Genomic DNA, 72,089 nt, shown 5'->3' with positions numbered 1-72,089 from the left:
TGGAACAACATTACCACGTGATTCAAACACGGAAAAAACCCAGGATCTGGCCAACAAGTATGCGAAAAAGGCAAAATCATGAGCCAGATGCGGGCATAACCAGGACCTAACCCAGACCTAACCGGTGTTATCCCCTAAAATATTGATCGAAACCAGGTTTAATTGACTGCCTCAGTGTGGTACCACATTACTACGTGACTCAAACACGGTAAAAACCCAGGATCTGGCCAACAAGTATGCGAAGAAGGCAAAATCATGAGCCAGATGCGGGCATATCCCGGACTTAACCCAGACCTAACCGGTGTTATCCTCTGAAATATTGATCGAAAACAGGTTTAATTGACTGCCTCAGTGTGGTACCACATTACTATGTGATTCAAACACGGAAAAAACCCAGGATCTGGCCAACAAGTTTGCGAAAAAGGCGAAAGTATAAGCCAGATGCGCGCATATCCCAGACCTAAGCCAGACCTAACCGGTGTTATCCTCTAAAATACTGAGCGAAACGAGGTTTAATTGACTCCTTCAGTGTGTTACCACATAACTACGTAATTCAAACACGAAAAAAACCCAGGATCTGGCCAACAACTATGCGAAGAAGGCAAAATCATGAGCCAGATGCGGGCATAACCCAGACCTAACCCAGTCCTAACCGGTGTTATTCTCTAAAATATTGATCGAAACCAGGTTTAATTGACTGCTTCAGTGTGTTACCACATTACTACGTGATTCAAACACGAAAAAAACCCAGGATCTGGCCAACAAGTATGCGAAGAAGGCAAAATCATGATCCAGATGCGGGCATAACCCAGACCTAACCCAGACCTAACCGATGTTATCCTCTAAAATATTGAGCGAAACCAGGTTTAATTGACTCCTTCAGTGTGTTACCACATTACTACGTGATTCAAACACGAAAAAAACCCAGGATCTGGCCAACAAGTATGCGAAGAAGGCAAAATCATGAGCCAGATGCGGGCATAACCAGGACCTAACCCAGACCTAACCGGTGTTATCCTCTAAAATATTGATCGAAACCAGGTTTAATTGACTGCCTCAGTGTGGTACCACATTACTACGTGACTCAAACACGGTAAAAACCCAGGATCTGGCCAACAAGTATGCGAAGAAGGCAAAATCATGAGCCAGATGCGGGCATATCCCGGACCTAACCCAGACCTAACCGGTGTTATCCTGTGAAATATTGATCGAAACCAGGGTTATTTGACTGCTTCATTGTGTTACCACATTACTACGCGATTCAAACACGAAAAAAACCCAGGATCTGGCCAACAAGTTTGCGAAAAAGGCAAAATCATGAGCCAGATGCGGGCATAACCCAGACCTAACCCAGACCTAACCGGTGTTATCCTCTGAAATATTGATCGAAACCAGGTTTAATTGACTGCTTCAGTGTGCTACCACATTCCTACGTGATTCAAACACGAAAAAAACCCAGGATCTGGCCAACAAGTATGCGAAGAAGGCAAAACCATGAGCCAGATGCTGGTATAACCCAGACCTAACCCAGACCTAACCGGTGTTATCCTCCAAAATATTGATCGAAACCAGGGTTATTTGACTGCTTCATTGTGCTACCACATTACTACGTGATTCAAACACGAAACAAACCCAGGATCTGGCCAACAAGTATGCGAAGAAGGCAAAATCATGGGCCAGGTGCGGACATAACCCAGACGAGACCCAGGCCTAACCGGTGTTATCCTCTAAAATACTGTCCGAATCCAGGTTTAATTGACTGCCTCAGTGTGGTACAACATTACTACGTGATTCAAACACGGAAGAAACCCATGATCTGGCTAACAAGTTTGCGAAAAAGGCGAAAGTATAAGCCAGATGCGCGCATATACCAGACCTAACCCAGACCTAACCGGTGTTATCCTCTGAAATATTGATCGAAACCAGGTTTAATTGACTGCCTCAGTGTGGTACCACATAACTACGTGATTCAAACACGAAAAAAACCCAGGATGTGGCCAACAAGTTTGCGAAAAAGGCAAAATCATGAGCCAGATGCGGGCATAACCCAGACCTAACCCAGACCTAACCGGTGTTATCCTCCAAAATATTGATCGAAACCAGGGTTATTTGACTGCTTCATTGTGTTACCACATTACTACGCGATTCAAACACGAAAAAAACCCAGGATCTGGCCAACAAGTATGCGAAGAAGGCAAAATCATGAGCCAGATGCGGGCATAACCCAGACTTAACCCAGACCTAACCGGTGTTATCCTCTAAAATATTGATCGAAACCAGGTTTAATTGACTGCTTCAGTGTGTTACCACATTACTACGTGTTTCAAACACGAAAAAAACCCAGGATCTGGCCAACAAGTATGCGAAGAAGGCAAAATCATGAGCCAGATGCGGGCATAACCCAGACCTAACCCAGACCTAACCGGTGTTATCCTCTAAAATACTGTCCGAATCCAGGTTTAATTGACTGCCTCAGTGTGGTACAACATTACTACGTGATTCAAACACGGAAGAAACCCATGATCTGGCCAACAAGTTTGCGAAAAAGGCGAAAGTATAAGCCAGATGCGCGCATGTACCAGACCTAACCCAGACCTAACCGGTGTTATCCTCTAAAATATTGATCGAAACCAGGTTTAATTGACTGCTTCAGTGAGTTACCACATTACTACGTGATTCAAACACGAAAAGAACCCAGGATCTGGCCAACAAGTATGCGAAGAAGGCAAAATCATGAGCCAGATGCGGGCATAACCCAGACCTAACCCAGACCTAACCGGTGTTATCCTCTGAAATATTGATCGAAGCCAGGGTTATTTGACTGCGTCATTGTGTTACCACCTTACTACGTGATTCAAACACGAAAAAAACCCAGGATCTGGCCAACAAGTATGCGATGAAGGCAAAATCATGAGCCAGATGCGGGCATTACCCAGACCTAACCCAGACCTAACCCAGACCTAACCGGTGTTATCCTCTAAAATACTGTCCGAATCCAGGTTTAATTGACTGCCTCAGTGTGGTACAACATTACTACGTGATTCAAACACGGAAGAAACCCATGATCTGGCCAACAAGTTTGCGAAAAAGGCGAAAGTATAAGCCAGATGCGCGCATATACCAGACCTAGCCCAGACCTAACCGGTGTTATCCTCTAAAATATTGATCGAAACCAGGTTTAATTGACTGCTTCAGTGTGTTACCACATTACTACGTGATTCAAACACGAAAAAAACCCAGGATCTGGCCAACAAGTATGCGAAGAAGGCAAAATCATGAGCCAGATGCGGGCATAACCCAGACCTAACCCAGACCTAACCGGTGTTATCCTCTGAAATATTGATCGAAACCGGGTTTAATTGACTGCTTCAGTGTGTTACCACATTACTACGTGATTCAAACGCGAAAAAAACCCAGGACCTGGCCAACAAGTATGCGAAGAAGGCAAAATCATGAGCCAGATGCGGGCATAACCCAGACTTAACCCAGACCTAACCGGTGTTATCCTCTAAAATATTGATCGAAACCAGGTTTAATTGACTGCTTCAGTGAGTTACCACATTACTACGTGATTCAAACACGAAAAGAACCCAGGATCTGGCCAACAAGTATGCGAAGACGGCAAAATCATGAGCCAGATGCGGGTATTACCCAGACCCAAGCCAGACCTAACCGGCGTTATCGTCCAAAATATTGATCGAAGCCAGGGTTATTTGACTGCGTCATTGTGTTACCACATTACTACGTGATTCAAACACGAAAAAAACCCAGGATCTGGCCAACAAGTATGCGAAGAAGGCAAAATCATGAGCCAGATGCGGGCATAACCCAGACCTAACCGAGACCTAACCGGTGTTATCCTCTGAAATACTGTCCGAATCCAGGTTTAATTGACTGCCTCAGTGTGGTACAACATTACTACGTGCTTCAAACACGGAAGAAACCCAGGATCTGGCCAACAAGTATGCGAAGAAGGCAAAATCATGAGCCAGATGCGGGCATAACCCAGACCTAACCCAGACCTAACCGGTGTTATCCTCTAAAATATTCATCGAAACCAGGTTTAATTGACTGCTTCAGTGTGTTACCACATTACTACGTGATTCAAACACGAAAAAAACCCAGGATCTGGCCAACAAGTATGCGAAGAAGGCAAAATCATGAGCCAGATGCGGGCATAACCCAGACCTAACCCAGACCTAACCGGTGTTATCCTCTGAAATATTGATCGAATCCAGGTTTAATTGACTGCCTCAGTATGGTACAACATTACTACGTGATTCAAACACGGAAGAAACCCATGATCTGGCCAACAAGTTTGCGAAAAAGGCGAAAGTATAAGCCAGATGCGCGCATATACCAGACCTCATCCAGACCTAACCGGTGTTGTCCTCTAAAATACTGTCCGAATCCAGGTTCAATGGATTGTTTCTGTGTCGTACCACATTACCACGTGATGCAAACCCGAAAAAACCCAGGATCTAGCCAACAAGTTTGCGAAAAAGGCAAAATCATGAGCCAGATGCGGGCATATCCCAGACTTAACCCAGACCTAACCGGTGTTATCCTCTGAAATATTGATCGAAACCAGGTTTAATTGACTCCGTCAGTGTGTTACCACATTACTACGTGATTCAAACACAAAAAAAACCCAGGATCTGGCCAACAAGTATGCGAAGAAGGCAAAATCATGAGCCAGATGCGGGCATAACCCAGACCTAACCCAGACCTAACCGGTGTTATCCTCTAAAATACTGTCCGGATCCAGGTTTAATTGACTGCCTCAGTGTGGTACAACATTACTACGTGATTCAAACACGGAAGAAACCCATGATCTGGCCAACAAGTTTGCGAAAAAGGCGAAAGTATAAGCCAGATGCGCGCATATCCCAGACCTAACCCAGACCTAACCGGTGTTATCCTCTAAAATATTCATCGAAACCAGGTTTAATTGACTGCTTCAGTGTGGTACCACATTACTGCGTGATTCAAACACGAAAAAAACCCAGGATCTGGCCGACAAGTATGCGAAGAAGGCAAAATCATGAGCCAGATGCGGACATAACCCAGACGAAACCCAAGCCTAACCGGTGTTATCCTCTGAAATATTGATCGAAACCAGGTTTAATTGACTGCCTCAGTGTGGTACAACATTACTACGTGATTCAAACACGAAAAAAACCCAGGATCTGGCCAACAAGTTTGCGAAAAAGGCAAAATCATGAGCCAGATGCGCGCATATCCCAGACCTCACCCAGACCTAACCGGTGTTATCCTCTAAAATACTGTCCGAATCCAGGTTTAATTGACTGCCTCAGTGTGGTACAACATTACTACGTGATTCAAACACGGAAGAAACCCATGATCTGGCCAACAAGTTTGCGAAAAAGGCGAAAGTATAAGCCAGATGCGCGCATATACCAGACCTAACCCAGACCTAACCGGTGTTATCCTCTAAAATATTGATCGAAACCAGGTTTAATTGACTGCTACAGTGTGTTACCACATTACTACGTGATTCAAACACGAAAAAAACCCAGGATCTGGCCAACAAGTATGCGAAGAAGGCAAAATCATGAGCCAGATGCGGGCATAACCCAGACCTAACCCAGACCTAACCGGTGTTATCCTCTGAAATATTGATCGAAACCAGGTTTAATTGACTGCTTCAGTGTGTTACCACATTACTACGTGATTCAAACGCGAAAAAAACCCAGGATCTGGCCAACAAGTTTGCGAAAAAGACGAAAGTATAAGCCAGATGCGCGCATATACCAGACCTAACCCAGACCTAACCGGTGTTATCCTCTAAAATACTGTCCGAATCCAGGTTTAATGGATTGTTTCTGTGTCGTACCACATTACCACGTGATTCAAAACCGAAAAAAACCCAGGATCTAGCCAACATGTTTGCGAAAAAGGCGAAAGTATAAGCCAGATGCGGGCATAACCCAGACCTAACCCAGATCTAACCGGTGTTATCCTCTGAAATGTTGATCGAAACCAGGTTTAATTGGCTGCTTCAGTGTGTTACCACATTACTACGTGATTCAAACGCGAAAAAAACCCAGGATCTGGCCAACAAGTTTGCGAAGAAGGCGAAATCATGAGCCAGATGCGGGTATTACCCAGACCTAAGCCAGACCTAACCGGTGTTATCCTCTAAAATACTGAGCGAAACGAGGTTTAATTGACTCCTTCAGTGTGTTACCACATAACTACGTGATTCAAACACGAAAAAAACCCAGGATCTGGCCAACAAGTGTGCGAAGAAGGCAAAATCATGAGCCAGATGCGGGCATAACCCAGACCTAACCCAGTCCTAACCGGTGTTATCCTCTAAAATACTGTCCGAATCCAGATTTAATTGACTGCCTCAGTGTGGTACAACATTACTACGTGATTCAAACACGGAAGAAACCCATGATCTGGCCAACAAGTTTGCGAAAAAGGCGAAAGTATAAGCCAGATGCGCGCATATACCAGACCTCACCCAGACCTAACCGGTGTTATCCTCTAAAATACTGTCCGAATCCAGGTTCAATGGATTGTTTCTGTGTCGTACCACATTACCACGTGATGCAAACCCGAAAAAACCCAGGATCTAGCCAACAAGTTTGCGAAAAAGGCAAAATCATGAGCCAGATGCGGGCATATCCCAGACTTAACCCAGACCTAACCGGTGTTATCCTCTGAAATATTGATCGAAACCAGGTTTAATTGACTCCGTCAGTGTGTTACCACATTACTACGTGATTCAAACACGAAAAAAACCCAGGATCTGGCCAACAAGTATGCGAAGAAGGCAAAATCATGAGCCAGATGCGGGCATAACCCAGACCTAACCCAGACCTAACCGGTGTTATCCTCCAAAATATTGATCGAAGCCAGGGTTATTTGACTGCGTCATTGTGTTACCACATTACTACGTGATTCAAACACGAAAAAAACCCAGGATCTGGCCAACAAGTATGCGAAGAAGGCAAAATCATGAGCCAGATGCGGGCATAACCCAGACCTAACCCAGACCTAACCGGTGTTATCCTCTAAAATACTGTCCGAATCCAGGTTTAATTGACTGCCTCAGTGTGGTACAACATTACTACGTGATTCAAACACGGAAGAAACCCATGATCTGGCCAACAAGTTTGCGAAAAATGCGAAAGTATAAGCCAGATGCGCGCATATACCAGACCTAACCCAGACCTAACCGGTGTTATCCTCTAAAACACTGTCCGAATCCAGGTTTAATGGACTGTTTCTGTGTGGTGCCACATTACTGCGAGATTCAAACACGAAAAAAACCCTGGATCTGGCCAAACAAGTATGCGAAGAAGGCAAAATCATGAGCCAGATGCGGGCATAACCCAGACCTAACCCAGACCTAACCGGTGTTATCCTCTGAAATATTGATCGAAACCAGGTTTAATTGACTGCTTCAGTGTGTTACCACATTACTACGTGACTCAAACACGAAAAAAACCCAGGATCTGGCCAACAAGTATGCGAAGAAGGCAAAATCATGATCCAGATGCGGGCATAACCCAGACCTAACCCAGACCTAACCGGTGTTATCCTCTGAAATATTGATCGAAACCAGGTTTAATTGACTCCGTCAGTGTGTTACCACATTACTACGTGATTCAAACACGAAAAAAACCCAGGATCTGGCCAAACAAGTATGCGAAGTAGGCAAAATCATGAGCCAGATGCGGGCATAACCCAGACCTAACCCAGACCTAACCGGTGTTATCCTCCAAAATATTGATCGAAGCCAGGGTTATTTGACTGCGTCATTGTGTTACCACATTACTACGTGATTCAAACACGAAAAAAACCCAGGATCTGGCCAACAAGTATGCGAAGAAGGCAAAATCATGAGCCAGATGCGGGCATATCCCGGACCTAACCCAGACCTAACCGGTGTTATCCTCTGAAATATTGATCGAAACCAGGTTTAATTGACTGCTTCAGTGTGTTACCACATTACTACGTGATTCAAACAAGAAAAAAACCCAGGATCTGGCCAACAAGTATGCGAAGAAAGCAAAATCATGAGCCAGATGCGGGCATAACCCAGACCTAACCCAGACCTAGCCGGTGTTATCCTCTAAAATACTGTCCGAATCCAGGTTTAATGGACTGTTTCTGTGTGGTGCCACATTACTGCGTGATTCAAACACGAAAAAGACCCTGGATCTGGCCAACAAGTTTGCGAAAAAGGCGAAGGTATAAGCCAGATGCGCGCATATACCAGACCTAACCCAGACCTAACCGGTGTTATCCTCTAAAATATTGATCGAAACCAGGTTTAATTGACTGCTTCAGTGTGTTACCACATTACTACGTGATTCAAACACGAAAAAAACCCAGGATCTGGCCAACAAGTTTGCGAAAAAGGCGAAAGTATAAGCCAGATGCGCGCATATCCCAGACCTAACCCAGACCTAACCGGTGTTATCCTCTAAAATATTGGACGAAACCAGGTTTAATTGACTGCTTCAGTGTGTTACCACATTACTACGTGATTCAAATGCGAAAAAAACCCAGGATCTGGCCAACAAGTATGCGAAGAAGGCAAAATCATGAGCCAGATGCGGGCATAACCCAGACCTAACCGAGACCGAACCGGTGTTATCCTCTGAAATATTGATCGAATCCAGGTTTAATTGACTGCCTCAGTGTGGTACAACATTACTACGTGATTCAAACACGGAAGAAACCCATGATCTGGCCAACAAGTTTGCGAAAAAGGCGAAAGTATAAGCCAGATGCGCGCATATACCAGACCTAACCCAGACCTAACCGGTGTTATCCTCTAAAATATTGATCGAAACCAGGTTTAGTTGACTGCTTCAGTGTGTTACCACATCACTACGTGATTCAAACACGAAAAAAACCCAGGATCTGGCCAACAAGTATGCGAAGAAGGCAAAATCATGAGCCAGATGCGGGCATAACCCAGACCTAACCCAGACCTAACCGGTGTTATCCTCTGAAATATTGATCGAAACCAGGTTTAATTGGCTGCTTCAGTGTGTTACCACATTACTACGTGATTCGAACGCGAAAAAAACCCAGGATCTGGCCAACAAGTATGCGAAGAAGGCAAAATCATGAGCCAGATGCGGGTATTACCCAGACCTAAGCCAGACCTAACCGGTGTTATCCTCTAAAATACTGAGCGAAACGAGGTTTAATTGACTCCTTCAGTGTGTTACCGCATAACTACGTGATTCAAACACGAAAAAAACCCAGGATCTGGCCAACAAGTATGCGAAGAAGGCAAAATCATGAGCCAGATGCGGGCATAACCCAGACCTAACCCAGACCTTACCGGTGTTATCCTCTAAAATACTGTCCGAATCCAGGTTTAATTGACTGCCTCAGTGTGGTACAACATTACTACGTGATTCAAACACGGAAGAAACCCATGATCTGGCCAACAAGTTTGCGAAAAAGGCGAAAGTATAAGCCAGATGCGCGCATATACCAGACCTAACCCAGACCTAACCGGTGTTATCCTCTAAAATATTGATCGAAACCAGGTTTAATTGACTGCTTCAGTGTGTTACCACATTACTACGTGATTCAAACACGAAAAAAACCCAGGATCTGGCCAACAAGTATGCGAAGAAGGCAAAATCATGAGCCAGATGCGGGCATAACCCAGACCTAACCCAGACCTAACCGGTGTTATCCTCTGAAATATTGATCGAAACCAGGTTTAATTGACTGCTTCAGTGTGTTACCACATTACTACGTGATTCAAACAAGAAAAAAACCCAGGACCTGGCCAACAAGTATGCGAAGAAAGCAAAATCATGAGCCAGATGCGGGCATAACCCAGACCTAACCCAGACCTAGCCGTTGTTATCCTCTAAAATACTGTCCGAATCCAGGTTTAATGGACTGTTTCTGTGTGGTGCCACATTACTGCGTGATTCAAACACGAAAAAAACCCTGGATCTGGCCAACAAGTTTGCGAAAAAGGCGAAGGTATAAGCCAGATGCGCGCATATACCAGACTTAACCCAGACCTAACCGGTGTTATCCTCTAAAATATTGATCGAAACCAGGTTTAATTGACTGCTTCAGTGTGTTACCACATTACTACGTGATTCAAACACGAAAAAAACCCAGGATCTGGCCAACAAGTATGCGAAGAAGGCAAAATCATGAGCCAGATGCGGGCATATCCCGGACTTAACCCAGACCTAACCGGTGTTATCCTCTGAAATATTGATCGAAACCAGGTTTAATTGACTGCCTCAGTGTGATACCACATTACTACGTGATTCAAACACGGAAAAAACACAGGATCTGGCCAACAACTTTGCGAAAAAGGCGAAAGTATAAGCCAGATGCGCGCATATCCCAGACCTAACCCAGACCTAACCGGTGTTATCCTCTAAAATATTGATCGAAACCAGGTTTAATTGACTGCTTCAGTGTGTTACCACATTACTACGTGATTCAAACACGAAAAAAACCCAGGATCTGGCCAACAAGTATGCGAAGAAGGCAAAGTCATGAGCCAGATGCGGGCATATCCCGGACTTAACCCAGACCTAACCGGTGTTATCCTCTGAAATATTGATCGAAACCAGGTTTAATTGACTGCCTCAGTGTGGTACCACATTACTACGTGATTCAAACACGGAAAAAACCCAGGATCTGGCCAACAAGTTTGCGAAAAAGGCGAAAGTATAAGCCAGATGCGCGCATATCCCAGACCTAACCCAGACCTAACCGGTGTTATCCTCTAAAATATTGATCGAAACCAGGTTTAATTGACTGCTTCAGTGTGTTACCACATTACTGCGTGATTCAAACACGAAAAGAACCCAGGATCTGGCCAACAAGTATGCGAAGAAGGCAAAATCATGAGCCAGATGCGGACATAACCCAGACGAAACCCAAGCCTAACCGGTGTTATCCTCCGAAATATTGATCGAAACCAGGTTTAATTGACTGCCTCAGTGTGGTACAACATTACTACGTGATTCAAACACGAAAAAAACCCAGGATCTGGCCAACAAGTTTGCGAAAAAGGCAAAATCATGAGCCAGATGCGCGCATATCCCAGACCTCACCTAGACCTAACCGGTGTTATCCTCTAAAATACTGTCCGAATCCAGGTTTAATTGACTGCCTCAGTGTGGTACAACATTACTACGTGATTCAAACACGGAAGAAACCCATGATCTGGCCAACAAGTTTGCGAAAAAGGCGAAAGTATAAGCCAGATGCGCGCATATACCAGACCTCACCCAGACCTAACCGGTGTTATCCTCTAAAATACTGTCCGAATCCAGGTTCAATGGATTGTTTCTGTCTCGTACCACATTACCACGTGATGCAAACCCGAAAAAACCCAGGATCTAGCCAACAAGTTTGCGAAAATGCAAAATCATGAGCCAGATGCGGGCATATCCCAGACTTAACCCAGACCTAACCGGTGTTATCCTCTGAAATATTGATCGAAACCAGGTTTAATTGACTCCGTCAGTGTGTTACCACATTACTACGTGATTCAAACACGAAAAAAACCCAGGATCTGGCCAACAAGTATGCGAAGAAGGCAAAATCATGAGCCAGATGCGGGCATAACCCAGACCTAACCGGTGTTATCCTCTAAAATACTGTCCGAATCCAGGTTTAATGGACTGTTTCTGTGTGGTGCCACATTACTGCGTGATTCAAACACGAAAAAAACCCTGGATCTGGCCAACAAGTATGCGAAAAAGGCGAAGGTATAAGCCAGATGCGCGCATATACCAGACCTAACCCAGACCTAACCGGTGTTATTCTCTAAAATATTGATCGAAACCAGGTTTAATTGACTGCTTCAGTGTGTTACCACATTACTACGTGATTCAAACACGAAAAAAACCCAGGATCTGGCCAACAAGTATGCGAAGAAGGCAAAATCATGAGCCAGATGCGGGCATATCCCGGACTTAACCCAGACCTAACCGGTGTTAACCTCTGAAATATTGATCGAAACCAGGTTTAATTGACTGCCTCAGTGTGGTACCACATTACTACGTGATTCAAACACGGAAAAAACCCAGGATCTGGCCAACAAGTTTGCGAAAAAGGCGAAAGTATAAGCCAGATGCGCGCATATCCCAGACCTAACCCAGACCTAACCGGTGTTATCCTCTAAAATATTGGTCGAAACCAGGTTTAATTGACTGCTTCAGTGTGTTACCACATTACTACGTGATTCATACGCGAAAAAAACCCAGGATCTGGCCAACAAGTATGCGAAGAAGGCAAAATCATGAGCCAGATGCGGGCATAACCCGGACCTAACCCAGACCTAACCGGTGTTATCCTCCAAAATATTGATCGAAGCCAGGGTTATTTGACTGCGTCATTGTGTTACCACATTACTACGTGATTCAAACACGAAAAAAACCCAGGATCAGGCCAACAAGTATGCGAAGAAGGCAAAATCATGAGCCAGATGCGGGTATTACCCAGACCTAAGCCAGACCTAACCGGTGTTATCCTCTAAAATACTGAGCGAAACGAGGTTTAATTGACTCCTTCAGTGTGTTACCACATTACTACGTGATTCAAACACGAAAAAAACCCAGGATCTGGCCAACAAGTATGCGAAGAAGGCAAAATCATGAGCCAGATGCGGGCATAACCCAGACCTAACCCAGACCTAACCGGTGTTATCCTCTAAAATATTGATCGAAACCAGGTTTAATTGACTCCGTCAGTGTGTTACCACATTACTACGTGATTCAAACACGAAAAAAACCCAGGATCTGGCCAACAAGTATGCGAAGAAGGCAAAATCATGAGCCAGATGCGGGCATAACCCAGACCTAACCCAGTCCTAACCGGTGTTATCCTCTAAAATATTGATCGAAACCAGGTTTAATTGACTGCTTCAGTGTGTTACCACATTACTACGTGATTCAAACACGAAAAAAACCCAGGATCTGGCCAACAAGTATGCGAAGAAGGCAAAATCATGAGCCAGATGCGGGCATAACCCAGACCTAACCCAGACCTAACCGGTGTTATCCTCTAAAATATTGATCGAAACCAGGTTTAATTGACTCCGTCAGTGTGTTACCACATTACTACGTGATTCAAACACGAAAAAAGCCAAGGATCTGGCCAACAAGTATGCGAAGAAGGCAAAATCATGAGCCAGATGCGGGCATAACCCAGACCTAACCCAGACCTAACCGGTGTTATCCTCCAAAATATTGATCGAAGCCAGGGTTATTTGACTGCGTCATTGTGTTACCACATTACTACGTGATTCAAACACGAAAAAAACCCAGGATCTGGCCAACAAGTATGCGAAGAAGGCAAAATCATGAGCCAGATGCGGGCATAACCCAGACCTAACCCAGACCTAACCGGTGTTATCCTCTAAAATACTGTCCGAATCCAGGTTTAATTGACTGCCTCAGTGTGGTACAACATTACTACGTGATTCAAACACGGAAGAAACCCATGATCTGGCCAACAAGTTTGCGAAAAAGGCGAAACTATAAGCCAGATGCGCGCATATACCAGACCTAACCCAGACCTATCCGGTGTTATCCTCTAAAATATTGATCGAAACCAGGTTTAATTGACTGCTTCAGTGTGTTACCACATTACTACGTGATTCAAACACGAAAAAAACCCAGGATCTGGCCAACAAGTATGCGAAGAAGGCAAAATCATGAGCCAGATGCAGGCATAACCCAGACCTAACCCAGACCTAACCGGAGTTATCCTCTGAAATATTGATCGAAACCAGGTTTAATTGACTGCTTCAGTGTGTTACCACATTACTACGTGATTCAAACGCGAAGAAAACCCAGGATCAGGCCAACAAGTATGCGAAGAAGGCAAAATCATGAGCCAGATGCGGGTATTTCCCAGACCTAAGCCAGACCTAACCGGTGTTATCCTCTAAAATACTGAGCGAAACGAGGTTTAATTGACTCCTTCAGTGTGTTACCACATAACTACGTGATTCAAACACGAAAAAAACCCAGGATCTGGCCAACAAGTATGCGAAGAAGGCAAAATCATGAGCCAGATGCGGGCATAACCCAGACCTAACCCAGACCTAACCGGTGTTATCCTCTAAAATATTGATCGAAACCAGGTTTAATTGACTCCGTCAGTGTGTTACCACATTACTACGTGATTCAAACACGAAAAAAACCCAGGATCTGGCCAACAAGTATGCGAAGAAGGCAAAATCATGAGCCAGATGCAGGCATAACCCAGACCTAACCCAGTCCTAACCGGTGTTATCCTCTAAAATATTGACCGAAACCAGGTTTAATTGACTGCTTCAGTGTGTTACCACATTACTACGTGATTCAAACACGAAAAAAAACCCAGGATCTGGCCAACAAGTATGCGAAGAAGGCAAAATCATGAGCCAGATGCGGGCATAACCCAGACCTAACCCAGACCTAACCGGTGTTATCCTCTAAAATATTGATCGAAACCAGGTTTAATTGACTCCGTCAGTGTGTTACCACATTACTACGTGATTCAAACACGAAAAAAACGCAGGATCTGGCCAACAAGTATGCGAAGAAGGCAAAATCATGAGCCAGATGCGGGCATAACCCAGACCTAACCCAGTCCTAACCGGTGTTATCCTCTAAAATATTGACCGAAACCAGGTTTAATTGACTGCTTCAGTGTGTTACCACATTACTACGTGATTCAAACACGAAAAAAAACCCAGGATCTGGCCAACAAGTATGCGAAGAAGGCAAAATCATGAGCCAGATGCGGGCATAACCCAGACCTAACCCAGACCTAACCGGTGTTATCCTCTAAAATATTGATCGAAACCAGGTTTAATTGACTCCGTCAGTGTGTTACCACATTACTACGTGATTCAAACACGAAAAAAGCCAAGGATCTGGCCAACAAGTATGCGAAGAAGGCAAAATCATGAGCCAGATGCGGGCATAACCCAGACCTAACCCAGACCTAACCGGTGTTATCCTCTGAAATATTGATCGAAACCAGGTTTAATTGACTGCTTCAGTGTGTTACCACATTACTACGTGATTCAAACAAGAAAAAAACCCAGGACCTGGCCAACAAGTATGCGAAGAAAGCAAAATCATGAGCCAGATGCGGGCATAACCCAGACCTAACCCAGACCTAGCCGGTGTTATCCTCTAAAATACTGTCCGAATCCAGGTTTAATGGACTGTTTCTGTGTGGTGTCACATTACTGCGTGATTCAAACACGAAAAAAACCCTGGATCTGGCCAACAAGTTTGCGAAGAAGGCGAAGGTATAAGCCAGATGCGCGCATATACCAGACCTAACCCAGACCTAACCGGTGTTATCCTCTAAAATATTGATCGAAACCAGGTTTAATTGACTGCTTCAGTGTGTTACCACATTACTACGTGATTCAAACACGAAAAAAACCCAGGATCTGGCCAACAAGTATGCGAAGAAGGCAAAATCATGAGCCAGATGCGGGCATATCCCGGACTTATCCCAGACCTAACCGGTGTTATCCTCTGAAATATTGATCGAAACCAGGTTTAATTGACTGCCTCAGTGTGGTACCACATTACTACGTGATTCAAACACGGAAAAAACCCAGGATCTGGCCAACAAGTTTGCGAAAAAGGCGAAAGTATAAGCCAGATGCGCGCATATCCCAGACCTAACCCAGACCTAACCGGTGTTATCCTCTAAAATATTGGTCGAAACCAGGTTTAATTGACTGCTTCAGTGTGTTACCACATTACTACGTGATTCATACGCGAAAAAAACCCAGGATCTGGCCAACAAGTATGCGAAGAAGGCAAAATCATGAGCCAGATGCGGGCATAACCCGGACCTAACCCAGACCTAACCGGTGTTATCCTCCAAAATATTGATCGAAGCCAGGGTTATTTGACTGCGTCATTGTGTTACCACATTACTACGTGATTCAAACACGAAAAAAACCCAGGATCAGGCCAACAAGTATGCGAAGAAGGCAAAATCATGAGCCAGATGCGGGTATTACCCAGACCTAAGCCAGACCTAACCGGTGTTATCCTCTAAAATACTGAGCGAAACGAGGTTTAATTGACTCCTTCAGTGTGTTACCACATTACTACGTGATTCAAACACGAAAAAAACCCAGGATCTGGCCAACAAGTATGCGAAGAAGGCAAAATCATGAGCCAGATGCGGGCATAACCCAGACCTAACCCAGACCTAACCGGTGTTATCCTCTAAAATATTGATCGAAACCAGGTTTAATTGACTCCGTCAGTGTGTTACCACATTACTACGTGATTCAAACACGAAAAAAACCCAGGATCTGGCCAACAAGTATGCGAAGAAGGCAAAATCATGAGCCAGATGCGGGCATAACCCAGACCTAACCCAGTCCTAACCGGTGTTATCCTCTAAAATATTGATCGAAACCAGGTTTAATTGACTGCTTCAGTGTGTTACCACATTACTACGTGATTCAAACACGAAAAAAACCCAGGATCTGGCCAACAAGTATGCGAAGAAGGCAAAATCATGAGCCAGATGCGGGCATAACCCAGACCTAACCCAGACCTAACCGGTGTTATCCTCTAAAATATTGATCGAAACCAGGTTTAATTGACTCCGTCAGTGTGTTACCACATTACTACGTGATTCAAACACGAAAAAAGCCAAGGATCTGGCCAACAAGTATGCGAAGAAGGCAAAATCATGAGCCAGATGCGGGCATAACCCAGACCTAACCCAGACCTAACCGGTGTTATCCTCCAAAATATTGATCGAAGCCAGGGTTATTTGACTGCGTCATTGTGTTACCACATTACTACGTGATTCAAACACGAAAAAAACCCAGGATCTGGCCAACAAGTATGCGAAGAAGGCAAAATCATGAGCCAGATGCGGGCATAACCCAGACCTAACCCAGACCTAACCGGTGTTATCCTCTAAAATACTGTCCGAATCCAGGTTTAATTGACTGCCTCAGTGTGGTACAACATTACTACGTGATTCAAACACGGAAGAAACCCATGATCTGGCCAACAAGTTTGCGAAAAAGGCGAAACTATAAGCCAGATGCGCGCATATACCAGACCTAACCCAGACCTATCCGGTGTTATCCTCTAAAATATTGATCGAAACCAGGTTTAATTGACTGCTTCAGTGTGTTACCACATTACTACGTGATTCAAACACGAAAAAAACCCAGGATCTGGCCAACAAGTATGCGAAGAAGGCAAAATCATGAGCCAGATGCAGGCATAACCCAGACCTAACCCAGACCTAACCGGAGTTATCCTCTGAAATATTGATCGAAACCAGGTTTAATTGACTGCTTCAGTGTGTTACCACATTACTACGTGATTCAAACGCGAAAAAAACCCAGGATCAGGCCAACAAGTATGCGAAGAAGGCAAAATCATGAGCCAGATGCGGGTATTTCCCAGACCTAAGCCAGACCTAACCGGTGTTATCCTCTAAAATACTGAGCGAAACGAGGTTTAATTGACTCCTTCAGTGTGTTACCACATAACTACGTGATTCAAACACGAAAAAAACCCAGGATCTGGCCAACAAGTATGCGAAGAAGGCAAAATCATGAGCCAGATGCGGGCATAACCCAGACCTAACCCAGACCTAACCGGTGTTATCCTCTAAAATATTGATCGAAACCAGGTTTAATTGACTCCGTCAGTGTGTTACCACATTACTACGTGATTCAAACACGAAAAAAACCCAGGATCTGGCCAACAAGTATGCGAAGAAGGCAAAATCATGAGCCAGATGCAGGCATAACCCAGACCTAACCCAGTCCTAACCGGTGTTATCCTCTAAAATATTGACCGAAACCAGGTTTAATTGACTGCTTCAGTGTGTTACCACATTACTACGTGATTCAAACACGAAAAAAAACCCAGGATCTGGCCAACAAGTATGCGAAGAAGGCAAAATCATGAGCCAGATGCGGGCATAACCCAGACCTAACCCAGACCTAACCGGTGTTATCCTCTAAAATATTGATCGAAACCAGGTTTAATTGACTCCGTCAGTGTGTTACCACATTACTACGTGATTCAAACACGAAAAAAACCCAGGATCTGGCCAACAAGTATGCGAAGATGGCAAAATCATGAGCCAGATGCGGGCATAACCCAGACCTAACCCAGTCCTAACCGGTGTTATCCTCTAAAATATTGACCGAAACCAGGTTTAATTGACTGCTTCAGTGTGTTACCACATTACTACGTGATTCAAACACGAAAAAAAACCCAGGATCTGGCCAACAAGTATGCGAAGAAGGCAAAATCATGAGCCAGATGCGGGCATAACCCAGACCTAACCCAGACCTAACCGGTGTTATCCTCTAAAATATTGATCGAAACCAGGTTTAATTGACTCCGTCAGTGTGTTACCACATTACTACGTGATTCAAACACGAAAAAAGCCAAGGATCTGGCCAACAAGTATGCGAAGAAGGCAAAATCATGAGCCAGATGCGGGCATAACCCAGACCTAACCCAGACCTAACCGGTGTTATCCTCTGAAATATTGATCGAAACCAGGTTTAATTGACTGCTTCAGTGTGTTACCACATTACTACGTGATTCAAACAAGAAAAAAACCCAGGACCTGGCCAACAAGTATGCGAAGAAAGCAAAATCATGAGCCAGATGCGGGCATAACCCAGACCTAACCCAGACCTAGCCGGTGTTATCCTCTAAAATACTGTCCGAATCCAGGTTTAATGGACTGTTTCTGTGTGGTGTCACATTACTGCGTGATTCAAACACGAAAAAAACCCTGGATCTGGCCAACAAGTTTGCGAAGAAGGCGAAGGTATAAGCCAGATGCGCGCATATACCAGACCTAACCCAGACCTAACCGGTGTTATCCTCTAAAATATTGATCGAAACCAGGTTTAATTGACTGCTTCAGTGTGTTACCACATTACTACGTGATTCAAACACGATAAAAACCCAGGATCTGGCCAACAAGTATGCGAAGAAGGCAAAATCATGAGCCAGATGCGGGCATATCCCGGACTTATCCCAGACCTAACCGGTGTTATCCTCTGAAATATTGATCGAAACCATGTTTAATTGACTGCTTCAGTGTGGTACCACATTACTACGTGATTCAAACACGGAAAAAACCCAGGATCTGGCCAACAAGTTTGCGAAAAAGGCGAAAGTATAAGCCAGATGCGCGCATATCCCAGACCTAACCCAGACCTAACCGGTGTTATCCTCTAAAATATTGATCGAAACCAGGTTTAATTGACTGCTTCAGTGTGTTACTACATTACTACGTGATTCAAACACGAAAAAAACCCAGGATCTGGCCAACAAGTATGCGAAGAAGGCAAAATCATGAGCCAGATGCGGGCATATCCCGGACTTAACCCAGACCTAACCGGTGTTATCCTCTGAAATATTGATCGAAACCAGGTTTAATTGACTGCCTCAGTGTGGTACCACATTACTACGTGATTCAAACACGGAAAAAACCCAGGATCTGGCCAACAAGTTTGCGAAAAAGGCGAAAGTATAAGCCAGATGCGCGCATACCCCAGACCTAACCCAGACCTAACCGGTGTTATCCTCTAAAATATTGATCGAAACCAGGTTTAATTGACTGCTTCAGTGTGTTACCACATTACTGCGTGATTCAAACACGAAAAAAACCCAGGATCTGGCCAACAAGTGTGCGAAGAAGGCAAAATCATGAGCCAGATGCGGACATAACCCAGACGAAACCCAAGCCTAACCGGCGTTATCCTCTGAAATATTGATCGAAACCAGGTTTAATTGACTGCCTCAGTGTGGTACAACATTACTACGTGATTCAAACACGAAAAAAACCCAGGATCTGGCCAACAAGTTTGCGAAAAAGGCAAAATCATGAGCCAGATGCGCGCATATCCCAGACCTCACCCAGACCTAACCGGTGTTATCCTCTAAAATACTGTCCGAATCCAGGTTCAATGGATTGTTTCTGTGTCGTACCACTACCACGTGATGCAAACCCGAAAAAACCCAGGATCTAGCCAACAAGTTTGCGAAAAAGGCAAAATCATGAGCCAGATGCGGGCATATCCCAGACATAACCCGGACCTAACCGGTGTTATCCTCTGAAATATTGATCGAAACCAGGTTTAATTGACTGCCTCAGTGTGGTACCACATTACTACGTGATTCAAACACGAAAAAAACCCAGGATCTGGCCAACAAGTATGCGAAGAAGGCAAAATCATAAGCCAGATGCGGGCATAACCCAGACCTAACCGGTGTTATCCTCTAAAATACTGTCCGAATCCAGGTTTAATTGACTGCCTCAGTGTGGTACAACATTACTACGTGATTCAAACACGGAAAAAACCCAGGATCTGGCCAACAAGTATGCGAAGAATGCAAAATCATGAGCCAGATGCGGGCATATCCCGGACCTAACACAGACCTTACCGGTGTTATCCTCTGAAATATTGATCGAAACCAGGTTTAATTGACTGCTTCAGTGTGTTACCACATTACTACGTGATTCAAACAAGAAAAAAACCCAGGATCTGGCCAACAAGTATGTGAAGAAAGCAAAATCATGAGCCAGATGCGGGCATAACCCAGACCTAACCCAGACCTAGCCGGTGTTATCCTCTAAAATACTGTCCGAATCCAGGTTTGATGGACTGTTTCTGTGTGGTGCCACATTACTGCGTGATTCAAATACGAAAAAAACCCTGGATCTGGCCAACAAGTTTGCGAAAAAGGCGAAGGTATAAGACAGATGCGCGCATATACCAGACCTAACCCAGACCTAACCGGTGTTATCCTCTAAAATATTGATCGAAACCAGGTTTAATTGACTGCTTCAGTGTGTTACCACATTACTACGTGATTCAAACACGAAAAAAACCCAGGATCTGGCCAACAAGTATGCGAAGAAGGCAAAATCATGAGCCAGATGCGGGCATATCCCGGACTTAACCCAGACCAAACCGGTGTTATCCTCTGAAATATTGATCGAAACCAGGTTTAATTGACTGCCTCAGTGTGGTACCACATTACTACGTGATTCAAACACGGAAAAAACCCAGGATCTGGCCAACAAGTTTGCGAAAAAGGCGAAAGTATAAGCCAGATGCGCGCATATCCCAGACCTAACCCAGACCTAACCGGTGTTATCCTCTAAAATATTGGTCGAAACCAGGTTTAATTGACTGCTTCAGTGTGTTACCACATTACTACGTGATTCATACGCGAAAAAAACCCAGGATATGGCCAACAAGTATGCGAAGAAGGCAAAATCATGAGCCAGATGCGGGCATAACCCAGACCTAACCGAGACCTAACCGAGACCTAACCGGTGTTATCCTCTGAAATATTGATCGAAACCAGGTTTAATTGACTGCTTCAGTGTGTTACCACATTTCTACGTGATTCAAACACGAAAAAAACCCAGGATCTGGCCAACAAGTATGCGAAGAAGGCAAAATCATGAGCCAGATGCGGGCACAACCCAGACCTAACCCAGACCTAACCGGTGTTATCCTCTAAAATACTGTCCGAATCCAGGTTTAATTGACTGCCTCAGTGTGGTACAACATTACTACGTGATTCAAACACGGAAGAAACCCATGATCTGGCCAACAAGTTTGCGAAAAAGGCGAAAGTATAAGCCAGATGCGCGCATATACCAGACCTAACCCAGACCTAACCGGTGTTATCCTCTAAAATATTGATCGAAACCAGGTTTAATTGACTGCTTCAGTGTGTTACCACATCACTACGTGATTGAAACACGAAAAAAACCCAGGATCTGGCCAACAAGTATGCGAAGAAGGCAAAATCATGAGCCAGATGCGGGCATAACCCAGACCTAACCCAGACCTAACCGGTGTTATCCTCTGAAATATTGATCGAAACCAGGTTTAATTGGCTGCTTCAGTGTGTTACCACATTACTACGTGATTCAAACACGAAAAAAACCCAGGATCTGGCCAACAAGTATGCGAAGAAGGCAAAATCATGAGCCAGATGCGGGCATAACCCAGACCTAACCCAGACCTAACCGGTGTTATCCTCTAAAATATTGATCGAAACCAGGTTTAATTGACTCCGTCAGTGTGTTACCACATTACTACGTGATTCAAACACGAAAAAAGCCCAGGATCTGGCCAACAAGTATGCGAAGAAGGCAAAATCATGAGCCAGATGCGGGCATAACCCAGACCTAACCCAGACCTAACCGGTGTTATCCTCCAAAATATTGATCGAAGCCAGGGTTATTTGACTGCGTCATTGTGTTACCACATTACTACGTGATTCAAACACGAAAAAAACCCAGGATCTGGCCAACAAGTATGCGAAGAAGGCAAAATCATGAGCCAGATGCGGGCATAACCCAGACCTAACCCAGACCTAACCGGTGTTATCCTCTAAAATACTGTCCGAATCCAGGTTTAATTGACTGCCTCAGAGTGGTACAACATTACTCCGTGATTCAAACACGGAAAAACCCCAGGATCTGGCCAACAAGTTTGCGAAAAAGGCGAAAGTATAAGCGAGATGCGCGCATATCCCAGACCTAACCCAGACCTAACCGGTGTTATCCTCTAAAATATTGATCGAAACAAGGTTTAATTGACTGCCACAGAGTGGTACCACATTACTACGTGATTCAAACACGAAAAAAACCCAGGATCTGGCCAACAAGTTTGCGAAAATGGCAAAATCATGAGCCAGATGCGGGCATAACCCAGACCTAACCCAGACCTAACCGGTGTTATCCTCTGAAATATTGATCGAAACCAGGTTTAATTGACTGCTTCAGTGTGTTACCACATTACTACGTGATTCAAACAAGAAAAAAACCCAGGACCTGGCCAACAAGTATGCGAAGAAAGCAAAATCATGAGCCAGATGCGGGCATAACCCAGACCTAACCCAGACCTAGCCGGTGTTATCCTCTAAAATACTGTCCGAATCCAGGTTTAATGGACTGTTTCTGTGTGGTGCCACATTACTGCGTGATTCAAACACGAAAAAGACCCTGGATCTGGCCAACAAGTTTGCGAAAAAGGCGAAGGTATAAGCCAGATGCGCGCATATACCAGACCTAACCCAGACCTAACCGGTGTTATCCTCTAAAATATTGATCGAAACCAGGTTTAATTGACTGCTTCAGTGTGTTACCACATTACTACGTGATTCAAACACGAAAAAAACCCAGGATCTGGCCAACAAGTTTGCGAAAAAGGCGAAAGTATAAGCCAGATGCGGGCATAACCCAGACCTAACCCAGACCTAACCGGTGTTATCCTCTAAAATATTGATCGAAACCAGGTTTAATTGACTCCGTCAGTGTGTTACCACATTACTACGTGATTCAAACACGAAAAAAGCCCAGGATCTGGCCAACAAGTATGCGAAGAAGGCAAAATCATGAGCCAGATGCGGGCATAACCCAGACCTAACCCAGACCTAACCGGTGTTATCCTCCAAAATATTGATCGAAGCCAGGGTTATTTGACTGCGTCATTGTGTTACCACATTACTACGTGATTCAAACACGAAAAAAACCCAGGATCTGGCCAACAAGTATGCGAAGAAGGCAAAATCATGAGCCAGATGCGGGCATAACCCAGACCTAACCCAGACCTAACCGGTGTTATCCTCTAAAATACTGTCCGAATCCAGGTTTAATTGACTGCCTCAGAGTGGTACAACATTACTCCGTGATTCAAACACGGAAAAACCCCAGGATCTGGCCAACAAGTTTGCGAAAAAGGCGAAAGTATAAGCGAGATGCGCGCATATCCCAGACCTAACCCAGACCTAACCGGTGTTATCCTCTAAAATATTGATCGAAACAAGGTTTAATTGACTGCCACAGAGTGGTACCACATTACTACGTGATTCAAACACGAAAAAAACCCAGGATCTGGCCAACAAGTTTGCGAAAATGGCAAAATCATGAGCCAGATGCGGGCATAACCCAGACCTAACCCAGACCTAACCGGTGTTATCCTCTGAAATATTGATCGAAACCAGGTTTAATTGACTGCTTCAGTGTGTTACCACATTACTACGTGATTCAAACAAGAAAAAAACCCAGGACCTGGCCAACAAGTATGCGAAGAAAGCAAAATCATGAGCCAGATGCGGGCATAACCCAGACCTAACCCAGACCTAGCCGGTGTTATCCTCTAAAATACTGTCCGAATCCAGGTTTAATGGACTGTTTCTGTGTGGTGCCACATTACTGCGTGATTCAAACACGAAAAAGACCCTGGATCTGGCCAACAAGTTTGCGAAAAAGGCGAAGGTATAAGCCAGATGCGCGCATATACCAGACCTAACCCAGACCTAACCGGTGTTATCCTCTAAAATATTGATCGAAACCAGGTTTAATTGACTGCTTCAGTGTGTTACCACATTACTACGTGATTCAAACACGAAAAAAACCCAGGATCTGGCCAACAAGTTTGCGAAAAAGGCGAAAGTATAAGCCAGATGCGCGCATATCCCAGACCTAACCCAGACCTAACCGGTGTTATCCTCTAAAATATTGGACGAAACCAGGTTTAATTGACTGCTTCAGTGTGTTACCACATTACTACGTGATTCAAATGCGAAAAAAACCCAGGATCTGGCCAACAAGTATGCGAAGAAGGCAAAATCATGAGCCAGATGCGGGCATAACCCAGACCTAACCGAGACCGAACCGGTGTTATCCTCTGAAATATTGATCGAATCCAGGTTTAATTGACTGCCTCAGTGTGGTACAACATTACTACGTGATTCAAACACGGAAGAAACCCATGATCTGGCCAACAAGTTTGCGAAAAAGGCGAAAGTATAAGCCAGATGCGCGCATATACCAGACCTAACCCAGACCTAACCGGTGTTATCCTCTAAAATATTGATCGAAACCAGGTTTAGTTGACTGCTTCAGTGTGTTACCACATCACTACGTGATTCAAACACGAAAAAAACCCAGGATCTGGCCAACAAGTATGCGAAGAAGGCAAAATCATGAGCCAGATGCGGGCATAACCCAGACCTGACCCAGACCTAACCGGTGTTATCCTCTGAAATATTGATCGAAACCAGGTTTAATTGGCTGCTTCAGTGTGTTACCACATTACTACGTGATTCGAACGCGAAAAAAACCCAGGATCTGGCCAACAAGTATGCGAAGAAGGCAAAATCATGAGCCAGATGCGGGTATTACCCAGACCTAAGCCAGACCTAACCGGTGTTATCCTCTAAAATACTGAGCGAAACGAGGTTTAATTGACTCCTTCAGTGTGTTACCGCATAACTACGTGATTCAAACACGAAAAAAACCCAGGATCTGGCCAACAAGTATGCGAAGAAGGCAAAATCATGAGCCAGATGCGGGCATAACCCAGACCTAACCCAGACCTTACCGGTGTTATCCTCTAAAATACTGTCCGAATCCAGGTTTAATTGACTGCCTCAGTGTGGTACAACATTACTACGTGATTCAAACACGGAAGAAACCCATGATCTGGCCAACAAGTTTGCGAAAAAGGCGAAAGTATAAGCCAGATGCGCGCATATACCAGACCTAACCCAGACCTAACCGGTGTTATCCTCTAAAATATTGATCGAAACCAGGTTTAATTGACTGCTTCAGTGTGTTACCACATTACTACGTGATTCAAACACGAAAAAAACCCAGGATCTGGCCAACAAGTATGCGAAGAAGGCAAAATCATGAGCCAGATGCGGGCATAACCCAGACCTAACCCAGACCTAACCGGTGTTATCCTCTGAAATATTGATCGAAACCAGGTTTAATTGACTGCTTCAGTGTGTTACCACATTACTACGTGATTCAAACAAGAAAAAAACCCAGGACCTGGCCAACAAGTATGCGAAGAAAGCAAAATCATGAGCCAGATGCGGGCATAACCCAGACCTAACCCAGACCTAGCCGTTGTTATCCTCTAAAATACTGTCCGAATCCAGGTTTAATGGACTGTTTCTGTGTGGTGCCACATTACTGCGTGATTCAAACACGAAAAAAACCCTGGATCTGGCCAACAAGTTTGCGAAAAAGGCGAAGGTATAAGCCAGATGCGCGCATATACCAGACTTAACCCAGACCTAACCGGCGTTATCCTCTAAAATATTGATCGAAACCAGGTTTAATTGACTGCTTCAGTGTGTTACCACATTACTACGTGATTCAAACACGAAAAAAACCCAGGATCTGGCCAACAAGTATGCGAAGAAGGCAAAATCATGAGCCAGATGCGGGCATATCCCGGACTTAACCCAGACCTAACCGGTGTTATCCTCTGAAATATTGATCGAAACCAGGTTTAATTGACTGCCTCAGTGTGATACCACATTACTACGTGATTCAAACACGGAAAAAACACAGGATCTGGCCAACAACTTTGCGAAAAAGGCGAAAGTATAAGCCAGATGCGCGCATATCCCAGACCTAACCCAGACCTAACCGGTGTTATCCTCTAAAATATTGATCGAAACCAGGTTTAATTGACTGCTTCAGTGTGTTACCACATTACTACGTGATTCAAACACGAAAAAAACCCAGGATCTGGCCAACAAGTATGCGAAGAAGGCAAAGTCATGAGCCAGATGCGGGCATATCCCGGACTTAACCCAGACCTAACCGGTGTTATCCTCTGAAATATTGATCGAAACCAGGTTTAATTGACTGCCTCAGTGTGGTACCACATTACTACGTGATTCAAACACGGAAAAAACCCAGGATCTGGCCAACAAGTTTGCGAAAAAGGCGAAAGTATAAGCCAGATGCGCGCATATCCCAGACCTAACCCAGACCTAACCGGTGTTATCCTCTAAAATATTGATCGAAACCAGGTTTAATTGACTGCTTCAGTGTGTTACCACATTACTGCGTGATTCAAACACGAAAAGAACCCAGGATCTGGCCAACAAGTATGCGAAGAAGGCAAAATCATGAGCCAGATGCGGACATAACCCAGACGAAACCCAAGCCTAACCGGTGTTATCCTCCGAAATATTGATCGAAACCAGGTTTAATTGACTGCCTCAGTGTGGTACAACATTACTACGTGATTCAAACACGAAAAAAACCCAGGATCTGGCCAACAAGTTTGCGAAAAAGGCAAAATCATGAGCCAGATGCGCGCATATCCCAGACCTCACCTAGACCTAACCGGTGTTATCCTCTAAAATACTGTCCGAATCCAGGTTTAATTGACTGCCTCAGTGTGGTACAACATTACTACGTGATTCAAACACGGAAGAAACCCATGATCTGGCCAACAAGTTTGCGAAAAAGGCGAAAGTATAAGCCAGATGCGCGCATATACCAGACCTCACCCAGACCTAACCGGTGTTATCCTCTAAAATACTGTCCGAATCCAGGTTCAATGGATTGTTTCTGTCTCGTACCACATTACCACGTGATGCAAACCCGAAAAAACCCAGGATCTAGCCAACAAGTTTGCGAAAATGCAAAATCATGAGCCAGATGCGGGCATATCCCAGACTTAACCCAGACCTAACCGGTGTTATCCTCTGAAATATTGATCGAAACCAGGTTTAATTGACTCCGTCAGTGTGTTACCACATTACTACGTGATTCAAACACGAAAAAAACCCAGGATCTGGCCAACAAGTATGCGAAGAAGGCAAAATCATGAGCCAGATGCGGGCATAACCCAGACCTAACCGGTGTTATCCTCTAAAATACTGTCCGAATCCAGGTTTAATGGACTGTTTCTGTGTGGTGCCACATTACTGCGTGATTCAAACACGAAAAAAACCCTGGATCTGGCCAACAAGTATGCGAAAAAGGCGAAGGTATAAGCCAGATGCGCGCATATACCAGACCTAACCCAGACCTAACCGGTGTTATTCTCTAAAATATTGATCGAAACAAGGTTTAATTGACTGCTTCAGTGTGTTACCACATTACTACGTGATTCAAACACGAAAAAAACCCAGGATCTGGCCAACAAGTATGCGAAGAAGGCAAAATCATGAGCCAGATGCGGGCATATCCCGGACTTAACCCAGACCTAACCGGTGTTAACCTCTGAAATATTGATCGAAACCAGGTTTAATTGACTGCCTCAGTGTGGTACCACATTACTACGTGATTCAAACACGGAAAAAACCCAGGATCTGGCCAACAAGTTTGCGAAAAAGGCGAAAGTATAAGCCAGATGCGCGCATATCCCAGACCTAACCCAGACCTAACCGGTGTTATCCTCTAAAATATTGGTCGAAACCAGGTTTAATTGACTGCTTCAGTGTGTTACCACATTACTACGTGATTCATACGCGAAAAAAACCCAGGATCTGGCCAACAAGTATGCGAAGAAGGCAAAATCATGAGCCAGATGCGGGCATAACCCGGACCTAACCCAGACCTAACCGGTGTTATCCTCCAAAATATTGATCGAAGCCAGGGTTATTTGACTGCGTCATTGTGTTACCACATTACTACGTGATTCCAACACGAAAAAAACCCAGGATCAGGCCAACAAGTATGCGAAGAAGGCAAAATCATGAGCCAGATGCGGGTATTACCCAGACCTAAGCCAGACCTAACCGGTGTTATCCTCTAAAATACTGAGCGAAACGAGGTTTAATTGACTCCTTCAGTGTGTTACCACATTACTACGTGATTCAAACACGAAAAAAACCCAGGATCTGGCCAACAAGTATGCGAAGAAGGCAAAATCATGAGCCAGATGCGGGCATAACCCAGACCTAACCCAGACCTAACCGGTGTTATCCTCTAAAATATTGATCGAAACCAGGTTTAATTGACTCCGTCAGTGTGTTACCACATTACTACGTGATTCAAACACGAAAAAAACCCAGGATCTGGCCAACAAGTATGCGAAGAAGGCAAAATCATGAGCCAGATGCGGGCATAACCCAGACCTAACCCAGTCCTAACCGGTGTTATCCTCTAAAATATTGATCGAAACCAGGTTTAATTGACTGCTTCAGTGTGTTACCACATTACTACGTGATTCAAACACGAAAAAAACCCAGGATCTGGCCAACAAGTATGCGAAGAAGGCAAAATCATGAGCCAGATGCGGGCATAACCCAGACCTAACCCAGACCTAACCGGTGTTATCCTCTAAAATATTGATCGAAACCAGGTTTAATTGACTCCGTCAGTGTGTTACCACATTACTACGTGATTCAAACACGAAAAAAGCCAAGGATCTGGCCAACAAGTATGCGAAGAAGGCAAAATCATGAGCCAGATGCGGGCATAACCCAGACCTAACCCAGACCTAACCGGTGTTATCCTCCAAAATATTGATCGAAGCCAGGGTTATTTGACTGCGTCATTGTGTTACCACATTACTACGTGATTCAAACACGAAAAAAACCCAGGATCTGGCCAACAAGTATGCGAAGAAGGCAAAATCATGAGCCAGATGCGGGCATAACCCAGACCTAACCCAGACCTAACCGGTGTTATCCTCTAAAATACTGTCCGAATCCAGGTTTAATTGACTGCCTCAGTGTGGTACAACATTACTACGTGATTCAAACACGGAAGAAACCCATGATCTGGCCAACAAGTTTGCGAAAAAGGCGAAACTATAAGCCAGATGCGCGCATATACCAGACCTAACCCAGACCTATCCGGTGTTATCCTCTAAAATATTGATCGAAACCAGGTTTAATTGACTGCTTCAGTGTGTTACCACATTACTACGTGATTCAAACACGAAAAAAACCCAGGATCTGGCCAACAAGTATGCGAAGAAGGCAAAATCATGAGCCAGATGCAGGCATAACCCAGACCTAACCCAGACCTAACCGGAGTTATCCTCTGAAATATTGATCGAAACCAGGTTTAATTGACTGCTTCAGTGTGTTACCACATTACTACGTGATTCAAACGCGAAAAAAACCCAGGATCAGGCCAACAAGTATGCGAAGAAGGCAAAATCATGAGCCAGATGCGGGTATTTCCCAGACCTAAGCCAGACCTAACCGGTGTTATCCTCTAAAATACTGAGCGAAACGAGGTTTAATTGACTCCTTCAGTGTGTTACCACATAACTACGTGATTCAAACACGAAAAAAACCCAGGATCTGGCCAACAAGTATGCGAAGAAGGCAAAATCATGAGCCAGATGCGGGCATAACCCAGACCTAACCCAGACCTAACCGGTGTTATCCTCTAAAATATTGATCGAAACCAGGTTTAATTGACTCCGTCAGTGTGTTACCACATTACTACGTGATTCAAACACGAAAAAAACCCAGGATCTGGCCAACAAGTATGCGAAGAAGGCAAAATCATGAGCCAGATGCAGGCATAACCCAGACCTAACCCAGTCCTAACCGGTGTTATCCTCTAAAATATTGACCGAAACCAGGTTTAATTGACTGCTTCAGTGTGTTACCACATTACTACGTGATTCAAACACGAAAAAAAACCCAGGATCTGGCCAACAAGTATGCGAAGAAGGCAAAATCATGAGCCAGATGCGGGCATAACCCAGACCTAACCCAGACCTAACCGGTGTTATCCTCTAAAATATTGATCGAAACCAGGTTTAATTGACTCCGTCAGTGTGTTACCACATTACTACGTGATTCAAACACGAAAAAAACCCAGGATCTGGCCAACAAGTATGCGAAGAAGGCAAAATCATGAGCCAGATGCGGGCATAACCCAGACCTAACCCAGTCCTAACCGGTGTTATCCTCTAAAATATTGACCGAAACCAGGTTTAATTGACTGCTTCAGTGTGTTACCACATTACTACGTGATTCAAACACGAAAAAAAACCCAGGATCTGGCCAACAAGTATGCGAAGAAGGCAAAATCATGAGCCAGATGCGGGCATAACCCAGACCTAACCCAGACCTAACCGGTGTTATCCTCTAAAATATTGATCGAAACCAGGTTTAATTGACTCCGTCAGTGTGTTACCACATTACTACGTGATTCAAACACGAAAAAAGCCAAGGATCTGGCCAACAAGTATGCGAAGAAGGCAAAATCATGAGCCAGATGCGGGCATAACCCAGACCTAACCCAGACCTAACCGGTGTTATCCTCTGAAATATTGATCGAAACCAGGTTTAATTGACTGCTTCAGTGTGTTACCACATTACTACGTGATTCAAACAAGAAAAAAACCCAGGACCTGGCCAACAAGTATGCGAAGAAAGCAAAATCATGAGCCAGATGCGGGCATAACCCAGACCTAACCCAGACCTAGCCGGTGTTATCCTCTAAAATACTGTCCGAATCCAGGTTTAATGGACTGTTTCTGTGTGGTGTCACATTACTGCGTGATTCAAACACGAAAAAAACCCTGGATCTGGCCAACAAGTTTGCGAAGAAGGCGAAGGTATAAGCCAGATGCGCGCATATACCAGACCTAACCCAGACCTAACCGGTGTTATCCTCTAAAATATTGATCGAAACCAGGTTTAATTGACTGCTTCAGTGTGTTACCACATTACTACGTGATTCAAACACGAAAAAAACCCAGGATCTGGCCAACAAGTATGCGAAGAAGGCAAAATCATGAGCCAGATGCGGGCATATCCCGGACTTATCCCAGACCTAACCGGTGTTATCCTCTGAAATATTGATCGAAACCATGTTTAATTGACTGCTTCAGTGTGGTACCACATTACTACGTGATTCAAACACGGAAAAAACCCAGGATCTGGCCAACAAGTTTGCGAAAAAGGCGAAAGTATAAGCCAGATGCGCGCATATCCCAGACCTAACCCAGACCTAACCGGTGTTATCCTCTAAAATATTGATCGAAACCAGGTTTAATTGACTGCTTCAGTGTGTTACTACATTACTACGTGATTCAAACACGAAAAAAACCCAGGATCTGGCCAACAAGTATGCGAAGAAGGCAAAATCATGAGCCAGATGCGGGCATATCCCGGACTTAACCCAGACCTAACCGGTGTTATCCTCTGAAATATTGATCGAAACCAGGTTTAATTGACTGCCTCAGTGTGGTACCACATTACTACGTGATTCAAACACGGAAAAAACCCAGGATCTGGCCAACAAGTTTGCGAAAAAGGCGAAAGTATAAGCCAGATGCGCGCATACCCCAGACCTAACCCAGACCTAACCGGTGTTATCCTCTAAAATATTGATCGAAACCAGGTTTAATTGACTGCTTCAGTGTGTTACCACATTACTGCGTGATTCAAACACGAAAAAAACCCAGGATCTGGCCAACAAGTATGCGAAGAAGGCAAAATCATGAGCCAGATGCGGACATAACCCAGACGAAACCCAAGCCTAACCGGCGTTATCCTCTGAAATATTGATCGAAACCAGGTTTAATTGACTGCCTCAGTGTGGTACAACATTACTACGTGATTCAAACACGAAAAAAACCCAGGATCTGGCCAACAAGTTTGCGAAAAAGGCAAAATCATGAGCCAGATGCGCGCATATCCCAGACCTCACCCAGACCTAACCGGTGTTATCCTCTAAAATACTGTCCGAATCCAGGTTCAATGGATTGTTTCTGTGTCGTACCACTACCACGTGATGCAAACCCGAAAAAACCCAGGATCTAGCCAACAAGTTTGCGAAAAAGGCAAAATCATGAGCCAGATGCGGGCATATCCCAGACATAACCCGGACCTAACCGGTGTTATCCTCTGAAATATTGATCGAAACCAGGTTTAATTGACTGCCTCAGTGTGGTACCACATTACTACGTGATTCAAACACGAAAAAAACCCAGGATCTGGCCAACAAGTATGCGAAGAAGGCAAAATCATAAGCCAGATGCGGGCATAACCCAGACCTAACCGGTGTTATCCTCTAAAATACTGTCCGAATCCAGGTTTAATTGACTGCCTCAGTGTGGTACAACATTACTACGTGATTCAAACACGGAAAAAACCCAGGATCTGGCCAACAAGTATGCGAAGAATGCAAAATCATGAGCCAGATGCGGGCATATCCCGGACCTAACACAGACCTTACCGGTGTTATCCTCTGAAATATTGATCGAAACCAGGTTTAATTGACTGCTTCAGTGTGTTACCACATTACTACGTGATTCAAACAAGAAAAAAACCCAGGATCTGGCCAACAAGTATGTGAAGAAAGCAAAATCATGAGCCAGATGCGGGCATAACCCAGACCTAACCCAGACCTAGCCGGTGTTATCCTCTAAAATACTGTCCGAATCCAGGTTTGATGGACTGTTTCTGTGTGGTGCCACATTACTGCGTGATTCAAATACGAAAAAAACCCTGGATCTGGCCAACAAGTTTGCGAAAAAGGCGAAGGTATAAGCCAGATGCGCGCATATACCAGACCTAACCCAGACCTAACCGGTGTTATCCTCTAAAATATTGATCGAAACCAGGTTTAATTGACTGCTTCAGTGTGTTACCACATTACTACGTGATTCAAACACGAAAAAAACCCAGGATCTGGCCAACAAGTATGCGAAGAAGGCAAAATCATGAGCCAGATGCGGGCATATCCCGGACTTAACCCAGACCAAACCGGTGTTATCCTCTGAAATATTGATCGAAACCAGGTTTAATTGACTGCCTCAGTGTGGTACCACATTACTACGTGATTCAAACACGGAAAAAACCCAGGATCTGGCCAACAAGTTTGCGAAAAAGGCGAAAGTATAAGCCAGATGCGCGCATATCCCAGACCTAACCCAGACCTAACCGGTGTTATCCTCTAAAATATTGGTCGAAACCAGGTTTAATTGACTGCTTCAGTGTGTTACCACATTACTACGTGATTCATACGCGAAAAAAACCCAGGATATGGCCAACAAGTATGCGAAGAAGGCAAAATCATGAGCCAGATGCGGGCATAACCCAGACGTAACCGAGACCTAACCGAGACCTAACCGGTGTTATCCTCTGAAATATTGATCGAAACCAGGTTTAATTGACTGCTTCAGTGTGTTACCACATTTCTACGTGATTCAAACACGAAAAAAACCCAGGATCTGGCCAACAAGTATGCGAAGAAGGCAAAATCATGAGCCAGATGCGGGCACAACCCAGACCTAACCCAGACCTAACCGGTGTTATCCTCTAAAATACTGTCCGAATCCAGGTTTAATTGACTGCCTCAGTGTGGTACAACATTACTACGTGATTCAAACACGGAAGAAACCCATGATCTGGCCAACAAGTTTGCGAAAAAGGCGAAAGTATAAGCCAGATGCGCGCATATACCAGACCTAACCCAGACCTAACCGGTGTTATCCTCTAAAATATTGATCGAAACCAGGTTTAATTGACTGCTTCAGTGTGTTACCACATCACTACGTGATTCAAACACGAAAAAAACCCAGGATCTGGCCAACAAGTATGCGAAGAAGGCAAAATCATGAGCCAGATGCGGGCATAACCCAGACCTAACCCAGACCTAACCGGTGTTATCCTCTGAAATATTGATCGAAACCAGGTTTAATTGGCTGCTTCAGTGTGTTACCACATTACTACGTGATTCAAACACGAAAAAAACCCAGGATCTGGCCAACAAGTATGCGAAGAAGGCAAAATCATGAGCCAGATGCGGGCATAACCCAGACCTAACCCAGACCTAACCGGTGTTATCCTCTAAAATATTGATCGAAACCAGGTTTAATTGACTCCGTCAGTGTGTTACCACATTACTACGTGATTCAAACACGAAAAAAGCCCAGGATCTGGCCAACAAGTATGCGAAGAAGGCAAAATCATGAGCCAGATGCGGGCATAACCCAGACCTAACCCAGACCTAACCTGTGTTATCCTCCAAAATATTGATCGAAGCCAGGGTTATTTGACTGCGTCATTGTGTTACCACATTACTACGTGATTCAAACACGAAAAAAACCCAGGATCTGGCCAACAAGTATGCGAAGAAGGCAAAATCATGAGCCAGATGCGGGCATAACCCAGACCTAACCCAGACCTAACCGGTGTTATCCTCTAAAATACTGTCCGAATCCAGGTTTAATTGACTGCCTCAGAGTGGTACAACATTACTCCGTGATTCAAACACGGAAAAACCCCAGGATCTGGCCAACAAGTTTGCGAAAAAGGCGAAAGTATAAGCGAGATGCGCGCATATCCCAGACCTAACCCAGACCTAACCGGTGTTATCCTCTAAAATATTGATCGAAACAAGGTTTAATTGACTGCCACAGAGTGGTACCACATTACTACGTGATTCAAACACGAAAAAAACCCAGGATCTGGCCAACAAGTTTGCGAAAAAGGCAAAATCATGAGCCAGATGCGGGCATAACCCAGACCTAACCCAGACCTAACCGGTGTTATCCTCTGAAATATTGATCGAAACCAGGTTTAATTGACTGCTTCAGTGTGTTACCACATTACTACGTGATTCAAACAAGAAAAAAACCCAGGACCTGGCCAACAAGTATGCGAAGAAAGCAAAATCATGAGCCAGATGCGGGCATAACCCAGACCTAACCCAGACCTAGCCGGTGTTATCCTCTAAAATACTGTCCGAATCCAGGTTTAATGGACTGTTTCTGTGTGGTGCCACATTACTGCGTGATTCAAACACGAAAAAAACCCTGGATCTGGCCAACAAGTTTGCGAAAAAGGCGAAGGTATAAGCCAGATGCGCGCATATACCAGACCTAACCCAGACCTAACCGGTGTTATCCTCTAAAATATTGATCGAAACCAGGTTTAATTGACTGCTTCAGTGTGTTACCACATTACTACGTGATTCAAACACGAAAAAAACCGAGGATCTGGCCAACAAGTATGCGAAGAAGGCAAAATCATGAGCCAGATGCGGGCATATCCCGGACTTAACCCAGACCTAACCGGTGTTATCCTCCGAAATATTGATCGAAACCAGGTTTAATTGACTGCTTCAGTGTGGTACCACATTACTACGTGATTCAAACACGGAAAAAACCCAGGATCTGGCCAACAAGTTTGCGAAAAAGGCGAAAGTATAAGCCAGATGCGCGCATATCCCAGACCTAACCCAGACCTAACCGGTGTTATCCTCTAAAATATTGATCGAAACCAGGTTTAATTGACTGCTTCAGTGTGTTACCACATTACTGCGTGATTCAAACACGACAAAAACCCAGGATCTGGCCAACAAGTATGCGAAGAAGGCAAAATCATGAGCCAGATGCGGACATAACCCAGACGAAACCCAAGCCTAACCGGTGTTATCCTCTGAAATATTGATCGAAACCAGGTTTAATTGACTGCCTCAGTGTGGTACAACATTACTACGTGATTCAAACACGAAAATAACCCAGGATCTGGCCAACAAGTTTGCGAAAAAGGCAAAATCATGAGCCAGATGCGCGCATATCCCAGACCTCACCCAGACCTAACCGGTGTTATCCTCTAAAATACTGTCCGAATCCAGGTTCAATGGATTGTTTCTGTGTCGTACCACATTACCACGTGATGCAAACCCGAAAAAACCCAGGATCTAGCCAACAAGTTTGCGAAAAAGGCAAAATCATGAGCCAGATGCGGGCATATCCCAGACATAACCCAGACCTAACCGGTGTTATCCTCTGAAATATTGATCGAAACCAGGTTTAATTGACTGCCTCAGTGTGGTACCACATTACTACGTGATTCAAACACGAAAAAAACCCAGGATCTGGCCAACAAGTTTGCGAAAAAGGCGAAAGTATAAGCCAGATGCGCGCATATCCCAGACCTAACCCCGACCTAACCGTTGTTATCCTCTAAAATATTGATCGAAACCAGGTTTAATTGACTGCTTCAGTGTGTTACCACATTACTACGTGATTCAAGCACGAAAAAAACCCAGGATCTGGCCAACAAGTATGCGAAAAAGGCAAAATCATGAGCCAGATGCGGGCATAACCCAGACCTAACCCAGACCTAACCGGTGTTATCCTCTGAAATACTGTCCGAATCCAGGTTTAATTGACTGCCTCAGTGTGGTACAACATTACCACGTGATTCAAACACGGAAAAAACCCAGGATCTGGCCAACAAGTATGCGAAGAAGGCAAAATCATGAGCCAGATGCGGGTATTACCCAGACCTAAGCCAGACCTAACCGTTGTTATCCTCTAAAATACTGAGCGAAACGAGGTTTAATTGACTCCTTCAGTGTGTTACCACATAACTACGTGATTCAAACACGAAAAATACCCAGGATCTGGCCAACAAGTATGCGAAGAAGGCAAAATCATGAGCCAGATGCGGGCATAACCCAGACGTAACCCAGACCTAGCCGGTGTTATCCTCTAAAATACTGTCCGAATCCAGGTTTAATTGACTGCCTCAGTGTGGTACCACATTACTACGTGATTCAAACACGGAAAAAACCCAGGATCTGGCCAACAAGTTTGCGAAAAAGGCGAAAGTATAAGCCAGATGCGCGCATATCCCAGACCTAAGCCAGACCTAACCGGTGTTATCCTCTAAAATACTGAGCGAAACGAGGTTTAATTGACTCCTTCAGTGTGTTACCACATAACTACGTGATTCAAACACGAAAAAAATCAGGATCTGGCCAACAAGTATGCGAAGAAGGCAAAATCATGAGCCAGATGCGGGCATAACCCAGACCTAACCCAGACCTAACCGGTGTTATCCTCTAAAATACTGTCCGAATCCAGGTTTAATTGACAGCCTCAGTGTGGTACAACATTACTACGTGATTCAAACACGGAAAAAACCCAGGATCTGGCCAACAAGTTTGCGAAAAAGGCAAAATCATGAGCCACATGCGCGCATATCCCAGACCTCACCCAGACCTAACCGGTGTTATCCTCTAAAATACTGTCCGAATCCAGGTTCAATGGATTGTTTCTGTGTCGTACCACATTACCACGTGATGCAAACCCGAAAAAACCCAGGATCTAGCCAACAAGTTTGCGAAAAAGGCAAAATCATGAGCCAGATGCGGGCATATCCCTGACTTAACCCAGACCTAACCGGTGTTATCCTCTGAAATATTGATCGAAACCAGGTTTAATTGACTGCCTCAGTGTGGTACCACATTACTACGTGATTCAAACACGAAAAACACCCAGGATCTGGCCAACAAGTATGCGAAGAAGGCAAAATCATGAGCCAGATGCGGGCATAACCCAGACCTAACCCAGACCTAACCGGTGTTATCCTCTAAAATACTGTCCGAATCCAGGTTTAATTGACTGCCTCAGTGTGGTACAACATTACTACGTGATTCAAACACGAAAAAAACCCAGGATCTGGCCAACAAGTATGCGAAGAAGGCAAAATCATGAGCCAGATGCGGGCATAACCCAGACCTAACCCAGACCTAACCGGTGTTATCCTCTAAAATATTGATCGAAACCAGGTTTAATTGACTCCGTCAGTGTGTTACCACATTACTACGTGATTCAAACACGAAAAAAGCCCAGGATCTGGCCAACAAGTATGCGAAGAAGGCAAAATCATGAGCCAGATGCGGGCATAACCCAGACCTAACCCAGACCTAACCGGTGTTATCCTCCAAAATATTGATCGAAGCCAGGGTTATTTGACTGCGTCATTGTGTTATCACATTACTACGTGATTCAAACACGAAAAAAACCCAGGATCTGGCCAACAAGTATGCGAAGAAGGCAAAATCATGAGCCAGATGCGGGCATAACCCAGACCTAACCCAGACCTAACCGATGTTATCCTCTAAAATATTGAGCGAAACCAGGTTTAATTGACTCCTTCAGTGTGCTACCACATTACTACGTGATTCAAACACGAAACAAACCCAGGATCTGGCCAACAAGTATGCGAAGAAGGCAAAATCATGGGCCAGGTGCGGACATAACCCAGACGAGACCCAGGCCTAACCGGTGTTATCCTCTAAAATACTGTCCGAATCCAGGTTTAATTGACTGCCTCAGTGTGGTACAACATTACTCCGTGATTCAAACACGGAAAAACCCCAGGATCTGGCCAACAAGTTTGCGAAAAAGGCGAAAGTATAAGCGAGATGCGCGCATATCCCAGACCTAACCCAGACCTAACCGGTGTTATCCTCTAAAATATTGATCGAAACCAGGTTTAATTGACTGCCACAGAGTGGTACCACATTACTACGTGATTCAAACACGAAAAAAACCCAGGATCTGGCCAACAAGTTTGCGAAAAAGGCAAAATCATGAGCCAGATGCGGGCATAACCCAGACCTAACCCAGACCTAACCGGTGTTATCCTCTGAAATATTGATCGAAACCAGGTTTAATTGACTGCTTCAGTGTGTTACCACATTACTACGTGATTCAAACAAGAAAAAAACCCAGGACCTGGCCAACAAGTATGCGAAGAAAGCAAAATCATGAGCCAGATGCGGGCATAACCCAGACCTAACCCAGACCTAGCCGGTGTTATCCTCTAAAATTCTGTCCGAATCCAGGTTTAATGGACTGTTTCTGTGTGGTGCCACATTACTGCGTGATTCAAACACGAAAAAAACCCTGGATCTGGCCAACAAGTTTGCGAAAAAGGCGAAGGTATAAGCCAGATGCGCGCATATACCAGACCTAACCCAGACCTAACCGGTGTTATCCTCTAAAATATTGATCGAAACCAGGTTTAATTGACTGCTTCAGTGTGTTACCACATTACTACGTGATTCAAACACGAAAAAAACCCAGGATCTGGCCAACAAGTATGCGAAGAAGGCAAAATCATGAGCCAGATGCGGGCATATCCCGGACTTAACCCAGACCTAACCGGTGTTATCCTCTGAAATATTCATCGAAACCAGGTTTAATTGACTGCCTCAGTGTGGTACCACATTACTACGTGATTCAAACACGGAAAAAACCCAGGATCTGGCCAACAAGTTTGCGAAAAAGGCGAAAGTATAAGCCAGATGCGCGCATATCCCAGACCTAACCCAGACCTAACCGGTGTTATCCTCTAAAATATTGATCGAAACCAGGTTTAATTGACTGCTTCAGTGTGTTACCACATTACTGCGTGATTCAAACACGACAAAAACCCAGGATCTGGCCAACAAGTATGCGAAGAAGGCAAAATCATGAGCCAGATGCGGACATAACCCAGACCTAACCCAGACCTAACCGATGTTATCCTCTAAAATATTGAGCGAAACCAGGTTTAATTGACTCCTTCAGTGTGCTACCACATTACTACGTGATTCAAACACGAAACAAACCCAGGATCTGGCCAACAAGTATGCGAAGAAGGCAAAATCATGGGCCAGGTGCGGACATAACCCAGACGAGACCCAGGCCTAACCGGTGTTATCCTCTAAAATACTGTCCGAATCCAGGTTTAATTGACTGCCTCAGTGTGGTACAACATTACTCCGTGATTCAAACACGGAAAAACCCCAGGATCTGGCCAACAAGTTTGCGAAAAAGGCGAAAGTATAAGCGAGATGCGCGCATATCCCAGACCTAACCCAGACCTAACCGGTGTTATCCTCTAAAATATTGATCGAAACCAGGTTTAATTGACTGCCACAGAGTGGTACCACATTACTACGTGATTCAAACACGAAAAAAACCCAGGATCTTGCCAACAAGTTTGCGAAAAAGGCAAAATCATGAGCCAGATGCGGGCATAACCCAGACCTAACCCAGACCTAACCGGTGTTATCCTCTGAAATATTGATCGAAACCAGGTTTAATTGACTGCTTCAGTGTGTTACCACATTACTACGTGATTCAAACAAGAAAAAAACCCAGGACCTGGCCAACAAGTATGCGAAGAAAGCAAAATCATGAGCCAGATGCGGGCATAACCCAGACCTAACCCAGACCTAGCCGGTGTTATCCTCTAAAATTCTGTCCGAATCCAGGTTTAATGGACTGTTTCTGTGTGGTGCCACATTACTGCGTGATTCAAACACGAAAAAAACCCTGGATCTGGCCAACAAGTTTGCGAAAAAGGCGAAGGTATAAGCCAGATGCGCGCATATACCAGACCTAACCCAGACCTAACCGGTGTTATCCTCTAAAATATTGATCGAAACCAGGTTTAATTGACTGCTTCAGTGTGTTACCACATTACTACGTGATTCAAACACGAAAAAAACCCAGGATCTGGCCAACAAGTATGCGAAGAAGGCAAAATCATGAGCCAGATGCGGGCATATCCCGGACTTAACCCAGACCTAACCGGTGTTATCCTCTGAAATATTGATCGAAACCAGGTTTAATTGACTGCCTCAGTGTGGTACCACATTACTACGTGATTCAAACACGGAAAAAACCCAGGATCTGGCCAACAAGTTTGCGAAAAAGGCGAAAGTATAAGCCAGATGCGCGCATATCCCAGACCTAACCCAGACCTAACCGGTGTTATCCTCTAAAATATTGATCGAAACCAGGTTTAATTGACTGCTTCAGTGTGTTACCACATTACTGCGTGATTCAAACACGACAAAAACCCAGGATCTGGCCAACAAGTATGCGAAGAAGGCAAAATCATGAGCCAGATGCGGACATAACCCAGACGAAACCCAAGCCTAACCGGTGTTATCCTCTGAAATATTGATCGAAACCAGGTTTAATTGACTGCCTCAGTGTGGTACAACATTACTACGTGATTCAAACACGAAAATAACCCAGGATCTGGCCAACAAGTTTGCGAAAAAGGCAAAATCATGAGCCAGATGCGCGCATATCCCAGACCTCACCCTGACCTAACCGGTGTTATCCTCTAAAATACTGTCCGAATCCAGGTTCAATGGATTGTTTCTGTGTCGTACCACATTACCACGTGATGCAAACCCGAAAAAACCCAGGATCTAGCCAACAAGTTTGCAAAAAAGGCAAAATCATGAGCCAGATGCGGGCATATCCCAGACATAACCCAGACCTAACCGGTGTTATCCTCTGAAATATTGATCGAAACCAGGGTTAATTGACTGCCTCAGTGTGGTACCACATTACTACGTGATTCAAACACGAAAAAAACCCAGGATCTGGCCAACAAGTTTGCGAAAAAGGCGAAAGTATAAGCCAGATGCGCGCATATCCCAGACCTAACCCAGACCTAACCGTTGTTATCCTCTAAAATATTGATCGAAACCAGGTTTAATTGACTGCTTCAGTGTGTTACCACATTACTACGTGATTCAAGCACGAAAAAAACCCAGGATCTGGCCAACAAGTATGCGAAAAAGGCAAAATCATGAGCCAGATGCGGGCATATCCCGGACTTAACCCAGACCTAACCGGTGTTATCCTCTGAAATATTGATCGAAAACAGGTTTAATTGACTGCCTCAGTGTGGTACCACATTACTATGTGATTCAAACACGGAAAAAACCCAGGATCTGGCCAACAAGTTTGCGAAAAAGGCGAAAGTATAAGCCAGATGCGCGCATATCCCAGACCTAAGCCAGACCTAACCGGTGTTATCCTCTAAAATACTGAGCGAAACGAGGTTTAATTGACTCCTTCAGTGTGTAACCACATAACTACGTAATTCAAACACGAAAAAAACCCAGGATCTGGCCAACAACTATGCGAAGAAGGCAAAATCATGAGCCAGATGCGGGCATAACCCAGACCTAACCCAGACCTAACCGGTGTTATCCTCTGAAATACTGTCCGAATCCAGGTTTAATTGACTGCCTCAGTGTGGAACAACATTACCACGTGATTCAAACACGGAAAAAACCCAGGATCTGGCCAACAAGTATGCGAAAAAGGCAAAATCATGAGCCAGATGCGGGCATAACCAGGACCTAACCCAGACCTAACCGGTGTTATCCTCTAAAATATTGATCGAAACCAGGTTTAATTGACTGCCTCAGTGTGGTACCACATTACTACGTGACTCAAACACGGTAAAAACCCAGGATCTGGCCAACAAGTATGCGAAGAAGGCAAAATCATGAGCCAGATGCGGGCATATCCCGGACTTAACCCAGACCTAACCGGTGTTATCCTCTGAAATATTGATCGAAAACAGGTTTAATTGACTGCCTCAGTGTGGTACCACATTACTATGTGATTCAAACACGGAAAAAACCCAGGATCTGGCCAACAAGTTTGCGAAAAAGGCGAAAGTATAAGCCAGATGCGCGCATATCCCAGACCTAAGCCAGACCTAACCGGTGTTATCCTCTAAAATACTGAGCGAAACGAGGTTTAATTGACTCCTTCAGTGTGTTACCACATAACTACGTAATTCAAACACGAAAAAAACCCAGGATCTGGCCAACAACTATGCGAAGAAGGCAAAATCATGAGCCAGATGCGGGCATAACCCAGACCTAACCCAGTCCTAACCGGTGTTATTCTCTAAAATATTGATCGAAACCAGGTTTAATTGACTGCTTCAGTGTGTTACCACATTACTACGTGATTCAAACACGAAAAAAACCCAGGATCTGGCCAACAAGTATGCGAAGAAGGCAAAATCATGATCCAGATGCGGGCATAACCCAGACCTAACCCAGACCTAACCGATGTTATCCTCTAAAATATTGAGCGAAACCAGGTTTAATTGACTCCTTCAGTGTGTTACCACATTACTACGTGATTCAAACACGAAAAAAACCCAGGATCTGGCCAACAAGTATGCGAAGAAGGCAAAATCATGAGCCAGATGCGGGCATAACCAGGACCTAACCCAGACCTAACCGGTGTTATCCTCTAAAATATTGATCGAAACCAGGTTTAATTGACTGCCTCAGTGTGGTACCACATTACTACGTGACTCAAACACGGTAAAAACCCAGGATCTGGCCAACAAGTATGCGAAGAAGGCAAAATCATGAGCCAGATGCGGGCATATCCCGGACCTAACCCAGACCTAACCGGTGTTATCCTGTGAAATATTGATCGAAACCAGGGTTATTTGACTGCTTCATTGTGTTACCACATTACTACGCGATTCAAACACGAAAAAAACCCAGGATCTGGCCAACAAGTTTGCGAAAAAGGCAAAATCATGAGCCAGATGCGGGCATAACCCAGACCTAACCCAGACCTAACCGGTGTTATCCTCTGAAATATTGATCGAAACCAGGTTTAATTGACTGCTTCAGTGTGCTACCACATTCCTACGTGATTCAAACACGAAAAAAACCCAGGATCTGGCCAACAAGTATGCGAAGATGGCAAAACCATGAGCCAGATGCTGGTATAACCCAGACCTAACCCAGACCTAACCGGTGTTATCCTCCAAAATATTGATCGAAACCAGGGTTATTTGACTGCTTCATTGTGCTACCACATTACTACGTGATTCAAACACGAAACAAACCCAGGATCTGGCCAACAAGTATGCGAAGAAGGCAAAATCATGGGCCAGGTGCGGACATAACCCAGACGAGACCCAGGCCTAACCGGTGTTATCCTCTAAAATACTGTCCGAATCCAGGTTTAATTGACTGCCTCAGTGTGGTACAACATTACTACGTGATTCAAACACGGAAGAAACCCATGATCTGGCTAACAAGTTTGCGAAAAAGGCGAAAGTATAAGCCAGATGCGCGCATATACCAGACCTAACCCAGACCTAACCGGTGTTATCCTCTGAAATATTGATCGAAACCAGGTTTAATTGACTGCCTCAGTGTGGTACCACATAACTACGTGATTCAAACACGAAAAAAACCCAGGATGTGGCCAACAAGTTTGCGAAAAAGGCAAAATCATGAGCCAGATGCGGGCATAACCCAGACCTAACCCAGACCTAACCGGTGTTATCCTCCAAAATATTGATCGAAACCAGGGTTATTTGACTGCTTCATTGTGTTACCACATTACTACGCGATTCAAACACGAAAAAAACCCAGGATCTGGCCAACAAGTATGCGAAGAAGGCAAAATCATGAGCCAGATGCGGGCATAACCCAGACCTAACCCAGACCTAACCGGTGTTATCCTCTGAAATATTGATCGAAACCAGGTTTAATTGACTGCTTCAGTGTGTTACCACATTCCTACGTGATTCAAACACGAAAAAAACCCAGGATCTGGCCAACAAGTATGCGAAGAAGGCAGAACCATGAGCCATGTGCTGGTATAACCCAGACCTAACCCAGTCCTAACCGGTGTTATCCTCTGAAATATTGATCGGAACCAGGTTTAATTGACTGCTTCAGTGTGTTACCACATTACTACGTGATTCAAACAAGAAAAAAACCCAGGATCTGGCCAACAAGTATGCGAAGAAGGCAAAATCATGATCCAGATGCGGGCATAACCCAGACCTAACCCAGACCTAACCGGTGTTATCCTCTAAAATATTGATCGATACCAGGTTTAATTGACTGCCTCAGTGTGGTACCACATTACTACGTGATTCAAACACGGTAAAAACCCAGGATCTGGCCAACAAGTATGCGAAGAAGGCAAAATCATGAGCCAGATGCGGGCATAACCCAGACCTAACCCAGACCTAACCGGTGTTATTCTCTGAAATATTGATCGAAACCAGGTTTAATTGACTGCTTCAGTGTGTTACCACATTCCTACGTGATTCAAACACGAAAAAAACCCAGGATCTGGCCAACAAGTATGCGAAGAAGGCAAAACCATGAGCCAGATGCTGGTATAACCCAGACCTAACCCAGACCTAACCGGTGTTATCCTCCAAAATATTGATCGAAACCAGGGTTATTTGACTGCTTCATTGTGCTACCACATTACTACGTGATTCAAACACGAAACAAACCCAGGATCTGGCCAACAAGTATGCGAAGAAGGCAAAATCATGGGCCAGGTGCGGACATAACCCAGACGAGACCCAGGCCTAACCGGTGTTATCCTCTAAAATACTGTCCGAATCCAGGTTTAATTGACTGCCTCAGTGTGGTACAACATTACTACGTGATTCAAACACGGAAGAAACCCATGATCTGGCTAACAAGTTTGCGAAAAAGGCGAAAGTATAAGCCAGATGCGCGCATATACCAGACCTAACCCAGACCTAACCGGTGTTATCCTCTGAAATATTGATCGAAACCAGGTTTAATTGACTGCTTCAGCGTGTTACCACATTACTACGTGATTCAAACACGAAAAAAACCCAGGATCTGGCCAACAAGTATGCGAAGAACGCAAAATCATGAGCCAGATGCGGGCATAAACCAGACCTAACCCAGACCTAGCCGGTGTTATCCTCTAAAATACTGTCCGAATCCAGGTTTAATGGACTGTTTCTGTGTGGTGCCACATTACTGCGTGATTCAAACACGAAAAAAACCCAGGATCTGGCCAACAAGTTTGCGAAAAAGGCGAAAGTATAAGCCGGATGCGCGCATATCCCAGACCTAACCCAGACCTAACCGGTGTTATCCTCAAAAATATTGATCGAAACCAGGTTTAATTGACTGCCTCAGTGTGGTACCACATTACTACATGATTCAAACACGGTAAAAACCCAGGATCTCGCCAACAAGTATGCGAAGAAGGCAAAATCATGAGCCAGATGCGGGCATATCCCGGACTTAACCCAGACCTAACCGGTGTTATCCTCTGAAATATTGATCGAAACCAGGTTTAATTGACTGCCTCAGTGTGGTACCACATAACTACGTGATTCAAACACGAAAAAAACCCAGGATCTGGCCAACAAGTTTGCGAAAAAGGCAAAATCATGAGCCAGATGCGGGCATAACCCAGACCTAACCCAGACCTAACCGGTGTTATCCTCCAAAATATTGATCGAAACCAGGGTTATTTGACTGCTTCAGTGTGTTACCACATTACTACGTGATTCAACCACGAAAAAAACCCAGGATCTGGCCAACAAGTATGCGAAGAAGGCAAAATCATGAGCAGGTGCGGGCATATCCCGGACTTAACCCAGACCTAACCGGTGTTATCCTCTGAAATATTGATCGAAACCAGGTTTAATTGACTGCCTCAGTGTGGTACCACATTACTACGTGATTCAAACACGGAAAAAACCCAGGATCTGGCCAACAAGTTTGCTAAAAAGGCGAAAGTATAAGCGAGATGCGCGCATATCCCAGACCTAACCCAGACCTAACCGGTGTTATCCTCTAAAATATTGATCGAAACCAGGCTTAATTGACTGCATCAGTGTGTTACCACATTACTACGTGATTCAAACACGAAAAAAACCCAGGATCTGGCCAACAAGTATGCGAAGAAGGCAAAATCATGAGCAGGTGCGGGCATATCCCGGACTTAACCCAGAGCTAACCGGTGTTATCCTCTGAAATATTGATCGAAACCAGGTTTAATTGACTGCCTCAGTGTGGTACCACATTACTACGTGATTCAAACACGGAAAAAACCCAGGATCTGGCCAACAAGTTTGCGAAAAAGACGAAAGTATAAGCCAGATGCGCGCATATCCCAGACCTAACCCAGACCTAACGGGTGTTATCCTCTAAAATATTGATCGAAACCAGGTTTAATTGACTGCCTCAGTGTGGTACCACATTACTACGTGATTCAAACACGGTAAAAACCCAGGATCTGTCCAACAAGTATGCGAAGAAGGCAAAATCATGAGCTAGATGCGGGCATAACCCAGACCTAACCCAGACCTAACCGGTGTTATCCTCTGAAATATTGATCGAAACCAGGTTTAATTGACTGCTTCAGTGTGTTACCACATTCCTACGTGATTCAAACACGAAAAAAACCCAGGATCTGGCCAACAAGTATGCGAAGAATGCAAAACCATGAGCCAGATGCTGGTATAACCCAGACCTAACCCAGACCTAACCGGTGTTATCCTCTAAAATATTGATCTAAACCAGGTGTAATTGACTGCTTCAGTGTGTTACCACATTACTGCGTGATTCAAACACGAAACAAACCCAGGATCTGGCCAACAAGTATGCGAAGAAGGCAAAATCATGGGCCAGGTGCGGACATAACCCAGACGAAACCCAGGCTTAACCGGTGTTATCCTCTAAAATACTGTCCGAATCCAGGTTTAATTGACTGCCTCAGTGTGGTACCACATAACTACGTGATTCAAACACGAAAAAAACCCAGGATCTGGCCAACAAGTATGCGAAGAAGGCAAAATCATGAGCCAGATGCGGGTATTACCCAGACCTAAGCCAGACCTAACCGGTGTTATCCTCTAAAATACTGAGCGAAACGAGGTTTAATTGACTCCTTCAGTGTGTTACCACATAACTACGTGATTCAAACACGAAAAAAACCCAGGATCTGGCCAACAAGTATGCGAAGAAGGCAAAATCATGAGCCAGATGCGGGCATAACCTAGACCTAACCCAGTCCTAACCGGTGTTATTCTCTAAAATATTGATCGAAACCAGGTTTAATTGACTGCTTCAGTGTGTTACCACATTACTACGTGATTCAAACACGGTAAAAACCCAGGATCTGGCCAACAAGTATGCGAAGAAGGCAAAATCATGAGCCAGATGCGGGCATATCCCGGACCTAACCCAGACCTAACCGGTGTTATCCTGTGAAATATTGATCGAAACCAGGTTTAATTGGCTGCCTCAGTGTGCTACAACATTACTACGTGATTCAAACACGGAAAAAACCCAGGATCTGGCCAACAAGTTTGCGAAAAAGGCAAAATCATGAGCCAGATGCGGGCATAACCCAGACCTAACCCAGACCTAACCGGTGTTATCCTCTAAAATATTGATCGAAACCAGGTTTAATTGACTGCTTTAGTGTGTTATCACTTTACTACGTGATTAAAACACGAAAAAAACCCAGGATCTGGCCAACTAGTATGCGAAGAAGGCAAAATCATGAGCCAGATGCGGGCATAACCCAGACCTAACCCAGACCTAACCGGTGTTATCCTCTAAAATATTGATCGAAACCAGGTTTAATTGACAGCCTCAGTGTGGTACCACATTACTACGTGATTCAAACACGAGAAAAACCCAGCATCTGGCCAACAAGTATGCGAAGAAGGCAAAATCATGAGCCAGATGCGGGCATAACCCAGACCTAACCCAGACCTAACCGGTGTTATCCTCTAAAATATTGATCGAAACCAGGTTTAATTGACTGCTTCAGTGTGTTACCACATTCCTACGTGATTCAAGCACGAAAAAAACCCAGGATATGGCCAACAAGTATGCGAAGAAGGCAAAATCATGAGCCAGATGCGCGCATATCCCAGACCTAACCCAGACCTAACCGGTGTTATCCTCTAAAATATTGATCGAAACCAGGTTTAATTGACTGCCTCAGTGTGGTACCACATTACTACGTGATTCAAACACGGTAAAAACCCAGGATCTGGCCAACAAGTATGCGAAGAAGGCAAAATCATGAGCCAGATGCGGGCATATCCCGGACTTAACCCAGACCTAACCGGTGTTATCCTCTGAAATATTGATCGAAACCAGGTTTAATTGACTGCCTCAGTGTGGTACCACATAACTACGTGATTCAAACACGAGAAAAACCCAGGATCTGGCCAACAAGTATGCGAAGAAGGCAAAATCATGAGCCAGATGCGGGCATAACCTAGACCTAACCCAGTCCTAACCGGTGTTATTCTCTAAAATATTGATCGAAACCAGGTTTAATTGACTGCTTCAGTGTGTTACCACATTACTACGTGATTCAAACACGAAAAAAACCCAGGATCTGGCCAACAAGTATGCGAAGAAGGCAAAATCATGAGCCAGATGCAGGCATAACCCAGACCTGACCCAGACCTAACCGGTGTTATCCTCTGAAATATTGATCGAAACCAGGTTTAATTGACTGCCTCAGTGTGGTACCACATAACTACGTGATTCAAACACGAGAAAAACCCAGGATCTGGCCAACAAGTATGCGAAGAAGGCAAAATCATGAGCCAGATGCGGGCATAACCTAGACCTAACCCAGACCTAACCGGTGTTATCCTCTAAAATATTGATCGAAACCAGGTTTAATTGACTGCTTCAGTGTGTTACCACATTACTACGTGATTCAAACGCGAAAAAAACCCAGGATCTGGCCAACAAGTATGCGAACAAGGCAAAATCATGAGCCAGATGCGGGCATAACCCAGACCTAACCCAGTCCTAACCGGTGTTATCCTCTAAAATATTGATCGAAACCAGGTTTAATTGACTGCTTCAGTGTGTTACCACATTACTACGTGATTCAAACACGAAAAAAACCCAGGATCTGGCCAACAAGTATGCGAAGAAGGCAAAATCATGAGCCAGATGCGGGCATAACCCAGACCTAACCCAGACATAACCGGTGTTATCCTCTAAAATATTGATCGAAACCAGGTTTAATTGACTCCTTCAGTGTGTTACCACATTACTACGTGATTCAAAGACGAAAAAAACCCAGGATCTGGCCAACAAGTATGCGAAGAAGGCAAAATCATGAGCCAGATGCGGGCATAACCCATACCTAACCCAGACCTAACCGGTGTTATCCTCTAAAATATTGATCGAAACCAGGTTTAATTGACTGCCTCAGTGTGGTACCACATTACTACGTGATTCAAACACGGTAAAAACCCGGGATCTGGCCAACAAGTATGCGAAGAAGGCAAAATCATGTGCCAGATGCGGGCATATCCCGGACCTAACCCAGACCTAACCGGTGTTATCCTGTGAAATATTGATCGAAACCAGGTTTAATTGACTGCCTGAGTGTGCTACAACATTACTACGTGATTCAAACACGGAAAAAACCCAGGATCTGGCCAACAAGTATGCGAAGAAGGCAAAATCATGAGCCAGATGCGGGCATAACCCAGACCTAACCCAGACCTAACCGGTGTTATCCTCTGAAATATTGATCGAAACCAGGTTTAATTGACTGCTTCAGTGTGTTACCACATTACTGCGTGATTCAAACACGAAACAAACCCAGGATCTGGCCAACAAGTATGCGAAGAAGGCAAAATCATGAGCCAGATGCGGGCATAACCTAGACCTAACCCAGTCCTAACCGGTGTTATTCTCTAAAATATTGGTCGAAACCAGGTTTAATTGACTGCTTCAGTGTGTTACCACATTACTACGTGATTCAAACACGGTAAAAACCCAGGATCTGGCCAACAAGTATGCGAAGAAGGCAAAATCATGGGCCAGATGCGGGCATATCCCGGACCTAACCCAGACCTAACCGGTGTTATCCTGTGAAATATTGATCGAAACCAGGTTTAATTGACTGCCTCAGTGTGCTACAACATTACTACGTGATTCAAACACGGAAAAAACCCAGGATCTGGCCAACAAGTATGCGAAGAAGGCAAAATCATGAGCCAGATGCGGGCATAAAGCAGACCTAACCCAGACCTAACCGGTGTTATCCTCTGAAATATTGATCGAAACCAGGTTTAATTGACTGCTTCAGTGTGTTACCACATTACTGCGTGATTCAAACACGAAACAAACCCAGGATCTGGCCAACAAGTATGCGAAGAAGGCAAAATCATGAGCCAGATGCGGGCATAACCCAGACCTAACCCAGTCCTAACCGGTGTTATCCTCTAAAATATTGATCGAAACCAGGTTTAATTGACTGCCTCAGTGTGGTACCACATAACTACGTGATTCAAACACGAAAAAAACCCAGGATCTGGCCAACAAGTATGCGAAGAAGGCAAAATCATGAGCCAGATGCGGGAATTACCCAGACCTAAGCCAGACCTAACCGGTGTTATCCTCTAAAGGACTGAGCGAAACGAGGTTTAATTGACTCCTTCAGTGTGTTACCACATAACTACGTGATTCAAACACGAAAAAAACCCTGGATCTGGCCAACAAGTATGCGAAGAAGGCAAAATCATGAGCCAGATGCGGGCATAACCCAGACCTAACCCAGACCTAACCGGTGTTATCCTCTGAAATATTGATCGAAACCAGGTTTAATTGACTGCTTCAGTGTGTTACCATATTCCTACGTGATTCAAACACGAAAAAAACCCAGGATCTGGCCAACAAGTATGCGAAGAAGGCAAAACCATGAGCCAGATGCTGGTATAACCCAGACCTAACCCAGACCTAACCGGTGTTATCCTCTAAAATATTGATCGAAACAAGGTTTAATTGACTGCTTCAGTGTGTTACCACATTACTGCGTGATTCAAACACGAAACAAACCCAGGATCTGGCCAACAAGTATGCGAAGACGGCAAAATCATGGGCCAGGTGCGGACATAACCCAGACGAAACCCAGGCCTAACCGGTGTTATCCTCTAAAATACTGTCCGAATCCAGGTTTAATTGACTGCCTCAGTGTGGTACAACATTACTACGTGATTCAAACACGAAAGAAACCCATGATCTGGCCAACAAGTTTGCGAAAAAGGCGAAAGTATAAGCCAGATGCGCGCATATCCCAGACCTAACCGGTGTTATCCTCTAAAATATTGATCGAAACCAGGTTTAATTGACTGCCTCAGTGTGTTACCACATTACTACGTGATTCAAACACGGTAAAAACCCAGGATCTGGCCAACAAGTATGCGAAGAAGGCAAAATCATGGGCCAGATGCGGGCATATCCCGGACCTAACCCAGACCTAACCGGTGTTATCCTGTGAAATATTGATCGAAACCAGGTTTAATTGACTGCCTCAGTGTGCTACAACATTACTACGTGATTCAAACACGGAAAAAACCCAGGATCTGGCCAACAAGTTTGCGAAAAAGTCAAAATCATGAGCCAGATGCGGGCATAACCCAGACCTAACCCAGACCTAACCGGTGTTATCCTCCAAAATATTGATCGAAACCAGGGTTATTTGACTGCTTCATTGTGTTACCACATTACTACGTGATTCAAACACGAAAAGAACCTAGGATCTGGCCAACAAGTTTGCGAAAAAGGCGAAAGTATAAGCCAGATGAGCGCATATCCCAGACCTAACCCAGACCTAACCGGTGTTATCCTCTAAAATATTGATCGAAACCAGGTTTAATTGACTGCCTCAGTGTGGTACCACATTACTACGTGATTCAAACACGGTAAAAACCCAGGATCTGGCCAACAAGTATGCGAAGAAGGCAAAATCATGAGCCAGATGCGGGCATAACCCGGTCCTAACTCAGTCCTAACCGGTGTTATCCTCTAAAATATTGATCGAAACCAGATTTAATTGACTGCTTCAGTGTGTTACCACATTACTGCGTGATTCAAACACGAAACAAACCCAGGATCTGGCCAACAAGTATGCGAAGAAGGCAAAATCATGGGCCAGGTGCGGACATAACCCAGACGAAACCCAGGCCTAACCGGTGTTATCCTCTAAAATACTGTCCGAATCCAGGTTTAATTGACTGCCTCAGTGTGGTACAACATTACTACGTGATTCAAACACGAAAGAAACCCATGATCTGGCCAACAAGTTTGCGAAAAAGGCGAAAGTATAAGCCAGATGCGCGCATATCCCAGACCTAACCGGTGTTATCCTCTAAAATATTGATCGAAACCAGGTTTAATTGCCTGCCACAGTGTGTTACCACATTACTACGTCATTCAAACACGGTAAAAACCCAGGATCTGGCCAACAAGTATGCGAAGAAGGCAAAATCATGGGCCAGATGCGGGCATATCCCGGACCTAACCCAGACCTAACCGGTGTTATCCTCTGAAATATTGATCGAAACCAGGTTTAATTGACTGCCTCAGTGTGGTACCACATAACTACGTGATTCAAACACGAAAAAAACCCAGGATCTGGCCAACAAGTATGCGAAGAAGGCAAAATCATGAGCCAGATGCGGGTATTACCCAGACCTAAGCCAGACCTAACCGGTGTTATCCTCTAAAATACTGAGCGAAACGAGGTTTAATTGACTCCTTCAGTGTGTTACCACATAACTACGTGATTCAAACACGAAAAAAACCCAGGATCTGGCCAACAAGTATGCGAAGAAGGCAAAATCAAGAGCCAGATGCGGGCATAACCTAGACCTAACCCAGTCCTAACCGGTGTTATTCTCTAAAATATTGGTCGAAGCCAGGTTTAATTGACTGCTTCAGTGTGTTACCACATTACTGCGTGATTCAAACACGAAACAAACCCAGGATCTGGCCAACAAGTATGCGAAGAAGGCAAAATCATGGGCCAGGTGCGGACATAACCCAGACGAAACCCAGGCCTAACCGGTGTTATCCTCTAAAATACTGTCCGAATCCAGGTTTAATTGACTGCCTCAGTGTGGTACAACATTACTACGTGATTCAAACACGAAAGAAACCCATGATCTGGCCATCAAGTTTGCGAAAAAGTCAAAATCATGTGCCAGATGCGGGCATAACCCAGACCTAACCCAGACCTAACCGGTGTTATCCTCCAAAATATTGATCGAAACCAGGGTTATTTGACTGCTTCATTGTGTTACCACATTACAACGTGATTCAAACACGAAAAGAACCTAGGATCTGGCCAACAAGTTTGCGAAAAAGGCGAAAGTATAAGCCAGATGTGCGCATATCCCAGACCTAACCCAGACCTAACCGGTGTTATCCTCTAAAATATTGATCGAAACCAGGTTTAATTGACTGCCTCAGTGTGGTACCACATTACTACGTGATTCAAACACGGTAAAAACCCAGGATCTGGCCAACAAGTATGCGAAGAAGCCAAATCATGAGCCAGATGCGGGCATAACCCGGTCCTAACCCAGTCCTAACCGGTGTTATCCTCTAAAATATTGATCGAAACCAGATTTAATTGACTGCTTCAGTGTGTTACCACATTACTGCGTGATTCAAACACGAAACAAACCCAGGATCTGGCCAACAAGTATGCGAAGAAGGCAAAATCATGAGCCAGGTGCGGACATAACCCAGACGAAACCCAGGCCTAACCGGTGTTATCCTCTAAAATACTGTCCGAATCCAGGTTTAATTGACTGCCTCAGTGTGGTACAACATTACTACGTGATTCAAACACGGAAGAAACCCATGATCTGGCCAACAAGTTTGCGAAAAAGGCGAAAGTATAAGCCCGATGCGCGCATATACCAGACCTAACCCAGACCTAACCGGTGTTATCCTCTAAAATATTGATCGAAACCAGGTTTAATTGACTGCTTCAGTGTGTTACCACATTACTACGTGATTCAAACGCGAAAAAAACCCAGGATCTGGCCAACAAGTATGCGAACAAGGCAAAATCATGAGCCAGATGCGGGTATTACCCAGACCTAACCCAGTCCTAACCGGTGTTATTCTCTAAAATATTGGTCGAAACCAGGTTTAATTGACTGCTTCAGTGTGTTACCACATTACTACGTGATTCAAACACGGTAAAAACCCAGGATCTGGCCAAAAAGTATGCGAAGAAGGCAAAATCATGGGCCAGATGCGGGCATATCCCGGACCTAACCCAGACCTAACCGGTGTTATCCTCTGAAATATTGATCGAAACCAGGTTTAATTGACTGCTTCAGTGTGTTACCATATTCCTACGTGATTCAAACACGAAAAAAACCCAGGATCTGGCCAACAAGTATGCGAAGAAGGCAAAACCATGAGCCAGATGCTGGTATAACCCAGACCTAACCCAGACCTAACCGGTGTTATCCTCTAAAATATTGATCGAAACAAGGTTTAATTGACTGCTTCAGTGTGTTACCACATTACTGCGTGATTCAAACACGAAACAAACCCAGGATCTGGCCAACAAGTATGCGAAGAAGGCAAAATCATGGGCCAGGTGCGGACATAACCCAGACGAAACCCAGGCCTAACCGGTGTTATCCTCTAAAATACTGTCCGAATCCAGGTTTAATTGACTGCCTCAGTGTGGTACAACATTACTACGTGATTCAAACACGAAAGAAACCCATGATCTGGCCAACAAGTTTGCGAAAAAGGCGAAAGTATAAGCCAGATGCGCGCATATCCCAGACCTAACCGGTGTTATCCTCTAAAATATTGATCGAAACCAGGTTTAATTGACTGCCTCAGTGTGTTACCACATTACTACGTGATTCAAACACGGTAAAAACCCAGGATCTGGCCAACAAGTATGCGAAGAAGGCAAAATCATGGGCCAGATGCGGGCATATCCCGGACCTAACCCAGACCTAACCGGTGTTATCCTCTGAAATATTGATCGAAACAAGGTTTAATTGACTGCCTCAGTGTGGTACCACATAACTACGTGATTCAAACACGAAAAAAACCCAGGATCTGGCCAACAAGTATGCGAAGAAGGCAAAATCATGAGCCAGATGCGGGTATTACCCAGACCTAAGCCAGACCTAACCGGTGTTATCCTCTAAAATACTGAGCGAAACGAGGTTTAATTGACTCCTTCAGTGTGTTACCACATAACTACGTGATTCAAACACGAAAAAAACCCAGGATCTGGCCAACAAGTATGCGAAGAAGGCAAAATCATGAGCCAGATGCGGGCATAACCTAGACCTAACCCAGTCCTAACCGGTGTTATTCTCTAAAATATTGGTCGAAGCCAGGTTTAATTGACTGCTTCAGTGTGTTACCACATTACTACGTGATTCAAACACGGTAAAAACCCAGGATCTGGCCAACAAGTATGCGAAGAAGGCAAAATCATGGGCCAGATGCGGGCATATCCCGGACCTAACCCAGACCTAACCGAAGTTATCCTGTGAAATATTGATCGAAACCAGGTTTAATTGACTGCCTCAGTGTGCTACAACATTACTACGTGATTCAAACACGGTAAAAACCCAGGATCTGGCCAACAAGTTTGCGAAAAAGGCAAAATCATGAGCCAGATGCGGGCATAACCCAGACCTAACCCAGACCTAACCGGTGTTATCCTCCAAAATATTGATCGAAACCAGGGTTATTTGACTGCTTCATTGTGTTACCGCATTACTACGTGATTCAAACACGAAAAAAACCTAGGATCTGGCCAACAAGTATGCGTAGAAGGCAAAACCATGAGACAGATGCTGGTATAACCCAGACCTAACCCAGACCTAACCGGTGTTATCCTCTAAAATATTGATCGAAACCAGATTTAATTGACTGCTTCAGTGTGTTACCACATTACTGCGTGATTCAAACACGAAACAAACCCGGGATCTGGCCAACAAGTATGCGAAGAAGGCAAAATCATGCGCCAGGTGCGGACATCACCCAGACGAAACCCAGGCCTAACCGGTGTTATCCTCTAAAATACTGTCCGAATCCAGGTTTAATTGACTGCCTCAGTGTGGTACAACATTACTATGTGATTCAAACACGGAAGAAACCCATGATCTGGCCAACAAGTTTGCGAAAAAGGCGAAAGTATAAGCCAGATGCGCGCATATACCAGACCTAACCCAGTCCTAACCGGTGTTATCCTCTAAAATATTGATCGAAACCAGGTTTAATTGACTGCTTCAGTGTGTTACCACATTACTACGTGATTCAAACGCGAAAAAAACCCAGGATCTGGCCAACAAGTATGCGAACAAGGCAAAATCATGAGCCAGATGCGGGTATTACCCAGACCTAAGCCAGACCTAACCGGTGTTATCCTTTAAAATATTGATCGAAACCAGGTTTAATTGACTCCTTCAGTGTGTTACCACATAACTACGTGATTCAAAACACGAAAAAAACCCAGGATCTGGCCAACAAGTATGCGAAGAAGGCAAAATCATGAGCCAGATGCGGGCATAACCCAGACCTAACCCAGACCTAACCGGTGTTATCCTCTAAAATATTGATCGAAACCAGGTTTAATTGACTCCTTCAGTGTGTTACCACATTACTACGTGATTCAAACACGAAAAAAACCCAGGATCTGGCCAACAAGTATGCGAAGAAGACAAAATCATGAGCCAGATGCGGGCATAACCCAGACCTAACCCAGTCCTAACCGGTGTTATCCTCTAAAATATTGATCGAAACCAGGTTTAATTGACTGCTTCAGTGTGTTACCACATTACTACGTGATTCAAAACACGAAAAAAACCCAGGATCTGGCCAACAAGTATGCGAAGAAGGCAAAATCATGAGCCAGATGCGGGCATAACCCAGACCTAACCCAGACCTAACCGGTGTTATCCTCTAAAATACTGTCCGAATCCAGGTTTAATTGACTGCCTCAGTGTGGTACAACATTACTACGTGATTCAAACACGAAAGAAACCCATGATCTGGCCAACAAGTTTGCGAACAAGGCAAAATCATGAGCCAGATGCGGGTATTACCCAGACCTAAGCCAGACCTAACCGGTGTTATCCTCTAAAGGACTGAGCGAAACGAGGTTTAATTGACTCCTTCAGTGTGTTACCACATAACTACGTGATACAAACACGAAAAAAACCCTGGATCTGGCCAACAAGTATGCGAAGAAGGCAAAATCATGAGCCAGATGCGGGCATAACCCAGACCTAACCCAGGCCTAACCGGTGTTATCCTCTAAAATACTGTCCGAATCCAGGTTTAATTGACTGCTTCAGTGTGGTACAACATTACTATGTGATTCAAACACGGAAGAAACCCATGATCTGGCCAACAAGTTTGCGAAAAAGGCGAAAGTATAAGCCAGATGCGCGCATATACCAGACCTAACCCAGTCCTAACCGGTGTTATCCTCTAAAATATTGATCGAAACCAGGTTTAATTGACTGCTTCAGTGTGTTACCACATTACTACGTGATTCAAACGCGAAAAAAACCCAGGATCTGGCCAACAAGTATGCGAACAAGGCAAAATCATGAGCCAGATGCGGGTATTACCCAGACCTAAGCCAGACCTAACCGGTGTTATCCTCTAAAGGACTGAGCGAAACGAGGTTTAATTGACTCCTTCAGTGTGTTACCACATAACTACGTGATACAAACACGAAAAAAACCCTGGATCTGGCCAACAAGTATGCGAAGAAGGCAAAATCATGAGCCAGATGCGGGCATAACCCAGACCTAACCCAGTCCTAACCGGTGTTATCCTCTAAAATATTGATCGAAACCAGGTTTAATTGACTCCTTCAGTGTGTTACCACATTACTACGTGATTCAAACACGAAAAAAACCCAGGATCTGGCCAACAAGTATGCGAACAAGGCAAAATCATGAGCCAGATGCGGGTATTACCCAGACCTAAGCCAGACCTAACCGGTGTTATCCTCTAAAGGACTGAGCGAAACGAGGTTTAATTGACTCCTTCAGTGTGTTACCACATAACTACGTGATACAAACACGAAAAAAACCCTGGATCTGGCCAACAAGTATGCGAAGAAGGCAAAATCATGAGCCAGATGCGAGCATAACCCAGACCTAACCCAGTCCTAACCGGTGTTATCCTCTAAAATATTGATCGAAACCAGGTTTAATTGACTGCTTCAGTGTGTTACCACATTACTACGTGATTCAAAACACGAAAAAAACCCAGGATCTGGCCAACAAGTATGCGAAGAAGGCAAAATCATGAGCCAGATGCGGGCATAACCCAGACCTAACCCAGACCTAACCGGTGTTATCCTCTAAAATATTGATCGAAACCAGGTTTAATTGACTCCTTCAGTGTGTTACCACATTACTACGTGATTCAAACACGAAAAAAACCCAGGATCTGGCCAACAAGTATGCGAAGAAGGCAAAATCATGAGCCAGATGCGGGCATAACCCAGACCTAACCCAGTCCTAACCGGTGTTATCCTCTAAAATACTGTCCGAATCCAGGTTTAATTGACTGCCTCAGTGTGGTACAACATTACTACGTGATTCAAACACGAAAGAAACCCATGATCTGGCCAACAAGTTTGCGAAAAAGGCGAAAGTATAAGCCAGATGCGCGCATATCCCAGACCTAACCGGTGTTATCCTCTAAAATATTGATCGAAACCAGGTTTAATTGACTGCCTCAGTGTGTTACCACATTACTACGTCATTCAAACACGAAAAAAACCCAGGATCTGGCCAACAAGTATGCGAAGAAGGCAAAACCATGAGCCAGATGCTGGTATAACCCAGACCTAACCCAGACCTAACCGGTGTTATCCTCTAAAATATTGATCGAAACAAGGTTTAATTGACTGCTTCAGTGTGTTACCACATTACTGCGTGATTCAAACACGAAACAAACCCAGGATCTGGCCAACAAGTATGCGAAGAAGGCAAAATCATGGGCCAGGTGCGGACATAACCCAGACGAAACCCAGGCCTAACCGGTGTTATCCTCTAAAATACTGTCCGAATCCAGGTTTAATCGACTGCCTCAGTGTGGTACAACATTACTACGTGATTCAAACACGAAAGAAACCCATGATCTGGCCAACAAGTTTGCGAAAAAGGCGAAAGTATAAGCCAGATGCGCGCATATCCCAGACCTAACCGGTGTTATCCTCTAAAATACTGAGCGAAACGAGGTTTAATTGACTCCTTCAGTGTGTTACCACATAACTACGTGATTCAAACACGAAAAAAACCCAGGATCTGGCCAACAAGTATGCGAAGAAGGCAAAATCATGAGCCAGATGCGGGCATAACCTAGACCTAACCCAGTCCTAACCGGTGTTATTCTCTAAAATATTGGTCGAAGCCAGGTTTAATTGACTGCTTCAGTGTGTTACCACATTACTACGTGATTCAAACACGGTAAAAACCCAGGATCTGGCCAACAAGTATGCGAAGAAGGCAAAATCATGGGCCAGATGCGGGCATATCCCGGACCTAACCCAGACCTAACCGGTGTTATCCTGTGAAATATTGATCGAAACCAGGTTTAATTGACTGCCTCAGTGTGCTACAACATTACTACGTGATTCAAACACGGTAAAAACCCAGGATCTGGCCAACAAGTTTGCGAAAAAGGCAAAATCATGAGCCAGATGCGGGCATAACCCAGACCTAACCCAGACCTAACCGGTGTTATCCTCCAAAATATTGATCGAAACCAGGGTTATTTGACTGCTTCATTGTGTTACCGCATTACTACGTGATTCAAACACGAAAAAAACCCAGGATCTGGCCAACAAGTATGCGAAGAAGGCAAAACCATGAGCCAGATGCTGGTATAACCCAGACCTAACCCAGACCTAACCGGTGTTATCCTCTAAAATATTGATCGAAACAAGGTTTAATTGACTGCTTCAGTGTGTTACCACATTACTGCGTGATTCAAACACGAAACAAACCCAGGATCTGGCCAACAAGTATGCGAAGAAGGCAAAATCATGGGCCAGGTGCGGACATAACCCAGACGAAACCCAGGCCTAACCGGTGTTATCCTCTAAAATACTGTCCGAATCCAGGTTTAATCGACTGCCTCAGTGTGGTACAACATTACTACGTGATTCAAACACGAAAGAAACCCATGATCTGGCCAACAAGTTTGCGAAAAAGGCGAAAGTATAAGCCAGATGCGCGCATATCCCAGACCTAACCGGTGTTATCCTCTAAAATATTGATCGAAACCAGGTTTAATTGACTGCCTCAGTGTGTTACCACATTACTACGTGATTCAAACACGGTAAAAACCCAGGATCTGGCCAACAAGTATGCGAAGAAGGCAAAATCATGGGCCAGATGCGGGCATATCCCGGACCTAACCCAGACCTAACCGGTGTTATCCTCTGAAATATTGATCGAAACAAGGTTTAATTGACTGCCTCAGTGTGGTACCACATAACTACGTGATTCAAACACGAAAAAAACCCAGGATCTGGCCAACAAGTATGCGAAGAAGGCAAAATCATGAGCCAGATGCGGGTATTGCCCAGACCTAAGCCAGACCTAACCGGTGTTATCCTCTAAAATACTGAGCGAAACGAGGTTTAATTGACTCCTTCAGTGTGTTACCACATAACTACGTGATTCAAACACGAAAAAAACCCAGGATCTGGCCAACAAGTATGCGAAGAAGGCAAAATCATGAGCCAGATGCGGGCATAACCTAGACCTAACCCAGTCCTAACCGGTGTTATTCTCTAAAATATTGGTCGAAGCCAGGTTTAATTGACTGCTTCAGTGTGTTACCACATTACTACGTGATTCAAACACGGTAAAAACCCAGGATCTGGCCAACAAGTATGCGAAGAAGGCAAAATCATGGGCCAGATGCGGGCATATCCCGGACCTAACCCAGACCTAACCGGTGTTATCCTGTGAAATATTGATCGAAACCAGGTTTAATTGACTGCCTCAGTGTGCTACAACATTACTACGTGATTCAAACACGGTAAAAACCCAGGATCTGGCCAACAAGTTTGCGAAAAAGGCAAAATCATGAGCCAGATGCGGGCATAACCCAGACCTAACCCAGACCTAACCGGTGTTATCCTCCAAAATATTGATCGAAACCAGGGTTATTTGACTGCTTCATTGTGTTACCGCATTACTACGTGATTCAAACACGAAAAGAACCTAGGATCTGGCCAACAAGTATGCGTAGAAGGCAAAACCATGAGACAGATGCTGGTATAACCCAGACCTAACCCAGACCTAACCGGTGTTATCCTCTAAAATATTGATCGAAACCAGATTTAATTGACTGCTTCAGTGTGTTACCACATTACTGCGTGATTCAAACACGAAACAAACCCGGGATCTGGCCAACAAGTATGCGAAGAAGGCAAAATCATGAGCCAGGTGCGGACATCACCCAGACGAAACCCAGGCCTAACCGGTGTTATCCTCTAAAATACTGTCCGAATCCAGGTTTAATTGACTGCCTCAGTGTGGTACAACATTACTATGTGATTCAAACACGGAAGAAACCCATGATCTGGCCAACAAGTTTGCGAAAAAGGCGAAAGTATAAGCCAGATGCGCGCATATACCAGACCTAACCCAGTCCTAACCGGTGTTATCCTCTAAAATATTGATCGAAACCAGGTTTAATTGACTGCTTCAGTGTGTTACCACATTACTACGTGATTCAAACGCGAAAAAAACCCAGGATCTGGCCAACAAGTATGCGAACAAGGCAAAATCATGAGCCAGATGCGGGTATTACCCAGACCTAAGCCAGACCTAACCGGTGTTATCCTCTAAAGGACTGAGCGAAACGAGGTTTAATTGACTCCTTCAGTGTGTTACCACATAACTACGTGATTCAAACACGAAAAAAACCCTGGATCTGGCCAACAAGTATGCGAAGAAGGCAAAATCATGAGCCAGATGCGGGCATAACCCAGACCTAACCCAGTCCTAACCGGTGTTATCCTCTAAAATATTGATCGAAACCAGGTTTAATTGACTGCTTCAGTGTGTTACCACATTACTACGTGATTCAAAACACGAAAAAAACCCAGGATCTGGCCAACAAGTATGCGAAGAAGGCAAAATCATGAGCCAGATGCGGGCATAACCCAGACCTAACCCAGACCTAACCGGTGTTATCCTCTAAAATATTGATCGAAACCAGGTTTAATTGACTCCTTCAGTGTGTTACCACATTACTACGTGATTCAAACACGAAAAAAACCCAGGATCTGGCCAACAAGTATGCGAAGAAGGCAAAATCATGAGCCAGATGCGGGCATAACCCAGACCTAACCCAGTCCTAACCGGTGTTATCCTCTAAAATATTGATCGAAACCAGGTTTAATTGACTGCTTCAGTGTGTTACCACATTACTACGTGATTCAAAACACGAAAAAAACCCAGGATCTGGCCAACAAGTATGCGAAGAAGGCAAAATCATGAGCCAGATGCGGGCATAACCCAGACCTAACCCAGACCTAACCGGTGTTATCCTCTAAAATACTGTCCGAATCCAGGTTTAATTGACTGCCTCAGTGTGGTACAACATTACTACGTGATTCAAACACGAAAGAAACCCATGATCTGGCCAACAAGTTTGCGAAAAAGGCGAAAGTATAAGCCAGATGCGCGCACATCCCAGACCTAACCGGTGTTATCCTCTAAAATATTGATCGAAACCAGGTTTAATTGACTGCCTCAGTGTGTTACCACATTACTACGTCATTCAAACACGGTAAAAACCCAGGATCTGGCCAACAAGTATGCGAAGAAGGCAAAATCATGGGCCAGATGCGGGCATATCCCGGACCTAACCCAGACCTAACCGGTGTTATCCTCTGAAATATTGATCGAAACCAGGTTTAATTGACTGCCTCAGTGTGGTACCACATAACTACGTGATTCAAACACGAAACAAACCCAGGATCTGGCCAACAAGTATGCGAAGAAGGCAAAATCATGAGCCAGATGCGGGTATTACCCAGACCTAAGCCAGACCTAACCGGTGTTATCCTCTAAAATACTGAGCGAAACGAGGTTTAATTGACTCCTTCAGTGTGTTACCACATAACTACGTGATTCAAACACGAAAAAAACCCAGGATCTGGCCAACAAGTATGCGAAGAAGGCAAAATCATGAGCCAGATGCGGGCATAACCTAGACCTAACCCAGTCCTAACCGGTGTTATTCTCTAAAATATTGGTCGAAGCCAGGTTTAATTGACTGCTTCAGTGTGTTACCATATTACTGCGTGATTCAAACACGAAACAAACCCAGGATCTGGCCAACAAGTATGCGAAGAAGGCAAAATCATGGGCCAGGTGCGGACATAACCCAGACGAAACCCAGGCCTAACCGGTGTTATCCCCTAAAATACTGTCCGAATCCAGGTTTAATTAACTGCCTCAGTGTGGTACAACATTACTACGTGATTCAAACACGAAAGAAACCCATGATCTGGCCAACAAGTTTGCGAAAAAGTCAAAATCATGTGCCAGATGCGGGCATAACCCAGACCTAACCCAGACCTAACCGGTGTTATCCTCCAAAATATTGATCGAAACCAGGGTTATTTGACTGCTTCATTGTGTTACCACATTACTACGTGATTCAAACGCGAAAAGAACCTAGGATCTGGCCAACAAGTTTGCGAAAAAGGCGAAAGTATAAGCCAGATGAGCGCATATCCCAGACCTAACCCAGACCTAACCGGTGTTATCCTCTAAAATATTGATCGAAACCAGGTTTAATTGACTGCCTCAGTGTGGTACCACATTACTACGTGATTCAAAGACGGTAAAAACCCAGGATCTGGCCAACAAGTATGCGAAGAAGGCAAAATCATGAGCCAGATGCGCGCATATACCAGACCTAACCCAGACCTAACCGGTGTTATCCTCTAAAATATTGATCGAAACCAGGTTTAATTGACTGCTTCAGTGTGTTACCACATTACTACGTGATTCAAACACGAAAAAAACCCAGGATCTGGCCAACAAGTATGCGAAGAAGGCAAAATCATGAGCCAGATGCGGGCATAACCCAGACCTAACCCAGACCTAACCGGTGTTATCCTCTAAAATATTGATCGAAACCAGGTTTAATTGACTCCTTCAGTGTGTTACCACATTACTACGTGATTCAAAGACGAAAAAAACCCGGGATCTGGCCAACAAGTATGCGAAGAAGGCAAAATCATGTGCCAGATGCGGGCATATCCCGGACCTAACCCAGACCTAACCGGTGTTATCCTGTGAAATATTGATCGAAACCAGGTTTAATTGACTGCCTGAGTGTGCTACAACATTACTACGTGATTCAAACACGGAAAAAACCCAGGATCTGGCCAACAAGTATGCGAAGAAGGCAAAATCATGAGCCAGATGCGGGCATAACCCAGACCTAACCCAGACCTAACCGGTGTTATCCTCTGAAATATTGATCGAAACCAGGTTTAATTGACTGCTTCAGTGTGTTACCACATTACTGCGTGATTCAAACACGAAACAAACCCAGGATCTGGCCAACAAGTATGCGAAGAAGGCAAAATCATGAGCCAGATGCGGGCATAACCTAGACCTAACCCAGTCCTAACCGGTGTTGTTCTCTAAAATATTGGTCGAAACCAGGTTTAATTGACTGCTTCAGTGTGTTACCACATTACTACGTGATTCAAACACGGAAAAAACCCAGGATCTGGCCAACAAGTATGCGAAGAAGGCAAAATCATGGGCCAGATGCGGGCATATCCCGGACCTAACCCAGACCTAACCGGTGTTATCCTGTGAAATATTGATCGAAACCAGGTTTAATTGACTGCCTCAGTGTGCTACAACATTACTACGTGATTCAAACACGGAAAAAACCCAGGATCTGGCCAACAAGTATGCGAAGAAGGCAAAATCATGAGCCAGATGCGGGCATATCCCAGACCTAACCCAGACCTAACCGGTGTTATCCTCTGAAATATTGATCGAAACCAGGTTTAATTGACTGCTTCAGTGTGTTACCACATTACTGCGTGATTCAAACACGAAACAAACCCAGGATCTGGCCAACAAGTATGGGAAGAAGGCAAAATCATGAGCCAGATGCGGGCATAACCCAGACCTAACCCAGTCCTAACCGGTGTTATCCTCTAAAATATTGATCGAAACCAGGTTCAATTGACTGCCTCAGTGTGGTACCACATAACTACGTGATTCAAACACGAAAAAAACCCAGGATCTGGCCAACAAGTATGCGAAGAAGGCAAAATCATGAGCCAGATGCGGGTATTACCCAGACCTAAGCCAGACCTAACCGGTGTTATCCTCTAAAGGACTGAGCGAAACGAGGTTTAATTGACTCCTTCAGTGTGTTACCACATAACTACGTGATTCAAACACGAAAAAAACCCTGGATCTGGCCAACAAGTATGCGAAGAAGGCAAAATCATGAACCAGATGCGGGCATAACCCAGACCTAACCCAGACCTAACCGGTGTTACCCTCTGAAATATTGATCGAAACCAGGTTTAATTGACTGCTTCAGTGTGTTACCATATTCCTACGTGATTCAAACACGAAAAAAACCCAGGATCTGGCCAACAAGTATGCGAAGAAGGCAAAACCATGAGCCAGATGCTGGTATAACCCAGACCTAACCCAGACCTAACCGGTGTTATCCTCTAAAATATTGATCGAAACCAGGTTTAATTGACTGCTTCAGTGTGTTACCACATTACTACGTGATTCAAACACGGTAAAAACCCAGGATCTGGCCAACAAGTTTGCGAAAAAGGCAAAATCATGAGCCAGATGCGGGCATAACCCAGACCTAACCCAGACCTAACCGGTGTTATCCTCCAAAATATTGATCGAAACCAGGGTTATTTGACTGCTTCATTGTGTTACCGCATTACTACGTGATTCAAACACGAAAAGAACCTAGGATCTGGCCAACAAGTATGCGTAGAAGGCAAAACCATGAGACAGATGCTGGTATAACCCAGACCTAACCCAGACCTAACCGGTGTTATCCTCTAAAATATTGATCGAAACCAGATTTAATTGACTGCTTCAGTGTGTTACCACATTACTGCGTGATTTAAACACGAAACAAACCCAGGATCTGGCCAACAAGTATGCGAAGAAGGCAAAATCATGAGCCAGGTGCGGACATCACCCAGACGAAACCCAGGCCTAACCGGTGTTATCCTCTAAAATACTGTCCGAATCCAGGTTTAATTGACTGCCTCAGTGTGGTACAACATTACTATGTGATTCAAACACGGAAGAAACCCATGATCTGGCCAACAAGTTTGCGAAAAAGGCGAAAGTATAAGCCAGATGCGCGCATATACCAGACCTAACCCAGTCCTAACCGGTGTTATCCTCTAAAATATTGATCGAAACCAGGTTTAATTGACTGCTTCAGTGTGTTACCACATTACTACGTGATTCAAACGCGAAAAAAACCCAGGATCTGGCCAACAAGTATGCGAACAAGGCAAAATCATGAGCCAGATGCGGGTATTACCCAGACCTAAGCCAGACCTAACCGGTGTTATCCTCTAAAGGACTGAGCGAAACGAGGTTTAATTGACTCCTTCAGTGTGTTACCACATAACTACGTGATTCAAACACGAAAAAAACCCTGGATCTGGCCAACAAGTATGCGAAGAAGGCAAAATCATGAGCCAGATGCGGGCATAACCCAGACCTAACCCAGTCCTAACCGGTGTTATCCTCTAAAATATTGATCGAAACCAGGTTTAATTGACTGCTTCAGTGTGTTACCACATTACTACGTGATTCAAAACACGAAAAAAACCCAGGATCTGGCCAACAAGTATGCGAAGAAGGCAAAATCATGAGCCAGATGCGGGCATAACCCAGACCTAAGCCAGACCTAACCGGTGTTATCCTCTAAAATATTGATCGAAACCAGGTTTAATTGACTCCTTCAGTGTGTTACCACATTACTACGTGATTCAAACACGAAAAAAACCGAGGATCTGGCCAACAAGTATGCGAAGAAGGCAAAATCATGAGCCAGATGCGGGCATAACCCAGACCTAACCCAGTCCTAACCGGTGTTATCCTCTAAAATATTGATCGAAACCAGGTTTAATTGACTGCTTCAGTGTGTTACCACATTACTACGTGATTCAAAACACGAAAAAAACCCAGGATCTGGCCAACAAGTATGCGAAGAAGGCAAAATCATGAGCCAGATGCGGGCATAACCCAGACCTAACCCAGACCTAACCGGTGTTATCCTCTAAAATACTGTCCGAATCCAGGTTTAATTGACTGCCTCAGTGTGGTACAACATTACTACGTGATTCAAACACGAAAGAAACCCATGATCTGGCCAACAAGTTTGCGAAAAAGGCGAAAGTATAAGCCAGATGCGCGCATATCCCAGACCTAACCGGTGTTATCCTCTAAAATATTGATCGAAACCAGGTTTAATTGACTGCCTCAGTGTGTTACCACATTACTACGTCATTCAAACACGGTAAAAACCCAGGATCTGGCCAACAAGTATGCGAAGAAGGCAAAATCATGGGCCAGATGCGGGCATATCCCGGACCTAACCCAGACCTAACCGGTGTTATCCTCTGAAATATTGATCGAAACCAGGGTTATTTGACTGCTTCATTGTGTTACCACATTACTACGTGATTCAAACGCGAAAAGAACCTAGGATCTGGCCAACAAGTTTGCGAAAAAGGCGAAAGTATAAGCCAGATGAGCGCATATCCCAGACCTAACCCAGACCTAACCGGTGTTATCCTCTAAAATATTGATCGAAACCAGGTTTATTTGACTGCCTCAGTGTGTTACCACATTACTACGTGATTCAAACACGGTAAAAACCCAGGATCTGGCCAACAAGTATGCGAAGAAGGCAAAATCATGAGCCAGATGCGCGCATATACCAGACCTAACCCAGACCTAACCGGTGTTATCCTCTAAAATATTGATCGAAACCAGGTTTAATTGACTGCTTCAGTGTGTTACCACATTACTACGTGATTCAAACACGAAAAAAACCCAGGATCTGGCCAACAAGTATGCGAACAAGGCAAAATCATGAGCCAGATGCGGGTATTACCCAGACCTAAGCCAGACCTAACCGATGTTATCCTCTAAAATACTGAGCGAAACGAGGTTTAATTGACTCCTTCAGTGTGTTACCACATAACTACGTGATTCAAACTCGAAAAAAACCCAGGATCTGGCCAACAAGTATGCGAAGAAGGCAAAATCATGAGCCAGATGCGGGCATAACCTAGACCTAACCCAGTCCTAACCGGTGTTATTTTCTAAAATATTGGTCGAAGCCAGGTTTAATTGACTGCTTCAGTGTGTTACCACATTACTACGTGATTCAAACACGGTAAAAACCCAGGATCTGGCCAACAAGTATGCGAAGAAGGCAAAATCATGGGCCAGATGCGGGCATATCCCGGACCTAACCCAGACCTAACCGGTGTTATCCTGTGAAATATTGATCGAAACCAGGTTTAATTGACTGCCTCAGTGTGCTACAACATTACTACGTGATTCAAACACGGAAAAAACCCAGGATCTGGCCAACAAGTTTGCGAAAAAGGCAAAATCATGAGCCAGATGCGGGCATAACCCAGACCTAACCCAGACCTAACCGGTGTTATCCTCCAAAATATTGATCGAAACCAGGGTTATTTGACTGCTTCATTGTGTTACCACATTACTACGTGATACAAACACGAAAAGAACCTAGGATCTGGCCAACAAGTATGCGTAGAAGGCAAAACCATGAGACAGATGCTGGTATAACCCAGACCTAACCCAGACCTAACCGGTGTTATCCTCTAAAATATTGATCGAAACCAGATTTAATTGACTGCTTCAGTGTGTTACCACATTACTGCGTGATTCAAACACGAAACAAACCCAGGATCTGGCCAACAAGTATGCGAAGAAGGCAAAATCATGAGCCAGGTGCGGACATCACCCAGACGAAACCCGGGTCTAACCGGTGTTATCCTCTAAAATACTGTCCGAATCCAGGTTTAATTGACTGCCTCAGTGTGGTACAACATTACTATGTGATTCAAACACGGAAGAAACCCATGATCTGGCCAACAAGTTTGCGAAAAAGGCGAAAGTATAAGCCAGATGCGCGCATATACCAGACCTAACCCAGTCCTAACCGGTGTTATCCTCTAAAATATTGATCGAAACCAGGTTTAATTGACTGCTTCAGTGTGTTACCACATTACTACGTGATTCAAACGCGAAAAAAACCCAGGATCTGGCCAACAAGTATGCGAACAAGGCAAAATCATGAGCCAGATGCGGGTATTACCCAGACCTAAGCCAGACCTAACCGATGTTATCCTCTAAAATACTGAGCGAAACGAGGTTTAATTGACTCCTTCAGTGTGTTACCACATAACTACGTGATTCAAACTCGAAAAAAACCCAGGATCTGGCCAACAAGTATGCGAAGAAGGCGAAAGTATAAGCCAGATGCGCGCATATCCCAGACCTAACCGGTGTTATCCTCTAAAATATTGATCGAAACCAGGTTTAATTGACTGCCTCAGTGTGTTACCACATTACTACGTGATTCAAACACGGTAAAAACCCAGGATCTGGCCAACAAGTATGCGAAGAAGGCAAAATCATGGGCCAGATGCGGGCATATCCCGGACCTAACCCAGACCTAACCGGTGTTATCCTCTGAAATATTGATCGAAACCAGGTTTAATTGACTGCCTCAGTGTGGTACCACATAACTACGTGATTCAAACACGAAAAAAACCCAGGATCTGGCCAACAAGTATGCGAAGAAGGCAAAATCATGAGCCAGATGCGGGTATTACCCAGACCTAAGCCAGACCTAACCGATGTTATCCTCTAAAATACTGAGCGAAACGAGGTTTAATTGACTCCTTCAGTGTGTTACCACATAACTACGTGATTCAAACTCGAAAAAAACCCAGGATCTGGCCAACAAGTATGCGAAGAAGGCAAAATCATGAGCCAGATGCGGGCATAACCTAGACCTAACCCAGTCCTAACCGGTGTTATTCTCTAAAATATTGGTCGAAGCCAGGTTTAATTGACTGCTTCAGTGTGTTACCACATTACTACGTGATTCAAACACGGTAAAAACCCAGGATCTGGCCAACAAGTATGCGAAGAAGGCAAAATCATGGGCCAGATGAGGGCATATCCCGGACCTAACCCAGACCTAACCGGTGTTATCCTGTGAAATATTGATCGAAACCAGGTTTAATTGACTGCCTCAGTGTGCTACAACATTACTACGTGATTCAAACACGGAAAAAACCCAGGATCTGGCCAACAAGTTTGCGAAAAAGGCAAAATCATGAGCCAGATGCGGGCATAACCCAGACCTAACCCAGACCTAACCGGTGTTATCCTCCAAAATATTGATCGAAACCAGGGTTATTTGACTGCTTCATTGTGTTACCACATTACTACGTGATACAAACACGAAAAGAACCTAGGATCTGGCCAACAAGTATGCGTAGAAGGCAAAACCATGAGACAGATGCTGGTATAACCCAGACCTAACCCAGACCTAACCGGTGTTATCCTCTAAAATATTGATCGAAACCAGGTTTAATTGACTGCTTCAGTGTGTTACCACATTACTGCGTGATTCAAACACGAAACAAACCCAGGATCTGGCCAACAAGTATGCGAAGAAGGCAAAATCATGAGCCAGGTGCGGACATCACCCAGACGAAACCCGGGTCTAACCGGTGTTATCCTCTAAAATACTGTCCGAATCCAGGTTTAATTGACTGCCTCAGTGTGGTACAACATTACTATGTGATTCAAACACGGAAGAAACCCATGATCTGGCCAACAAGTTTGCGAAAAAGGCGAAAGTATAAGCCAGATGCGCGCATATACCAGACCTAACCCAGTCCTAACCGGTGTTATCCTCTAAAATATTGATCGAAACCAGGTTTAATT

This window comes from Colletes latitarsis, chromosome 9, assembly GCF_051014445.1.
Source record: "Colletes latitarsis isolate SP2378_abdomen chromosome 9, iyColLati1, whole genome shotgun sequence".
NCBI lineage: Eukaryota > Metazoa > Arthropoda > Insecta > Hymenoptera > Colletidae > Colletes > Colletes latitarsis.
The sequence above is the reverse complement of the archived record's forward strand: the minus strand, read 5'-3'. Positions refer to the sequence as shown.